The 72,089-nt window shown below is 41.5% G+C and overlaps 4 protein-coding genes across 11 annotated transcripts in view; 1 reads left to right on the top strand and 3 right to left on the bottom strand.

Annotated features, from left to right (window-relative positions):
- LOC143135113 (uncharacterized) overlaps window positions 1-798 on the bottom strand; it is a 4,925-nt gene extending 4,127 nt beyond the window's left edge. For all 4 annotated transcript variants that reach the window (XM_076295835.1, XM_076295834.1, XM_076295833.1 and 1 more), the window contains exon 1: window positions 277-798. The gene's annotated coding sequence lies outside the window, so the exon portion shown is untranslated. The remainder of the gene's footprint in view (window positions 1-276) is intronic.
- Window positions 799-14,257: 13,459 nt separating this feature from the next.
- On the bottom strand, window positions 14,258-19,658 carry snorc (secondary ossification center associated regulator of chondrocyte maturation). Its single transcript, XM_076295831.1, has 3 exons — window positions 19,487-19,658; window positions 16,063-16,233; window positions 14,258-15,560 (listed from the first exon to the last, which is right to left on the bottom strand). The coding sequence occupies exons 1-3, from the start codon at window positions 19,572-19,574 to the stop codon at window positions 15,451-15,453; spliced, it is 369 nt and encodes a 122-aa protein (XP_076151946.1). The 5' UTR covers window positions 19,575-19,658; the 3' UTR covers window positions 14,258-15,450.
- An 821-nt stretch (window positions 19,659-20,479) lies between these two features.
- On the bottom strand, window positions 20,480-55,928 carry gigyf2 (GRB10 interacting GYF protein 2). Of its 4 annotated transcripts, none has more exons than XM_076294097.1 (29): window positions 55,863-55,928; window positions 52,823-52,875; window positions 52,561-52,702; window positions 52,379-52,474; window positions 52,088-52,196; window positions 50,187-50,295; window positions 49,922-49,962; window positions 49,735-49,767; window positions 49,537-49,638; window positions 48,387-48,598; window positions 44,401-44,551; window positions 44,010-44,261; window positions 43,729-43,928; window positions 43,450-43,603; window positions 42,680-42,846; window positions 42,478-42,572; window positions 37,335-37,481; window positions 37,014-37,144; window positions 36,531-36,634; window positions 36,194-36,337; window positions 35,932-36,099; window positions 35,523-35,786; window positions 35,102-35,224; window positions 29,361-29,651; window positions 23,780-23,973; window positions 23,207-23,355; window positions 22,410-22,594; window positions 22,016-22,163; window positions 20,480-21,367 (listed from the first exon to the last, which is right to left on the bottom strand). In XM_076294097.1, the coding sequence occupies exons 2-29, from the start codon at window positions 52,858-52,860 to the stop codon at window positions 21,300-21,302; spliced, it is 4,017 nt and encodes a 1,338-aa protein (XP_076150212.1). In that variant the 5' UTR covers window positions 52,861-52,875; window positions 55,863-55,928; the 3' UTR covers window positions 20,480-21,299. The 4 variants fall into 4 exon arrangements, with proteins under 4 accessions (XP_076150212.1, XP_076150213.1, XP_076150215.1 ...); XM_076294098.1 differs by having other exon boundaries at window positions 29,361-29,648; XM_076294100.1 differs by having other exon boundaries at window positions 44,010-44,258.
- A 2,420-nt stretch (window positions 55,929-58,348) lies between these two features.
- On the top strand, window positions 58,349-71,750 carry LOC143134036 (G-protein coupled receptor 55). 2 transcript variants are annotated; one of them, XM_076294095.1, is made up of 7 exons: window positions 58,349-58,416; window positions 59,032-59,081; window positions 59,676-64,451; window positions 64,997-65,071; window positions 70,273-70,400; window positions 70,656-70,839; window positions 71,127-71,750. In XM_076294095.1, the coding sequence occupies exon 3, from the start codon at window positions 59,707-59,709 to the stop codon at window positions 60,640-60,642; it is 936 nt and encodes a 311-aa protein (XP_076150210.1). In that variant the 5' UTR covers window positions 58,349-58,416; window positions 59,032-59,081; window positions 59,676-59,706; the 3' UTR covers window positions 60,643-64,451; window positions 64,997-65,071; window positions 70,273-70,400; window positions 70,656-70,839; window positions 71,127-71,750. The 2 variants fall into 2 exon arrangements, with proteins under 2 accessions (XP_076150210.1, XP_076150211.1); XM_076294096.1 differs by having other exon boundaries at window positions 58,369-58,416; window positions 58,945-59,081.
- Window positions 71,751-72,089: the final 339 nt, after the last annotated feature.

The raw sequence follows: 72,089 nt of genomic DNA, 5'->3' as shown, positions 1-72,089 counted from the left end.
TTAGCGGACCCCAATCACGGTCAGCCAGGTTAGCTTACATGGCAAGTTTTATATTGTAACGTATTTATCAAAAATATCAGAACAAACCACACCACTCCGTCCCTCTCCAGCAACATTTCTGATGGTGGGCTAAATAATGAATGTAGCATAATCTGCCTCATTTCTCTTTCTGGAATACAAAACTACGTGAATTTGTAGCAAACACAATGTTCAGTGCTGCACACGATTTATACATGCTAACACAATTTACAGTCTAATAACCAAATAAATTCATACCTCCGGAGAAAGTTGTGTCGCTTTCGGGATGGCAGATTTCTTCAGACGCATTCGTTGTCGAGGGTTAGAGCCTCTTATAATGAAGTCGTCTGGATCAAAATGTGCACTACATACACGGTAATCCTTCTGTTTTAGTATATGGATAGGTGTCTCGACATCGACTTGCAAAACAACAAGCCACTGCTTCCAAGTTGACTCGTGTAGAGGTGTGAAAACTTTCTGGAACATAGCTTTGCCGCAACCTGGAAAAGCACAAACGCGAACCTCTCTTCCTTTTCTCTTATCCTTCGTAATGCCATCTGAAGCTGCAATCAGTAGGCTATAGTATGCACACCTGGCCACTCCTTCTTCACGTGTAGCCTACAGCACGTCTTCCGTCAACAACAGTAGGCTATAGATGCAAAATTCACGTCACTGAGTAGTAAAACATTTATGCCATTTGTTGTAAGGTGCTCTTCGTTGTCATGTACATCGTCAATACATAATTTAAGCAGCAACTGGAATGCATGCATTTCCACGGGATTATTTTTGCAACCTGATCCCTTATCCTGTTCATTCGTGCTCGTCGCTCGACTTATCGTGACTAAATTCAAGATGGCTGAAACGCTAAACTTCGTGAAGACACTGTCTGTATAAATCGTCTTGTAAGTAAACTACCAGTGCTTTTTCAAAGTTCTCAATGTCTCGTTTTAAATGTCAGGGCCTTGGAAAGTATACCAATGAAGTGTGGAGATATGTTGAGCCTTGTAAATGGTGTAAAACAGTGGTTTATTTGCATGGCTAGGCCGATGCCCGAGGTACCAGCATTGCCTGGCTTGTTGGTAGCATCGGCTAACTAGCGCCAGATTTCGGAGTGCAGGGAACAAGCCGAGATGGGCTATGAGACATAGGTTCACACTCGGCGTCATGTTTCAAAACACTTTAGGTCAAAATCACACCGGAATTCTCCTTTAATTTCTTGAGCTAAATCATTTATATAAAAATTTGTACACAAGCAATGGGGTCTTTATAAAGGGCTTTTATAGCATTATGAAATTTTCAATTGATACCAGATGAAAGTAGTAATGTAAACAGCAAAAGGTCTCGGTTAACACAATCAAACGCGTTTTTGAAGTCAACAAAGCAGGCGGTCCGTGTAACGCTTTGCAGTGCTATGTTCTATTTGCAGAATTCACATGAAAACATATAAAAATAGGCTTAAAAATCCGTTATCCATTCTTTAGGACGGCACAGTAAATGGGTTATTGTTGCTTATTTTGATTTTCAATTGAGCACAGTTACGGTTTTCTGTTCAGAAGTTAAACATTTAAATGATGCGTCAATTTTCTAATTTTCCCTTTTTGCCCTTGTGGTTGAACACGAGCACCTGGGGGGAGAACACCATCTAACTGGGCCAGGCTAGATGGTGGAAGAGAGCGCCGCCTGAAGTTGTTTGTGATTTTGACTCATTACTTTAGAGATTAATAACTAAAACTTTTTGGGAGAAGACGTTAAACATAACTTTTAGCCTATGTTGAACATATCTACAGTAGCCTATATTTGAATACCATGGCCATGCATGCCATACCATAGCAAATAATTCCCCAAAGCAGAATGATTTGCCATCGACGTCAGTCTTGGCTAGGCTATACCGGGCTATACAGGCTACCCCAAGCACTGTTTGACATGGCATTTTTGCTTATTTAACGCTTTACGCTAGACTAGGTTTCATTAGGCTAAACGAAGACACAACAGTGAGCCTAATTTATCCGTTTATCCATTTATTAATTTCAACAGCAAATAGCCTACATTGGCCTGTAGGCTATAGGGCTCAAGTCCATTGGTAATGCTCATGTAGGTCTTCAAAGCCTCCCAGAACATAGGCTAGAACACGTAGGCCTACTCATAAGTGTCAGGACGCAGCAATGTCTCCCTCTGCATCTGAAGTTCTGATCTCGTGCTGACATTATCAATTGCTTGTCACCTTGATGCAAGCTGAACTGTGTTTGACATCCGCTGATAAAATGTGATCACCAACACCGCGCGCCATGTATCAGGTCGCCCCCCCCCCCCCCCCCCACACACACGCATGGTTCAGCCCAACAAAAACAGTAAAAAAAAAAAAAAAAAAAGGGGGGGGGGGGGCAAAAATCCAATATTAACTGAATTTTACTTTTGTTTCCAATACAGTTTCTGTTTTCTTTATCTTGCGTGACCAATGACATTTAGAAAATAGCAGCAATTATCTATTTGTTGACCAGTTAAAAAAAATTAAAATTGGATTATTGAACACATTTTTTATTTGGATCAGATGGATGGAGCAAATAGAACAAAGCACTGCAAAGCGTTACACGGACCGCAGGCAAAAGTACTTTTACCAAACGAGCTCTCACCACAGAGGACAACACATAAATATGATCAATACAGGCCCTGTTTTTCCTAAAACTGTTCATCTACCAACCCTCCATAAACCTCCAAAAAAGTATTAAAGCCTGTGGTGCAGGGTTTTTTTTTTTTTTGTCTTTTCTGGCAATTTTCTAGTTGGTAATAAACATTTATACAATTATCCATTGTATTTGATGTTGTAAAGTATCACAAAAAAGAAATATAATAAGGAAAAGTAGGTGATATTTTAGCGATTAGCAACAGGTTTGCGATGACTCTTATTTCTCCCACAATGCATTCCATGACGTCACATGAGGTACTCGTTTTGGGACGACATAGGAAAGGCCACCTTGATACCATTGAGAGAGACGACGATTAGTGAGAGTAGCAGCTAGTGAGAGAGTAACAGTGTCAGATATATAAGTAAATATAAAGATAGAGATAGCCTAGATAGATAGATATATAGAGATAGATAGATAGATAGATAGATAGTGAGAGAGAGATAGCATAGATAGATAGTAGTGAGAGATAGCATAACATAACATAGATAGCTGATGGAGAGAGGGAGAGAGTAGATATATAAATAAATAGATAAAATGGTTTACTACTGTGTTTGTGCCGGGTGCAAGAACTCCAGCAAAACTGGACTTAGGGTCCATTGCTTCCCCAACGACAAAGGGAACTTCCGAAGCTAGGTGCAATTTGTCAAGGTTAGGTGGGCAGATTTTTCAGCTAGCTCCGTCACCGCCTTCTCGAGAATATGCAGCGCGCATTTCAAGGAGGATTACCACTCAGGGGATGCCAAGATGGTCTCACTTGGAGTGAGAGGATGGCGAAGTTAATTCCTACCGCTTTGCCGTCTGTGCATGCAAACCTCTCTGCCCGAGGTCCAGAGACACCGTGTGCCGCAAGCGAGATATTGCCACGGTAAGCATCATGCTAATGTTTACAAGCTGCGCGTCTAGCCCTTCATCAGTGTTCCTTGTATGTGTACCCCCCACCCCACCCCATCCCCAACACACACACAAAAAACACACACACTTACATCATCACTGTCATCACCTCACATACATACAGCACACTGCTTGCTACAGTAAGCCTCCTCTACATACTTGCTGCACACTGCCCCCCCCCCCCCCCCCCCTCCCTACATACACAGCACATTGTCTTCAGGATCTTCTCCAACACACATCCTCTACATACTTACAGCACACTGCCCCCACCTACCCACACACACACACACAGTCACTGCTCCACTCCCCTCCCGCCCACACACACATCTTCACTGTCATCACTCACATACATCATACATACAGTACTCTGCTTGCAATAGTAAGTCCCTTCACCATACTTGCAGTACACTGCTCCCCCCTCTCCCCTACATACACAGCACATTGTCTCATGAGGAAGCTTCTCCTACACACATATTGCACACTGCCCTCTCCCCACATACACAGCACACTATCCCATCTCCCCTGTCATCCCCCCAACACACACACCAAGACCCCTGGCAGTTGGGTTAGCCCCTTGAGCCGTGGATCTGCCCAAGGTTTCTTTCTTGGTAAGGGAGTTTTCCCTTGCCCCTGTTGCTTATGGGTGCTCCTTGGTGCCCCCCCCCCCCATCCCAATCCTCCCCCACCTTTCTTATGCAGCCCTTGCCACTTAATCTACTAAACCCCTCTTCTACTGCACCCCCCCCCCCCATTAATGCACAAATAGGCTGACACCAGACATAATTTCACTGCATTTCTTACTTCCAGTAACTATATGCATGTGACAATAAACTTCCTTGTATCCTTGTATCCTTGTATGTTTTGTGCCTAACCATTTTTTTTTTTATAGAGATTTGTTTACTTCCAACCTGTGTCTTTGTCCTTGTTCAGTAAATGTTTAAATGTTCAGTAACCATTACAAGCAATGCCAATAAACTGTTTTTTTTAATCAAAATTCATGTGTTCTGTGTACTTTATAACATTTTAAGGGCAATGGAGCGATCACAACAGAATAAGCATAACAATTATTTGTATTCATTTTCATCTAAACGAGGCCATTGAAAGCCCTGATAGGTCTGGTCACCACTTTGGAATTGTTGTCTGATGGTGAAACCACACAAGAGGGTAGAGGCTTCCTTATACTCCTGCCTAAAACCCCATAAGCCCAGCGTATAGCCTGCTTGTACACAGTGTACCGGTATTGCATAGGGATAAGTAGGAAAGATTGTTCAGTTTAAAACTCTGTAAGTAGGTTGGAGACGTCATTTTAAGCCTGTGTCTTATGCATGTTTATTGTGTATGCAACACATCTCCTCTCTCCTATAACTGTTGGTTCAAATAACTCAGTGTAAAAAGATTGGTAAAGTAAACATAAACCATGAACATACTCGTGAGTGCTGGCTTGAAGGGGACCATGATCTTGCCTGGAGTGTGAGTATGCTATGTGTAGCACAAACGGATTCAGGCAGCATGCCTCAAATCCAGGACGCTGTGTTAGGCACGTTATTTGCTGGCCGCGGGGTGAGCTCCTCAGCGACCAAAACGCGCTCACCTCCCAACAGCACAAGCTCTCCACCACAGTTTCCATGGGACGACACCGCCCAATTTGCCAAACACAGCGACACAGACACGATTACTCTCCCGGTAAGCGGTACCCTGACGATGTCAATGACAATGTCAATCACGGGGAAAACTAGCACTATAATCACACTGAAGACACGACCAGCCTACTCGGCGCCGGCTACGTTTGCAAACAACATTTTCACCGGAGAAAGAGCCTGAAAGCTTAGAAATAAACATAGGGGTTCACAGGTGGGTCAAGCTAACAGTTACATAGCTAGCATAATATGCCTTCTATTTCTAGATCTTCTGACTAAGTTTAGGGTACTTATCTGAGCCAACGACATAATCACTGTCACTAGATATAAAGAAAACGTTGACTTTCACTCGACAGTAAAAAAAGTTGTTATTGTAGGCCTACCCACTGCTATTCATAGACTAGCTCCAGCGCTCGTTGCTGCGCTAGCAACTCACCAGGACACTTCACCAACTCTCCAGTGATTCTCCTCTGACCATGCATTTATTACAGTGCATGAAAATGCACTGTACTGTTCTTCCTAGGCAACTTATTATTATTATTATTCCGCTTACCACTTTTTCTAGACGCAATTTCTCTTGAACAGTTTAACTTAGAAACTTCATTCAAACTTTGTAACGTAGGTCTTCAAACAGATCGGGTTGCTATATCTTTTCAACTTTGAAACTTTTATACTTTTTTAACTATTAAAGAAAAACTTTTTAAAAATCCCCATAGACTTAACATTGCCGATTATGACATCATAATACGGCCATTAAGCAATTAGAATCCTATGGCAGGTGTTCAGGCCACCTGCAGCCTCACGGTGTGTTTCCACACAACGAAATTTCGCGTCGCTCCCATTGAGGTTGAATACAGACGAAATTCGCCCTAGTTAATTCGTTGTGTGGAAACACACCGTGAGGCTGCAGGTGGCCTGAACACCTGCCATAGGATTCTAATTGCTTAATGGCCGTATTATGATTTCATAATCGGCAATGTTAAGTCTATGGGGATTTTTAAAAAGTTTTTCTTTAATAAGTTGGGCGAAATGAAAGCGAATCGCTGAGGCAGGCGAAACAAAGTTGGCCAAAGTTTAACTTTATTTAAATGAGGACCAATCGAGAACCAATCAGGTCCGCGTCTTTGTGTTTGGAGGCGGGAGTTACAAAAAAGTCTGACCAAGATGGCGGAGACTACCTGAGCTGTAACGCGAAAATTTGTATGTGATTAAAATGTTTCTACACGAACATTGGCACTTGTATCAACACGAATTGTGGTTTATATGCCACACGAACTTAGTCAGAGCACATACACCACTAAATAGACAACTATATATGTTAGTTTAAGCACTCAATCTTTTTTAGCTAGCTGACAGGCGAAATGCTAGTATTTTAGGACATTGGATTGCATTGTAAACCTAGCTAGACAGCTAGGCTACATGCTGCAACACAGGTATGAAATATATTATGTCTTATTCACCTTGTTGTTTCTATGAACATGAATTGTGGTTTATAGGCAACATCAACTTAGTCGAGGCATAAAGACCCCTGGATATCTTCATTAAGTACTTAAACGTGTGAATTAGCTGATTAGCCTAATTAGCTCGCTTTCCACCACTGGCTAGACACTGCAGTCAAAAGGTTAGCGGTTTCGCTGTCACGCCCCCGCCCCCGAAAATCGCGAGGTGTTTCGCTGTGTGGAAACACACCGTCAGGCTTTAAGCATACAATCTGAGTCAATTAAGACTACACATCCTATTCAACTGTTTCCTCTGCCCAAAACTGTTTCAAAATAAAAGTCATCACTACAATAATCCACTGTTAAACAATGTAACCCATTAAACTACTGAACTTTTTACATTCAACTTTTAAACGGTCTACTTTTAAACTATCATTAAACTATCTATCTATTAAACTAGCTGTCTATCAACAACTTTTAAACTATCTACATTCAACTTTTAAACTTTTAAACTATATACATTCACTAGCTGTCTATCAACAACTTTTAACTTGTCATCAACTATGTCAACACTTTTCATCAACTATGACTCCTACCCACTGTAGCTAGTTAGCTTGGTTAGCAAAGTTAGCATGTTAGCATTGCTAACATTGTTAGCATTTTTAACAAAACTGCTAAAAATGATTAGCTAGGTTAGCTAAGTCACATGGTTAGCATAGTTAGCATGTTAGCATGCTAGTTAGCATTTTTAGCAAAACTGCTAAAAATGATTAGCTAGGTTAGCTAAGTAACATGGCTTACATAGTTAGCATGCTAGCATGTTAGCATGCTAGTTAGCATAGTTAGCATAACTGCTAAAATGATTAGCTAAGTTAGCTAAGTAACATGGTTAACATAGTTAGCATGCTAGCATGTTAATATGCTAGTTAGCATTTTTAGCAAAACTGCTAAAAATGATTAGCTAAGTTAGCTAAGTAACATGGTTAGCATAGTTAGCATGCTAGCATGCTAGTTAGCATTTTTAGCAAAACTACTAAAAATGATTAGCTAGGTTAGCTAAGTAACATGGTTAGCATAGTTAGCATGTTACCATGCTAGTTAACATTTTTAGCAAAAATGCTAAAAATGATTAGCTAGGTTAGCTAAGTAATATGGTTAACATAGTTAGCATGCTAGTTAGCATAGTTAGCATTACTACTAAAAAATATTAGCTAAGTTAGCTAAGTAACATGGTTAACATAGTTAGCATGCTAGCATTGCTAACATATTTAGCATGTTTAGCAAAACTGCTAGAAAATGTTAGTTAAGTTAGCTAAGTAACATGGTTAACATGTTAGCATTGCTAGCACTGCTATAAAACATTAGCTAAGTAGCATGGTTAACAGAATTACAAATCTTAGCATAACTGCTAGCAAACATTAGAGTCGTTCCAACTTTCAGTTATCGTCAAATATCTACCTATACACAGCCATTAAACTATTTGAATATCAACATTCATTAAACTGCTAGAAAACGTTAGCTAAGTAGCATGGTTAGCAGGTTAGCATTGCTAGCACTGCTATAAAACATTAGCTAAGTAGCATGGTTAGCATAGTTAAAATTCTTAGCATAACTGCTAGCAAACATTAGAGCCATTCCAACTTTCAGTAGTCGTCAAATATCTACCTATACACAGCCATTAAACTATTTGAATATCAGCATTCATTCAACTTCCAGTCTGTCAACAACTTTTAAACTATTTACCTTCAACTTTTAAACGGTCTACTTTTAAACTATCATTAAACTATCTATTAAACTAGCTGTCTATCAACAACTTTTAAACTATCTACATTCAGCTTTTAAACAGTCTACTTTTAAACTATCAACTTTTATTAAGCTATGCAACCACCATGTCTATCCTAGCATCACCGTAGTAACCATCTCTGTATTATCTGTTTAAACTATACATGATATTTTACATCACAACTTTAGCATTTTCATGCACTGGTAATTCCTTGGAATTGCATTTCTAGTTTCTCTTTGATGGCCATCAGGTATTTCCCCATTCGCCCTCTCACGTCTAACCGGTTCAAAATTATATGGCTGTGGGCCATCATAAATGTTAACTGTGGGTCTTGCAACCTCTTCCTCATCCCAGTTAGACGCCAGTGCTAGTTCTAGTAGCTGCTATAGACCCTTTCAAGAGAGTTCCATTATCAGCATCATAGTTGGCCCCACAAGACTTCCTTTTTAACATTCCATATGTTATCTTAATGCAGAGGAAGTAGATTGGGGCCCAAATAGAACGTTCAAGCATTGTTTTTGTTTTTATTGTTGAAAGGGTCTATAAGGCTGAGGCTACTTCCACCAAAGATCTTTTTTATATTTATAGTATAGTATATTTTTTGGGCTTTTTGCCTTTATTTGTATAGGACAGTGAATAGTGAGACAGTAAGTAAGTGGGAGAGAGAGATGGGGTGGGACAGGGATATGACCGCAGGTCGGATTCCTTCTTATCTCTGCTTCCACCCATAGACTGTAAAAGATAGCTTCCACCACGTCTACCTCATATGACGTCATCGCCGAATTGCGTAAAAAATAACCGTTACTAACAAAAAATTACAAAAACTGGACTTTAACACCATTTTGGAGACATATCTAACTTTATATATATATCTTGAGTGCTTAATGTACCCATTCATTTAAAGTGTTGTTTAACCTGCACCACAGGCTTTAAGTCTGTTAAGGACTCCTGAGAAAATTTGTGCTTATCAAACTAATCCCTCTATAATTCAACAGGACTCTAGGGTCATCTTTTATAGATTTCGGGATGGGATTGATAATTGATCTATTTCACTCAGATGGGAAAATTTTGAAAACATATGTGACACAAACAATGTAGGACATTACACAAGTTAGGGTTCTTCAGTACCTCGTTAGGGAGGCCACAGCTTTATTCTCCTTGGCTTTGTCTAGCACTTTAAGTACCTCATCTAATGTAATATCACTAAATAAGCGTTGGTTTAAAAGGAACTAGATGTACTGCAAAGGGGTACAAAATATGATCGCCGTTCAGTCCTGCATATTCTCTCCACAAAAATATATCACGTTGGTCAATTTGTCCTCGCAACTTTTGCAACTTTTGTGTAAATGAGTGTGTGCATGTGTGCTTCTTTGTGTGTGTGTTTTCACTTGTGAGTGTGTGTGTGTGTGTGGGAGGGGGGGTAATGGGGTGTGTGTGTGCCTGCATGTGTGTGTTTGTGTTTGTGTGTGTGTGTGCTTGTGTGTGTGTGTGTGTGTGTGCTTGTGTGCGTGTTTGTGTGTATGTGTGTGTGTGCTTGTGTGTGTGTATGCATGTGAATCTGTGTGTGTGTGCATGTGTGTGTGTGCGTACGTATGCCTACATGTCTACTGTGTGTGTGTGTGTCTTTATGTGTGTGTGTCTTTGTGCGTGTGTGTGTGTGTGTTTATGCGTGTGTGTTTTTATGTGTGTGTGTGTGCATACCTGAATGTGTGTGTGTGTGTGTGCGTGTGTGTGTTTATGTGTGTTAATGTGTGTGCCTGCATGTGTGTGTATCTTTATGTGTGTGTTTGCGTGTGTTCATGAGTATGTGTGTGTGTGCAGTCACTAGTCACTAAGGGCTGTATTTTGGGCACCAGCGCATGGCGTAATGTTCGTTTTTCACCCGCGCAAAGTTGAATTCGGTATTTTGCACGTTTATTTTTTAAGCATTGCGCCCAGGGGTGTGGCAGTTAACCTAGGGAGGGGACTAGCGCATTGTCTAAAAATCGCTATCATACACCACCTAAACCTGGTCAGAAGTCAATGGCGAGTTGTTCATATGCTATTTTAAGAGCGCATGTAAACAGTCATATTGGCAGGTGCATGCACCATCCTTCTATCATTCATGAACGCACACCAGCGCACGTCCATGCAAAGCATTACAAATTGCACGATTACAATGGGAAACATAATTAGAAGATATTACGAAATACTGTACATCTCATGATGAGTAGTTATTCACCATCATTTGCAAATTGGTAATGACGGTTAAAAGTGATATGGCGAGAGACACGTATGGAGCACAGCTGAAGACGCACTGTCACGAGATATAAGCAACTCCTCTGCAGGATAAATGTTGTTTTATTCAGTCATTTGAGCAATATTAGGGTAATTGTTGCTTTTTCCAGCCTATGTTTTCGGTGGTTACCCATTGTCAGTCAATAGTGAAAGTAACTGCATATAACTGTCTTGTCGTTGACTGACTCCTTGGTGAAGTTAGTTTCACTTTACCAATGAGTTCAAATAGACGAGTGCAAATGCGTGAAGGCTATGCTAGGTTTTAGTAAAGCATGGTTTAAGAATGACTATTCTATACGGTCTCGCAAGCAGCCTCCTTCAAATGCGCCTTTGAATGCCAAAATACCGATGCATTTATTTGACATATCGCACGTTGCGCCGTTGAAGGGAATGACAGATGTCATTCTCATTGGTTTAAAATGATGTTACGCCCCAAACACACCCATATGACTGATTAAAAGACCTAGGAACACCTTGCTACACCATGCGCTCCACTTTTGATAGCGAAACCCCTCCCAATGTGAACTGGACATCCTACTAAATTTGAATAGACTTTTGACGAGTGACGATGCACTTTAGAATGTCATGATAGGGCCAAAAAGCTGTGATTGACAATCAGGGTTAAAACATTATTGTGTTGTTTATAAATGAATATGAACTTGTTTTCTTTGCATTATTTGAGGTCTGTAAACACTGCGGCTTTTTTGTTATTTTGACCAATTTTCATTTTCTGCAAATAAATGCTCTAAAGGACAATATTTTTATTTTGAATTTTGGAGAAATGTTGTCAGTTGATATAATAAAACAAAACTGTTCATTTTACTCAAACACATACCTATAAATAGTAACATCAGAAACTGATTTTGCAGTGGTGTCTTTCCAGAGCTGTATATACTATACACATACAAGTTTACTATTATAAACTGAAAAGTGGGAAAAAATTTTCTGAAGAAGTATTAAAATAGTACACTTACAAGTATACCACAAGTATTAGTAAACTTACTAAATAAAGTAAACTTGGGAATTACACTTCAACTCCACTTAAGAGTATACCTAATAAAAGGAACTTTAAGTGTACTTTTTTAGTGAGATTCCACGTGAGAGAAAGTGGAATAGAACATTATGTCCAATATTCCAATATATGGTTTAATGTTCTGCATTATGTCCAATATTCCAATATGTGGTTTAATGTTCTGCATTTCTCATTAGTGGGTCACTCTGATACTAAAAGTATGATTCTATGACTGTATGATATCTGTACTGTCCCTGTGTATATCTGTGTGTGACTGTATTTAGAGATAAGCGGGAATGACTTTGCAGTGTTTTACTGTTCTGCATGGCTGTGTCAGTATCTATCGGCTCCGGATTGCCAGGTTGCCACTAATCAGGGTCTGATTCAGTGTAGTCCACGTGAGATGGGATGACCAACACCATCTCCTGTCAGCCTGGAAGGATATACTTAAACCCTAACTATTTCCTTGTCTAGTTAGAGCAGCTGATGGATCTTTAGGTGAAGTCATGCTGTCTCTCCCTTGATGCGCATCATTGTAAATAAACTCTGTTCCTGATTTTTCATACTATTGGTCTGACTGGGTCTCTATTAAATCTATGGTATCAAAATTACCATCACACGTGACAGGTCCACTCTATAGCCCAGTGACCTGCTAGAAAATACTTCTACGGATCTAAACACTTCACCTGCTCATGCATATAGAGACATAACATGATCTGATTTGATGTTGTTATACATAACATTGCAGGTTAGGGATGTCACACATGAAACAATACTGCAGAAACATGGAAATATGACTTTGATATGAGTAGGCTATATTGTTGTTTATACAAGCCTGGTTTATACAAGCCTCGTTGAGTTCCTGTTGATATCTAGTGCATGACACTGTTCAAAAGGAATGTAGTTGCAATAGTCTTGTGATAGTGACACAGCAAGATTCTTAGTCGTTGCGAAAAGTCTGTGACTATAAAATCTGTGACTTGTCTTATAAGCCATCCTTACACCAGAAGACTTTGACAACATTTGGGAAAGATTCTTGAAAGATAGTCTTTTGAGTAAAGCTTGAAAGGGGGCATTAGTTAAAAGACTCCAATCTTTCAAGAATCTTTCCCAAATCTTGTCAAAGTCTTCTGATATATGGGTAGCATAAGATGCACACACATTTTTTTTGTGACTTAACGTTGCATGGAAACCTATATTGAGCCTATAACATGTAAAACTATTGTATACTATGTAAAACCAAAAAGAATAGACCTAACAAATGAACGGATGCGGGGGGAAATATACATTGGTCTAGGCTATAGGCCTACATATCTTCTCTGGAAAATAGAGGCTGTTTGAATGATGCCACAGAGTGAGGCATAGACAGGTTGTAGATATGTTTACAGTAGATGTACTCAGTCTGCTGCATCCTTGTAGAAAGATTACAATATTTGTTGTGGCCTAGTGTTTCTGATAACCGGAGTCCCACCCTCACCAACCCTAGCGCATGACAGGCACAGCATTCTAAGCACTGCAGCCACTGTAAGGACCAGTAGACCTATGTTGTTTGATGTGTAGGCCTACTTAATCTTTGGGGTTTGTCTAGTCTGCTTATCGCCCTACTTTCTGCCGAATGCAGAAAAAAGGGCGAACTCATGGACTTTGCTGGCCACCTGCAGTTCCAAGCGTGTAGCCTTAATCTGATATCACCATCATTTTAGACTGACATTATTGACTGAACAATGGTCATTATTTTTTGTGGTTAAAAGCATCTCCATTTGGAAGGCCATATATCAGTCTCAGTTTTCTAGTTTTCTGATCTAGAAGCTAGGCAGATTTAGACATTGTTTCTTGGTGGAATTGTAGCCAGGAATACTGATTACCTAGTGACTGGACCTTCAGACACAGGAGTCTCCATTTCACTAATTGTGAGACTAGGAGCACCAATTGGCTGGATTGCTGTTGATTTAGGTCAACCACTTTATATTTATGCAACCACTTATTCTACATTATATATTTGTAATTAATTAACATTGCTTTGTAGAAATCTGCTTTCATTTTGACATTAAAGAGAGTTTTTTTGTAAAGAATTGTAAAAAAAAAAGGCCAAATTAAACTTATACTTTTCATAGGCACTGTGGTATCTGAGGAATTTCAAAGCATAGTGAATCCCTGTGAGATTTTCTTTTAAATAATGAATGGATTTAACTTTCAAAAAGCAATGTAAGGTAGAAGGAAAACTTGTCGTAATGTCTTGGGCCTGTACCCCTTTTTGCCATAAAACTGGAGAACTGAATTAGATCTAGTGGTTTCAGCATCGAAGGGGTGGCATTTTCTGCATTTGTTTATTATATTGGGGTGGGTGGGGATACTTTGATGCAATTTATTCCACATTGAGTTGGTTCACACAACTCAGATAGCGGTTGACGGCATCTCTGCGTATTATGAAACAACTGTAACTGAATATATGGTTTCAACCTATTATTAACATTTGACTGACTTTTTGAAAATGTGGAAAAACATATCAGCAAAAGTAATAGTGGATGTATTTTATTATTTATTTACAGCAAACAAGGCATAAAAACAATGTATTCATAGTCAATAGTGTTTGTTATACTTACACTAGGGGGCACTATTTAATCACTAAGAGCAACCTCAGTGTTTGTCAATGTCATCAATGTTCTGTATTTATACACCGAGTTATTCATTGTGATGAATACATTTTAATTGAGGCTTGATAGCTTACATATGTCTGCACTCCACGGTCTATGTACACACACACACAAAACAAACAAAATACTTTTGTTTATGAAAACAGAGGTCATGATGAATTAGATGGTGTTCACAAAACAAACAAAATACTAGCAAAAGGATGCATGATATTAAAACTATATCACTGAAATGACTACTCCCAAACACCAACAAGCATTACGATTAACTACAAAAACAGACAAATGCCTCCAAATACAAATAATGAGGTCCAGTCTTGGATTAAAACCTTACATAAGTTTAGTGCATTGCACATCAACACTTCCCTGTATTTTAGACTCTATAATCTGAAATGTCACTCAAATACTGTCCTAAAAAACAACAACATTGTGTTTACTAAGGTATATTGATAAAAACACATTTATGTGAGGAACTGCAAGAGATTTTTGTTGTACTCAATTTCCTTCTATTAAGATTTTGTTGACGGAGTTGTAGACTAAATTTAACTTTTGTGATTTATCTAATAACATAAATAAACATGCATACACATTCAAAAAGAACAGAGAGGGAGAGAGAGGAAGAGAGAGAGGGGGGTAGTTTGCAAAAAACATGGTAAGTGTCTGCAGGTACAAGTATCCAAAAAATAATGGTTAAAAACTCTAAAATGAGATAAAAGACATACTGTAACTAAATAGACAAAAACTTTGCTCACACACTATCAATTTCAAAGATAAAGTAAACATTAAAACTCTTCATAAAGCCTCACTATCACATCTATTTGAACACTATATGACTTGGTACTGGAACAACCTGCCAGCCTCACATTTTAGAAGGACCTCTTATCAACAAGGGATTATATATTTGCTATAATTGCAAAACTATATAGCGAGTTGACATGTTTTTGTAATGCTTTGTAATCTGTGGGGGCCACTTTCAGTGACATCCAAACTCCAGGCGGCCATGTCACTTGTATGAGGGGGAGGGAGATGGAGAGAGCTGAGAGCATGGGGATCTCTGTCTAGGAGGCAGTGAACTTCCTGAGTGTGATGACGATGAGTGCCAACAGCACAGACGCCCCCAAAAACACAGCGATGACGATGGCGGTGATGGCACCCGGCCCTAAAACACCTACACACAGACAACAGGACCCAGCTGCCATTATACGTCATGTCATGACAAACTCTTTGTACACATTGTCACTACCACTAATTACCACACACATGCAATATTTCTGATGAAACCACCTTTCATTAGAACAAAATGGATTTACTATTCTAAATATTATTCACTATTATATTATCTAGTAATATTAGGCATACAGTCCTGTTTCTTATGAACTGTTAATTAGTGAACAGAATAAAATATTGTTCTGCTAAAAATCATGTGTGATTCAGCTAATTTATTTTAGTACAAAAATATATTACATACAGAAAGAAGGTTTGCCTTCAACCAATTTTAGTGCAAATACACATGACTAATAGAGAGGGTGTTCTGCTTTCTGAAAATATTTACAGTTTGTGACTACACAAATGAATGGAATATAAAACCTATATAAAGCATTGACCAAGCTTTGTGGCCACTGGCTGGACAGAGCTGGACAGAGTGCATATCCTGTCTGCAGTGGCCTCACCTTCATCCTCATCCACAACTGTTGGGTGTGTCATGTCCTCATAGTCAAAGGTGAAGGCGTTTTCCGTCAGCTCCTGAAAGGGGTCCTTCGTGGTGACATCTAAGGCTCCTCCACCAGACAATGTGTCCTGGTTCTCACTTTGTAGTGTGGGATTAGGATCAGCAACTGTTTCTGTGGAAACAATTTTCAGTCAGTAACAATGCTCTCTTCTTGGCAAGTAGTAAAGAGGTAAACAGGTCAGCCCTTCATGATTGCCATGACAAACAGCACCTTTAGAGCTTGAGGGCGCTGACTGAATTTTGTAAGGAGATGACTGTTCCTTCAGGATGCTATCAAGATGACTAAGGTAGTGGCTTATTTAGTTGAACATAAAAGCAAGGCAGCAGAGAGGGAGAGAGTGGAGGGGGAGAAACTGTTAGTCACAGGGCCACTTTGATGCTACGGGGAAGAGGGGGTTGGGGCTGGTGAGGTCTGAGTAATGGCTGCTCTGTGCTGCCATGCCTGCTGCCCATTGGTGATGCTAAAAGAGGGCCTTTGTGTCTTGGCTACAGGTAACGTTGGCAGCGTGCTCCTCCTCTCTCCTCCCTCCATTTTCCCCTCCGTCCTCACATTTCCTGCGCTCCTCTCACATCTCCCGCTCACATTCCACAGCTCCTGGCATGGAGCGACCACGCGACTTTTCACACCCACACCATAGTCATGGCAACATGACCCTGGTTTCCCATGTCACCCCTCTCCCACACCTTCTGCATGACTGACACCAGAGGGGGGTGGGGGGGTTGACCTGAACACTGTGGAGCGCCTCCAAATCGATGCTAAAAACAGCAAACAGGAATCTGGGATCTCTCCTTCCTAGCTGTTCAATGAAATGAATCACCTCATATTTTCAGCAAACAGTTACGAGCATGTTCACACACACACACAGCATTTATGTAGAGGATAAAGGGAAAAATTAGTCAACAAAAACAACAGACGCTGTACCCACATCTCAGGAAGTCACCATCGCAGGTGTTACATAACCACCCTTCCACCAGGACACTTGGTAGAGTGGTTGATCTCCTTTTACAGGGCCAACGAGTGTCATTTGGCGCGCGGCGCAGAGGTGTGAGCGAGTGGAGGGGTATTTTTGATAATGGGGTGTTTACTCTCAGACGCACGGCTGCTTCCTGAGCAGCAGCGAGCCACAGGTACGGGCCCGCGGGCCCCCGGCCAGCAGCCCCATCAATAAGGCCTTCACTGCCGGGCACAAAAGGCCGCTTGTGCGGTCAGGGAGGGCGGCTCGCTGCTGCAACGGCCAAGCCCAAATCTAGCCCGGGCACTGCATGTTAAACAACCTTGTTTATGAAACAGTCTGTGGAAAGGCTCGGACTGGGGATGAGCAGATTGAGAAATGAGGGAGCGATGACCCTCCCCCTCAAGATATTCCGTTTGCGTTAGCCAGGCCCTGTGTACACGGTTTTAGTTTTTGGGGTATTTTTCCTGTACTCTGTATTTTGAGCTGTGACTTGATGGGTTCACTATGGTCGTGTGAGGCTGCATCTGACCAGGCTTTCGTCTGCTGTGGAACATCCATGTCCCAACGGTTTTCACATCACTACAGATGCAGGCCTAGATTATGGGGCCTACTTCAACAACACACAAACACCTTTTAGTCATTTGTCCCCTTGAACACACTGATTAAACAGTATTTTTAGTGACCCGTATCATATAAACATGCAATGATATTCCACAGTTTGGAATAATTGCAACAGAAGTTCTATGGGTTATTGAAAACAATGTCACCTGTTCTCTTGTTCTGCAAAAAATGTTGAATGGTAAATGCTAACATCTAGCAAAAACAAACAACTGTCACCTGATGACCCCCGGTCTGGATTTCACATTGAGCAGAGAGATGACAAAGACTGAAAGCAGGCGTGTGTGAAGGCCTGTGGATCCACATAAGGTGGGGGGCACACTGGGGCCCATGTCCTCAGTTCACCTCTGTTTGTTGGGTGGGGAGACAGGCAGCTATGAACAAAACCAGCAGACAGAGGCCCTGCTTGTGTGGGTGGCGTCAGGAGTCATCCGTACCACTCGCCACGGCCACGACACACCTCAGAACAGGACACAAACAAGCTGGACGCTTTTGGAATTCCGACTTAAACTCAACCCCCATGCTGGTAAATGACCAAGTTTGATGCCAGCATTGGCCCAGAAAATAATGTTTACATGTCTGCTAATAGTTATGTATACTTTTGAAGACAATATTGAAGAGAACTATTTATGCAAACACCTTGTCTTGCACAAATCCACCCACACTTACTGAATAACATGGAATTCATTTTGATCTCTTCTGACCTGTCAGAAAATAAAACCCACGACTTGATATCCAGTACACAAGAATGAGCCAGACTTATGTGCAGTCTCGATCATTTAACCCAGCAATCAGAATGTTGAATGCCATCTAACCACTTTTTTTCCAACTAAACTTAACACTTCAACAACAAATCAAAGAATGAATTGCCATCTTTTACCCACCATAATTCTAATCAATCACTTTTGAGCTGTCTACTAAGAATTTGGTGCCATAAGGGTACAGGAGATGAGGTGAATGAATAGGCAGGGTGAGGGATCATGAGAGAAAATCATGAGGTCAGGGTGCCTTCTTTGTTCAGTTGCGGTGGCCTTAACCTTTGGTCCCTAGCCTTTGTGTAAGTGTGCTGATGGGCTGTTTTGGTGAGGTGCACCACAGCCATATCTGACTCATTCCTATTTCACAGCATTTTTCAGGATTAACACTGATACGCGAGAAAGCAAGAGACCGCAAGGCTCTCATTCTGTCCGTTCAGCCCTAAGAACTGCCAACAGTACAATCTACAGGCAGAACATTTCCAGTAGCTAAAAAACATTTTACTCTCTTGTGGTTAAATGAAACAAGAACTTAAGGCTATATTAGAACAATTGTAAAAGAATTTTGCTTAACATCAAAGAGAAGAGTAAGCGTTATTTACTTTATCTTCAATGATCTCTGTAGCAAATCACCATCCTCATGAAATGACATTCAAAAATTAAAGTCTACAGGGTTTTTTTTTGACACTGAGGCCCCTTTGGAGAGCAAGAGGAGTTTCCAAAGCCATGGGCATACAGAAAAGAAGCAACATACACATACATAGACTACTAACTTCCTCTCCAGAACTGGTAAAACGATGAAGGCCTTAGTATGCACTCACCCACATGATTAAACAATCACCTCAATCACAGGGTCAGTTTCCCATACGTGGTTGGAGCCTAGTCCTAGACTCTAAGAAAACATCAATGAAATTCTCCACTGATCAAACTTTGAGTCTAGGACTAGGACTAGGCTTAGTCCACGTACAGGAAACTGGAGCCGCATTACTATCTGGCCTCATGCCTCCGGTCCTGTAGTGTAGGCGAAGCGCTGTACCTGTCTGTGCGAGAGCCACACATAGGCCCAGCAGTGCCAGCAGGACGAGTCGGGGAGCGCTGGAGCAGGAGCGGCTGGACATGGCCATGGTTCTTCTGAGACGTCTGAGGGCAACCTCCACAGCTCCACGGGCATGGGTCTGCTGAAGGGCCAGCCTCCACACAGCAGTTGAGGAAGAGGGAGGGAGGGAGAGGAGGGGCGTCGTCTGGGACAGTGTGCACTTTGTGAACACCTTTAGCAAGCGCCCACCCACTTCAAGCCCACTCAAGACACGTAGTGGAGAAGCACTCGGGCCTCACCAGTCAACCCCCTCGCAGTGTGAACTCGCGTCTGTCTTCAGTTCTGATGTGACATCACTCAGTCATATTGACCAGGGGGAAAATGCCTTTCTCTTTTTTTTCCCTATTTGAGATGCTCAAGATGCTAAAATGTTTTCTTTTTTTACACTCTGCTTACTTGTACACTGCCCACTTCCCACACACACTTGAAAAGTAATTTAAGCATTTCTTTACAAAGCATTTCTTTTCAAGAACTATGAAAGTACACCCTCTCCATAAGAATACAGTATTTAGCAGGAAAACATACCCTTGTCTTTTTAAAAGGTTTTACTGACTTAATTACACAACTCAGCTAATGTCATGTCAGTCATATTGGTTTATAAGAACCATGATGGGAATTATAAAGCAAAGAATAAATAATAATAAACTAATTAATAATAATAAATAATAAACACTATTTAAAGAACCTTTCAAAATATTTTTTCCAAATAAAGTCATAAAACTAGTCATAATGAAGTCATAAAACTAACTCAGACTTTAGTAAATGCCCCAATATTCTGTAGGTTTCCCTCACCACGTTTCATTCTCCATGCCTTCTCCTGGCAAATGTAAAAAAGCTCCTACACCATGTGTACATGCTCAGACAGTTCCATAGTGTGCATTGGTAATGAAATTTTACAACTCCAGTCACGAAAAGCCTTTTACGGAGACGCAAGAGATGTAAAACAGCCCACACAAGAGACTGTTGATTTATTTCATACTGCAATAAAAAAGTATGACTCCGTTCATTCAACGTTTCCATATATTATAATACAGATGCAGATTTGAAAGTTTATTCTTTAAACAGTCTAATATTTTACAAGAAATGGATAACTACTTGGAACTTTCAAAACATGTCCTTAAAACAGGACACTGGTGAATCACATCCTTAGGTCCTACAACACCATCGTCCACGAACAACCGTCAGCATACAGGAAGGAGAATGAAGAGGAGGGCGAGGCAAAAACAGTTGGGAAAACATCAATAAATAATAAAAAAAAGAAATTTTTCTTTAAATCTTAATCGTTTTTCCTCTTTTTAAATGCATGACCCTCATTTTCACAATTGAAAAAAAGAAAAAGAAAAAAAAAGAAATTGATTGTGGGGACTACCCACTGGCCGCTGAGGCTGACGTGCTGAGGTGAAGTCCGGTCCTGAACCACACCTGTGTTGATCCAACAAGGGTCCTCTCCCAACGCAGACACACAGTCCAGCTTCAGCTGTTTTACTTGGTGAAGCCTAGTCTGAGTCGAGCTCTGGGGTTTTTTCCCTGTAAGAACCTCTTGGCGGTTGGGCATGACACTGGTGTCAGGAGGCTCCCAGGATCTATCCACTGCTTGGAATTTGACATGGAAGGGGGGTGGAGTGGGGCAGACAGAAAAAAAAAAAACCAGAAGAGTAGTGATGGGGTGGGTGCGGGGGAGGCAGCTGTTCAGATGGGAAATAGTCAGGGGAGTGAGGGGGGGCATCAAGTTGAGCTGTCCCTTTCCAAGTCCTCAAAAGTCCTCCACTGTCTCGATCTCACCCATGTTCAACCTCTCAGAGGCGGCATTGACCGAAAAACCTGCATGGAAAACAATGGAGACACTGAAATCACTGACATTCTACTCATCAGAGCTGTATCATAAATATGTTTAATGTTTTGCTTGTTACATAGTGAACCAAGTCAAGAATAATGGATCATTGCAGAATTCTCAAACTTAGACACTTTTATAATACTTCAAAGTTTTAAGGACTAGGTTTGAGGGGGACATTTGTGGATTAATAGAGTACTGAAGCCATGACGTAGCGTTGTCAAGGCAGCAATTTCACTGGATCTAAACAAATCAATCTAACCATAGTAGTTACTATAGTGGTGGCTTTCTTAATCTATTTCAATAATTTTACGTTTCTAAGACGTTAGTATATTTTTTTACACTGTAGGAATCACATACTACAACATATATTCATCAATCAAATTTGTGACTACAGAGTTTTATTTTAGCATGGGTTTCCTCCGTAAAAGAGACCTACACGTTTAGCCTACATTTAAAACAATTTATTAGCTAGAAATGATGCCAAATGTCTACATTCAATGCTATTTAAGCCACTTCGAAAGTTTGTTTAGATCCAGTGATTCTGCCGTCATGGAAACGGAACATCACACTTCGGTACTCTATTGTTAAGGATGCAATAAGCTATGCAAAAGATCAAAAAGATGATCAAAGCTTACCGAGGAGGCTGGGGTCTGCTCGAACCATCTTCTGCTTTTTCTTCTTTTTCCCTGATGTCACAGTCTCAAAGCGCTGCTGCTGTTGGAGGCTAGTGTGGTTGGACTGAAGAACTTGTTGTGGTGTCGTTCCCCCCCAAACAGAGCCAGGCTGCAGTAGAACACCACGCAACACAAACATGCACAGGAAAAAAGGGTCAGAACTTCCAGCCAAGTGCACCTCTCAAACGACACACAGACAGATTTGCAACCAGCCAGAGTGGTCAGACTACCAGACCCAAGAGGGCTGTTAGTGTTCAAGAACACAATGAATAATATGACTAGATTCATCTGTGCCCCAGTCTTGCTGGACACCACCCACCCACACACACACACACACAAACACAAACACACACACCTGCTGCGGTTTCTGCTGCTGGATCTGCTGCGGTTTCTGTTGATTGGCATTCTGTTTGGCACGGCGCTCCAGGAACTGTTTGGCAAAGTCCTTGGCCTGGGGCGTGTCACCGAGGTAGGCTCTGACGTAGTCATGCACTTCATAGGGGGAGTCCACCTCCTTCAGGAAGGATGCAAACGTAGGAACTGTGGAGGACAGTTTAACATTAACAACACTCAGTCACAACTCCAGCATCTGCCTGGGAGAACCGTATTAAAATACAGAAGGTGTTATAGCAAAGTCCTTTTAGGCAAGTCCCTCCACTCGGTGGACATAGTGCAACGTTTTTTGGGCACTTAATGGGCATCTATTTTGGCAGAAATGCGCGTGTGCAAGGCTTCACGACACCAATCTTGCTGCAGCGGCGAGATCACAACACATGATTGGCACGATGTCTTCACAACACACCACATTATTGACTCAATTTATTCACAATACAGCACATGATTGGCTCAATGTATTCACATGTCGACGTATAGAAGGAGTGTGATATGTGTAGACAACTGGCGTTAAAAACTAACCCCATGCATTTCTATGGAGGATTTTTTGAGTGCTGTCTTGGTCTTACTTCAGAGAACAGAAATGAGTATATATACTATGTAATATTGGTATTTTGGGCACAGTCCTGACCGGAAAATGTAACTTCCAAGCACATTCACCTGAGATGGCAGTTACGATGAACTCAATTGCTAAGCAGATGGGTCATACTGAAACATGAAAGTGGCAGATTTGCAAGCGTGTGTGTGTTTCCAGCTCACCGTCCAGATTGTTGGCAGTGTTGAGCGTGTGCAGAGTCTGCTCACACCACTGCATGAAGCCATCTTGACTCTTATTGGCTGCCTGGAACAGTTTTAGCAACTTTTCCTCTTCCTCCACTTTCTTATTGGCTTTCCCACTCACTGAGTTACTGCACCCCACACAGAGACATACAACACAGTAATTAGTGCAAGTAACAGACACCACGATCTTAAAACGAATGTGTTGAAAACAACACAACCTGCGTTACTTTAACACATCTCTGTGTCCTGGTAGGGACAACACATTTGTTTTAAGAGTGCACCTCACCTTCAGAGATGTAAACCATGAAAGTATTTTTACAGCTTATGACAATTGACAAATGGGGAGGGAAGTATATCAGAAAAATTGTAAAGATTCTGAAGCACTAAAAACCCTAATCCATTTACTTACACACACACACACACACACACACACACACACACACACACACACACACACACACACACACACACACACACAGAAAGGGCGCGTGTGAGACGTGACAGACGTGTCTGCGGATAGGAGTAAGCGGAGGCTTGTGGTGGCACCGGCACCTGAGGTTAGCGTTTCCCTTGCTTTTCTGAGAGCTGGCCTTGCGTGGGGGCGGCTGAGCAGCTTCCTTTACGGCCTCGTCCCAGAAGCCTACGTTGGAGTTGTGAGTGTCGCCCCAGATGCTGCTGGTGTCCGAGCCCCAGGTGGAGCCACCGCCACCGCTCACAGAGCCCCACACAGAGCTGCTCAGCGTGTTCTGTGGAAGGGGGGAGGGGGGGGGTCAAATCACCATCTCTGATATTTCAACACAGTTGTCTTATCAGAACCTTTTTCTCTAGCAGACAAAAAAAGGTAAATTTCCTCTGAATGTCAGCAGAAACACAGAAACCCTTTAAAAGCCGCAAGGGCAACCCACAGCAGGGTTTCTGTTAGCCGGAAATTACTGTTTGTTTTTTTTGTCAGCTAAAACTTCTAAAACTGATCAACTAAAATTTTGCCAGTCAAAATTTTCAGTAATAAAGCTAATACAAAACATTCAAACTTCACATTAAAGTAACATTAAATTGAGACTTTTGATCATTGTGATTATTATATCTGCAAGTTTCTGGGTTTGTGAAGTAAACAAACGATTTATAGTATTTCTCCCAACTCATAGTCTCATCTGTCTGAACTCGGGAATATTTTCGTAATGACCTTGTGAGCAACAAAAAACAATGCATTTATTTAGTCATCAGGGTTCGTACCCCTATTCCAAGATCAAATTCAAGCACTTTTCAAGCACTTTCAAGGTTAATTTGCAAGCTTTTCCAGCACTTTACAGCGGTGGCAAATGAAATATTATACGAATATACTAACTGAAAATGATTTTTACTTTTTTATCATTTAGAGATGGTTTTATCAGAGAAAATTGTGTTTCTTAATAGCAGGAAAAGAAATGAAAGGAAAAATGAAAAATGTGTCACCTGTCTGGAAGTAGACTTTGCTTGCTATCTAATTGGCAGAGTCAATATACCAAAAAAAAATCATTAAATATCATTATCAAAATCATTAAATAAATAAATCAAATAAAAAAATAATCACTCATCAAATAACTATTCTTTGCTGAATATGTGAACTCAAACTAATGTTAAGGCTCACTCTCATGACAGTCAAGACTGATTACCGTATTTTCCAGACTATAAGTCACACTTTTTTTCATAGTTTGGCTGGTCCTGCGACTCAGGTGCAACATATATTTATACATATGTTTTTTTCCTCTTCATGACACATTTTTTGACTGTTGCGACTTATACTCCGGTGTGACTTATACTCCGGAAAATACAGGTATGTCTCTTTCTTGCCTACAACTGCATGCAGACAGGCCTACATCTGTTATCATGAGCTACCAACCAGTAGGCTAGCAATGTGGAGATGTGACGTTGGATGACGTGAAGATGATGGAGTTGTCATATAATTGGATAAATCTAACTTCTTGCCAAACGGAACGATATGCATATGCATGGTGTTTTAATGTCCTTTCCACTTGTAGTAATAAGTATTAAACCACAAAACTGAGCTCCAATTGGTTTTGAGGATATTTCTACTGATCTCTGCTCCATCTTTAATTAAGAATGCTCTGCTTCTCCTCAGAGTAGTGAATGTTGCATTTATAAATTGCAGGGTCATAGGCTGCAGAGCTTGTACCTTCTGACACAGTGAGTGTCACATCTTGACTCTCACTCACTTGTGAGGGCCCTTTGCCTATTACTTCCCTATCTTCTCCTAACTTTTTCTCCTCATTTCCACCTTTCTGTCTGATTTCTCCTGTCTCCTATGTAAATAACTGACTAATAATCAATATCATGCTTAGATAATATCCATATAAATATCTACTATTATCTACTATCTAGGCTACTATCTATATGATACTATTGGTCCAGACTCTGATATCTAATTTTCAGTGCAGGTTAGCTAGCTGCAACTCCACTGAATTTCAGCATAACATTTTGAGTAGGCCTTGAAGTCAGCCTTTGTTCAGATCTGACTATTATTTATTTTGAACAATGGATTTGTGGGTATTGAAGTTTATTTGAGCTGCGTGTGAGAGTGTGTTGCGTTCGTTAGTTAGGACATAGCGCCGCAATAGCAGAGTCAACTCTACTTTCGTTTTGACATGTCAGAGGCTACAACTACGTGTTGTGTGACGGTGCGTTGATGCAAGGACAATTGCTATTTTTAATTAATAAATACAACAAAATTTGAAGAAAGAAAGGTGACCTCTATGGTAAATACAGCCATAGACATGACTGGTGCGGTTTTGCATTCACATACCATAAAGTTTCATCTCCCTTTTCAACCTAACTTTCTCCTTGTCTTCCAATGATTGGAGCTAAGTAGCCTATTCAATAATATGTTAGCTTTAATGGCGACCTAGCTAGCAATGCATCATGACCCTACATGATTTCTGTTCAGCAGTCCGAAATAGCTGTTTTCTAACCAACGCTCATTAAAACGGCAACCTCACTTCATGTTGATGGTCATGTCCAACTGTGTGCAGGGGGGGCGTTGTCACGCATGAAAAGAGTAATGTGTAATAATTGAGCAGACTACTCCGGCAGTAAACTCCGCTTATCTTCCAGTCATGTTACACACTGGAGCAACAGTCTCCTTGGGTGACCTTGGCTCTTATCTCCTATTACATTGTTTGCATGTCACTTTTGACTAATTGTGGAGTGACTGCGACTAGAAAATAATCTGATTTGTGTTGCCATGTAGCTTACTCAGCCCACCATACATCTATGAAACATTGTTTGTGCCTCCTCACGCATCCACGTTTGTCAGGACCAATCTCACATGCATTTATTTAAGAAGTGAACAGAAAATTTAATTTAACTTAATTTAACCCACAATTCAGTGATCTTAACTCCCATAATTCATTAACCCTTAAGAACGTAGGTTTTATTTAAACCAACGTACTCCACTGGGTGAGTTTTTTGGGCTGCGTCACTAGCGTTCTACACTGACATTCTATAGTCATTATTAGGTGGCCTACAATCTATACAATGCAGCATGGCCTGATCTGTTTTATTTCACGTGAATATTGCAAAGTACCACACACACACATGCTTTCATCATGTGATCACATCATAGCTGTCAACCCTCCCGTTTTTTCCGGGTTTCTCACGTATTTTAACTTTTTTTCCGCTGTCTTCTCGTTTTAATATTTTCCCGTAAATATCCCGTATTTTAACAATCTCATAACATTAGCTCTACCATCGGACTTGTCAGTCTCTGTACTGTTGTCCTGTTGCTACACCCTTGCCCTTCCAACGAAACAGATGTTTTCAAAGCATCGTTTTGCTTGCTTGAAGGCGACAGTGAGACTATTTAAGATGCACAAGAGCACGATTCAGTGGCACCTGCATAGTGTAGGCTACGGCCGAACGCTGTGTGTATCGGCCTACCACTCGAGTAGAGAAAGAATTCCCCTGTTTGTATATTCACTCCAAGTTGGCCTACCATAACTTCCCAACTCTGCACTAAAGCCCATAAACTGCATGACAGGCTATTTATATTTTCTCTCTAAAATCTCTAAAATAACCAAATGCATTTGTTTAACTTTATGAAGAAGAATTACGCACTATAGGCTACTTGGAACGCACACATTTTGTTTGCGCAGGAGAGAGAATGACAGCGCACAGGGCCATCGATTAGGCTACAGAACTTTAGCCTTGCTAGGGCTGTATAAAGTTGACCAAATTAATATAGGCTGTTGTTAGGCGTAAATAAAGTAGGCTACTTTGTTGTATTGTTTAGCTGACCAATGCACGAGCTTGCAATTATGAAACGGACTAATACTGTACCCTTCCAACATTGGGGGACGAATGTTGACATTTTCCCGTATTCTGCGTGAGAAACCCGGGATATCTCCCTGATGTCCACATCAGAGTCGTCATTAGATGTAAAAATAACCCTGATCTCTTCATCAGTAAGCTGACGCCTTTTCAAATGTGCCATGACTAATATTATCGATGAAATTGTATAGCGTCTGTAAATACTACGATTGTTTTCTGAATGAAGTAACTTCGAGATGCCGGTCGCTGTAATGTTTTGCATTGACGGACTTGATGGATGCACTGCTATTGCGCAAATAAAGCTGTGATTATAATGGGACAAGATAAAGATGTATGCGCATTTCTTGTGCGAGTTTTAATGTCATGAATGTAGCAAACTATGTTTCCTGAGCCGCGTGCGTTACTCAAAGCTACATAGCTCGTGAATGAACGATGTTTGTTTCCAGCATTCCGTACATTTTGCGGTCATTTTGATTTTCATCTTATCAGTGGCCATGAGATTTGACTAAACACTGAATAACATCATCATTTATTTTTTTAAAAAGCACTAATTTTGCTTGTTTTATTGTGCTTGGTGTAATGACTGACATTCAGAAATATGGCAATACATGGCAGTGAAGCTAGCAACATTTGTAGCCTCCTGTAAGTAAACGTCTTCCCAATACTTGCCACTTCCGTTGATTTTGTCATGTATAGCCCGACCACACAATCATAATATAAACTAGATCTGCAAAATGTGGACATAACAAAATGGTAGTGGCAAAGTGATTTGCGAGAGATCTTTGACTTTGAGAATGTACAATGTCAGCCCATGTTAGCCAACAAGTGGTAGCCCATTGTTAAGCAGCAATTAGAATACTTACGTAGCAACATTCCAAACACAAAAGTGTGACGGTACGCTTTTACGGATAGTTAACGGCCGTCACACGTTCTTAAGGGTTAATTCATTCAGAGACCTGTTAGACCTGTTTTTATTCAGGTTTGCTTTCTCACGAGTGGGATCGTACCAAAGTTCGCTAGATAGTGCGGACCGAGAACAGCTCTTTTTGGAGGTCTCGGCCGATTAATTTGGTGTGCACCCGAGTGTGATTGTTGCATTCCGACCAACGCAAGCGGACCAAAACAAGGACTCAAACGCACTCAACGCACTAAAGGCTGTTGGTGTGAAAACGCCCTGAAACTGTTTGGTAAGATGGTAATGGGACAACACTTTAAGAGCGCGATTACTCATAGCTTTTATATGAAAAGACATGAGATGTTTTTCCTGGACATTTCTCTAAGTGAGATGAGCAGGGAAGTCCATTATATGTGCTTACTGACAGTGAGGTTTCCCTAAATAGACGTTGTACATTTTGTAAAAATTATTCCTTTGCATTTACATTAAGATAAAAATGTCCAAATGAGTATAGTCGTTATACATTTCTAACATGCACCTGAATCAGATAAGCAGGGAAGTGCAGAACATTTGCTGATGGATTATTTTGAGCTTCACCAGAAATGAAAATAAATAAAATTCTCTTACACACACCATGTGCTGTGTTAACATCATATCATGAATAGTGGTGTTTTTCAAAATGCGTTATAATGATGCAATTACGTACTCTACTGCACCTATATTAAATTAAAGGCCTTTCCATACCTATTTTGCTTCGGATCACAGGCTGAACCTACACAAATGTTGTGCCCGGCCCTGAGTTTGTTTCATATTCACACGGCAACATTAAGAGCTCCATGCACGATTAATTTACGCTCATATTAATCAGATTGTTGCTTCAGTTTGATTAGAAACGGGCCAAGGCGCTGGACTCACGGCTCGATTCTGTTGGACAGGCGCCGGTGGCGGTGGCTGTGGCTGCTGTTGCGGCGGCGGCTGCTGCTGTTGTTGCTGTTGCTGTTGCTGTTGCTGCTGTGGCTGCTGCTGCTGCTGCTTCTGCTCCTTCCTCTGCTTCATCTGCTGTGCCTCTTCTCGCTGGATCTCCAGCAAGGACTTGGTTGCGGCCGGCTGCTTGGCCACGTTGCCCCAGCCTGATAGCTTGGCCTGGGCCTGCTGGGGCTGCTGCAGCTGCTGGGCCTTCAGAAGCTCCTGCTGTTGCCGCTGCTGCTGTGGAGAACAGAGGCCAGTCAGGACACGCAGGAGCAAGAGGGCTAACGAGCCTCCATTTTCCATTTCCTCTAATGCAGCTAGGCAGCTACAGCGCTACACTCTGGGGGCATGTCTGAGAGCCCCCATGTACATGCCCACAGAGTGTAGCGCTGTAGCTGCATTAGCTACTGGCTGTAGCAACTCGAGCTAGGCAAAACAGTTTGTTTTCGTTTTGTTTCATACCGACAGTACTCCGTGACCTCGAGAAACGGAGATCTATGTGAAAACTCGCCGGATTTCTCCTTTAATCCACCTTCCTCTAGTTCAAGTAGTTTTATTGCCATGTACTCATATAATTAGAGATGTCCGATAATATCGGCCAACCGATATTATCGGCCCGATATTAGCATAAAAATGTAATATCTGTTAATATCGTTATCGGATTTTTTTTGCCTTAAAACCGATAAAATAATGCTTGAGTTACACCCAAATAGTGCCTATGCGCTCCTGAAGCGTTTACCTGCGCACAGATGATGACCTCATCAATCTGCGTCTTGAAGCATACAAACAAGCGTGGATGGCTGCAGTAACAAACTTGCTCGTGGCCGTAGTAGCCCCTTGCGTTGGCCGTGACGCCCCTTTGAAAATCAGAGGTTTACAGGCCACGGTGGCCTTGGTGCCCCCTTCTTTAAATATTCTGCTTTGCGTCCTACTAATAGCGATATATATTTAGCCTATGGCCTATGGCCAAATTACGCAGTGGAGAAAGTGACAGCGCAAGAAAGAAAGTGCGTCCAAATTAACCCATCCTACTCATCACACAGACATCACAAGTATCACATGAAAGAGCTTTTTCTCAGCTTTTAAACGATGTTAGCCGCTAATTGCTGTGGTGAACGGTTCGCGAGAAAAGTAAATAATATCAGTCAATTTAATCATAAATTCTACCGAAGGTTTTGCGTCCATCTCCCTACCCATTCATCTCGGTGGAATACTTCAGAACCCTTCGTTTAACATATGACAAACCATATATCAGAATAAACAGCAGACCTTACCGAACAGAAAGGTGTAAAGCAGTCCCCTGTACAGTTAGCCGTTCCAGACTAATCCCGTTTTGAATTTGCAGTAAATTTCAACATACATGGATGTCTCCAAATTTGGGATTTAAGTTTTACACTGTGTTTAAATTGTTCAACATTATTTCATAACGGGCCAAATACAAAACAAATATTACAAATGTCGCCTAGATATCGGTAAATCAGAGGACAGCTGACTATAAGAGTTTGTGAAAGTATACCTTCATGATAACAAAATGCTAAGCATGCATCTATTGAGTTTCTTAAAGCTGAGCTGTGCTTAAATTGTTCAATACATGATTTCATAACAGGCCAAATATAAAATAAATGTTAAATATAGCCTAGATATCTGAAAATATTAGATGATCAGATGATTTACAGTTATATGTAATATGTCATGTTTTATGTTTTTGTAATGTTTCATACAGTGATGCAGGTCTACTGCAGTGAATACAACTTTGATCATGTTTATAGCCTACTACTGTATAGTTAACTTTGGCCTTGGTGCCCTGACATGTGGCCTTTGTGCCCCCCACCAAATATGCCCAACTGAAGGCCAAGTGGCCTTGCCCCTAAAATGGTGAAATTCTAAGCCTGATTGTGGGTATGGCCCGTTATGAAGGCCAGTCAGTCTTTTAGCCCTGTTCATTGGACTAATACTAAAGGAGGACTTTGTTTACTACTCTGGAAGGTCTGGACTGAAACTTTGTGCCTTCCTTGTTCTTATTGCACACTACCTTAATGTTGCATCTCTTTTTTGTTGCTCATGTAGAGCAGTGCTGATTGAGCCCAGTTTATAATTTAAATGATTGCATTAGCCCAAGTAATGGGCTAGGGACACAGGCTGCTTAGATTTGTACACCTTAAATGTTTCATTTTTTGTACTTCACCTCAAGCCTGAAGTATTTTTTGTAGCTCAAACAAATGTTTTCAAAATTGTGCAGTATAGTTGCCACATTGTAATTGACTCATATTTGTGCATTCATTCAATTAAGGTGATTGAGTTTTAGTTAAAGAAACAGTTCATGAAGCATCCTACAAATGCAGGCTCATTTAACACAGAAAAAGGTTAGCCTGTCATACACTATGCCTGTTATTTTAGTTGGCTTTACATTCTGCTATGTTGCACATAGTTGTTCAGGTACAATGTTTTATCATTTGTGAAGAAGTCAAATTTGCCCTATTTGTTGTGGGCATTGTCAAGATTATCTCAGGGAGAGTGTAATCCAAACTGTTGTTTGAGACAATTTAAAAAAAAAAAATAAACATGGCACTTTTTCCCTAAATTAAGTTGAAGTATTTTTCTTATTTTGCACAATGTTAACATTTGGAAAGCCTTGTTGCATTCAAGAATGCATCCAGTGGGGCATCACAATAACATTAAGCATGTTGTGTTAATTCCACAACAGGAGATATGTGATGTTACCTAAATTAGTTTTGAGGAAAAATAACCCACATATCGACATCGGTATCGGCTGATATCGGAATCGAAATTTGAGAGTTGGACAATATCGGCATATCGGATATCGGCAAAAAAGCCAATATCGGACATCCCTACATATAATTAATAATTCTTAAAGGCCGTGTTGCAGGGTTCATTTTCCAACGAATTTGCACAATTTGCTTGTTGATAATAAACATTTAAACTGTTATCCATTGTATTTGATGTTGTTGGGTATCACAAAACGGAATATAATACGAAAAAGCAGCTACTATTTCACAGCGTTTGAAGTGATTCTCCTTTCCCCCACAATGCATTGCATTACGTCACCTTGGGGAGACTACAGATCAAAGCCCACCTTGAGACCCTTGAGAGTAACGAGAGAGGAGTAAAGAGAGACGAGTAAGGGATTGTTCAGCAGTAGATAGCGCAGATTATAGATAAATAGATAGGCTATAGATAGCCTAGATATGTATATAGACAGGTAGATAGATAGCTAGATAGATCATGTCTGGTCACAGGGGAGCTCCTCGACCAGCGGCCAAAATGCACTCGCTTCCCTAGTTACTGCATCTCTCCACCACAGTTTCCATCGGGACGGCACGGCACAGCCCACACAAGCACCTGCAAAACTGCGACTTGCCCATATTATCTCCCTCTTTGGTAAGCCGTACCCTGACGATGTCAATGGCAATCAATCACGAGCAGTAGTTATCGAAAATATTCATGCTGAAGACACGACCAGCCTAATCGGCGGCGGCTAGAAGCTAAGTAACTGGGGTGGCTCACACATAGACAGTAAAAGAAGCTAAGTTTGCAACAACAGGGGTGGCTCACAGGTGGGACTAAAAAGTTAACCCAGCTAGCGATCATGATGCTTCATATTCTGATCTTCTGACTAAGTTTGCCCGGTAGCCTACTTATCTGAACTAACGACATGATCACTATCACTAGATATAAAGAAAATGTTGACTTTCATTCGGTGCTGTTCACTGACAGTAACTAAAAAAGTGTCGTAATGTTATAAGCATAATACATTGAACTGAATAGGTGCATTATGTAGCCTCATAACGAGGCTTCTCAAATTCAGAAAATTGCATTAAACTAAAATCGGAAGACATTGTTATCTTTGTTAGACCATAGGGTAGCTGTGATATAAATGCTGTGACGAAATTCGAAGTGTAAATATACAAACTTTATGTTGAAAGTGTAACCGCGACCGTTTCCCATAGGAATGAATGTAAAACATACCCTCCAAAACGAGACCTCCCGAAATTCTGAAAAATTACTAAATTGATATCAGGCACCGTTATTTCAATTGGTAGATCATAGGGTAGCTGTGATATAAATGCTGTGACGAAATTCGAAGTGTAAATATACAAACTGTAACCGCGATGTCCATTGAAATGCATTGAAATGAATGAAGCGCAGATCAAGTAGTCCCCAAAGTGACGTCATCACCGAATTGCGTACAAAAAACCAGCTAATGCTAAAAACAACAAAAACTGGCATTTAACACCATTTGGAGACATTTTTAAAAATGATATACTAGGGCTGTAACGATTTACGATTCGAAACCGAAATCGCGACATTCATATCCACGATACTGTGTCGCAGTGTGAAAAGGCAGAATCGCGACACACCCTTTCTAGTGTTTCACGCAGTGCTTTGCAGCTTATGCGGCCGCAAAAGCAACCCACAACTCCGGCTTTACTTATCGGTAGCCTACTTTGTCCAAAAACAAATAAATAAATAAATAATAATTTCATACCTCTCCTTGCTTTCATTGTAGACTATGTGTGCAACTTTACCAAACAGTATAGAAGTAAACTCCCTCTCCTTGCCCCGCTCTCTCTTGCGCTCCCTCCCTCTCACTCTCCCTCCCTCTCCTGCTCAATGAACACGCGCGACTTAAATAAAACATTCACAATCGTGAAAGCAAGGACGCATAGAAGACGACTAGCTAAATTACTATTAAATCCGCTTAGCATAATTAGCATGCTGCACATATTTGTTTAAAACTCATGCATTGAAGTTGACTGATCATCTCAATACCAACGTTTCCCAAAAGGGCCTGTCCCAAGGAGAACAAGTATTACTGAAACTTAAACACACATGGGGAAACTGAACAGTCCAATCAGTAGACTATGATAGGCTAAGATATGCTACTTTGTTTACAATATTTCCAGGCTTCAACCAGACAGCTGAATTAAAGAGGTAAGAGTTGTAATAAAAAATAGTAGGCCTAGGCTATAGGCTAATCTGCATAAAGTGTGCTGTCATAAATATCAGTCATTCAGAAAAATATTTTTATATCAGGATATAAAATAATAGATATATTATATTGTAATCCTCTGGTGTTCTAAGGGAGGCTATTAAAATGTTATTTAATAAAATGTCTGTCTGTGTTAATTGCAAGGATTCCCTCACGAACGTCTTAAAATGACAGGCACTCAATTAGACATACACTAGCCTACTGAACTTTATTGAATGCTACCTTTGACTAAGAATGCATTACTTTGCACTTGTATAGTCTTTTATTTTGGAATCTTAAGAGCAATAAACATATATTGCAATGTTAAAGAATTCATGTTTAATTAATTCAGATATGTAAATAAACATGTATAAGTTGCTATTAGTCAATTAATGAGGAGATAATCGAATCGAAATCGAATCGGACTGAAAAAATGAATCGTTAGATTAATCGATGCATCGAAAAAATAATCGCTAGATTAATCGTTTATCCCAGCCCTAGCATGGATGGAAACCCAGTTATTGATGTAATGATGTCTCTATGGTGGGTGCATAGCCCAAGGAAAATCAAAACAGCCCTTAAAAGGTGCTAACAGCAGCCCACTACACTCACATAGTTAGCGTCAGTGGAAAGAGGGTAACACACACACACACACACACACACACACACACACTTGAACACCATTCTGACTGCTGACCTCCTGTCGTGCTTGGCGTTCTTTTTCCTCTTCCAGTTTCTGGATCTCAGCGAGTGACAGTGCATTCTGGGACTGGGAAGTCAGGGAGGCAGACTGTTGACCCCACTTCGAAGAAGAGGGGAGCTGTGAAGGTTTGCAGAGAAAGTGCAACAAGTCAGCCTTGGTGTGCAACCACACACACACACACACACAAACGTCTTTTCCTGTTCTAGTTTCAATTTCCTGTTCAGACCCAAATGTGCTATGGCTAGCAAGTGCACTGATTGAGTCATGAGCAATGACCATGGAAAGAAAGCATTCAGTCCCATCGTGTCAGTAGAAAGCACTAACCCCAAACACCACCACACACTCTCCCCCTGCCACCGCGCCTGCAGTAACAGCCACCTGTGTGTGTGTGTGTGTGTGTGTGTGTGTGCGCTACCTTCATGTGGGCGAGCTGCTGCTGCTGCTGTTGCTGCTGCAGGCGCCGGAGGGCCTCCTGTTGCTGCTGCCGCTGCCTCTGCGCCTCCTGCTGGCGCTGGAGCTCCAGCTCGCGCCGCCGCTGCTCCTCCTGCTGCTGCTGCTGTAGTGCCAAGGCTGCGGCCGCCGCCGCCGCCGCCACCGCTGCCGCCTCCTCCTCGCGCCGCTTCTCCTCCTCGCGCTTCCGCAGGGCCTCCAGCTCCTCCTGTTTCCGCCTCTCCTCTTCCTGAAGTCACGGTAACACAGAAGCCCATATTAACACCACGCTACATGGAGGAGAGCCTTAATACGGAGGGTTACTGAGGGCCCTGGAGGTGACGGGTGAACAAACCTTACAGTTGGTATTTTATATCAGCCTTAGGAGGTCTTACCTGTTTGCGGAGGAACTCTTCCCTTTGCCTCCTCTCCTCCTTCTCCTCTTCTCTCCTTCTCTCCTCCAGTCTTCGGCGCGCCTCCTCCTGGGCTAACCTCTCCTCCTCCTCCTCCTTCTGCCGGCGCAGCGCCTCCTCCTGCTCACGTTGCCTCCTCAGTGCCTCCTCCTGTAGGTGTCAAATTTGTGCTTATCAGTCCTGACAGCATGTTCCAAAGATGTTGCGTAAAATCCACTAAAGCTACCATGCTGCGGCTCCGGACCTGTTTCCTTCGCGCCAGCTCCTCCTCTTCCAGACGCTTTCGCTGCTCTTCCTCCTGCCGGGCTCGGAGAGCCTCTTCCATCCTCTTCCTCTCCTCCTCCTCACGTTTGGCCCGCAGCTCTGCCTCACGCCGCTCCAGCTCCAACTGCAGACACGCATGGACACACACACACACGGACACACACACGTACACGGACACACACACACACACACTTTATATACAGTGCCAGCTCCAAAGCCCTTGAGACATCAAATAGAAAACCCAAAAGACTGCATCAATAATGAGATGGGAATAGTTTTCAGGGTTGGCTCTCTGATCTTGAAAAGGTGTTCCTCACCTTCATGGCCTTGGCCTTCTCCAGCTGCTGGATCTGTTCCATGGTAGAGGCTGGTGCCATTGAGTCAATAGGCAAATCCCACACACTACTGCCCTCCCATGCAGCTGCAACACAGACACAAGCACACAGTCAGGGCTTATAGCAATAACAATGTCTGTGCCTGAAGTTATCAGACATTTATGAGGACGTCACATATATTGTAGCCTCATTGTCTATTTTCAAATCTTAAGCATGCCAGCTCACGCCTGAACACTTAAAGTCCTGCACACGCATTCAGAACATCTGGCAGAAACGGAAGCAAACACTACTGCTGAAATGACCTTTCTAGCCTGTGGTTGCTTGGCACAGATTTAAACACTCTTGTTCTGCAGCAGTCATCTGTGTCATTCCCACTCTGACGGATCTCCCTCTACCTAGACGACATTGCCATCGGAACCAAAGAGAAGCGTGGGTGGAGCAGGAGTTTGTGTTTGAGAAACGTACTGTTAGGCGGTGCAGGCTGCATGTTGGGGGTACAGGAGGCCTGAGAGGAGGAGTTCTGCATGTCCCACACCGAACCAGAGTCCGGTACCGACAAGGAGCGAGTGACAGGCGGCAGCAGAGGTTCTGAGGACCTGGAAAAAGAGACACTGTCCCTTCAGAGAGGCAACAGACACCCAAACAGCAGCTGATCGCGATCACCTCAGCCTACTTTGCTTATCTTAACAACCTAATCTTGTAACCTCATAACACCATTACAGACAGAGGCCCAGCTATTTTCCTGTGAAAGAGAAGTTACGGTGACTGTTTCGGTGGCAATCTCACCTCATCTTCAGGGCCTGGTGGAGGATCAGGTTGATCTGCTGCTGCTGCTGCTGCTGCTGTGGCTGTGGCTGTGGTGGAGGTGGGGGTGCGGAGTTGAGAGCTGCTGCTTTCTGCTGGGCCAGGGCCTGCGCCTGCACAAACTGCTGCCTGCAGCCAGAGACATTACACACTTACTCAACACTACAGCGCCTCAGCCAGAGACATTACACACTTACTCAACACTACAGCGTCTCAGCCAGAGACATTACACACTTACTCATCACTACAGCGCCTCAGCCAGAGACATTACACCAGTGTTTTTCAACCACTGTCCCGGGGCACACTAGTGTGCCGTGAGAGATCATCAGGTGTGGCACAGAAAATTACCCAAATGTCACTCACTGGTAGGGTTGGGTATCGTTTGGGTTTTATCCGATAGCGGTGCTAAAACGATACTTTTAAAACGGTGCCGGTGCCGAAACGGTGCCTGAACCGGTACTTTGTTTTTAAATTTTTTTAAATTAAAATGGTCTAAAGCATGAATTGCTTTTTTTATTGATGAGACAAATTTGAACATGAAATTGAACTGTTATATTCAATTTACTATCAACATCTTATTGCTCCTATGAATAATACATTTAAATGTTAAAACAGCTTGCCATGCATGCACACACAATGGTAAGCTCTGCTTTCAAGTTTACCCAGTGTAGGCGATTTGCCATAAGGTATGTTAAAACCGCTTGCCATAAAACTGCCAGGTCATGGACAACGGCATTTGCAAGCAAGCTAATCTAACAGGGACTCTACTTTCCAGTTAATTCAGTGTGTTGCCAAATGCTTCAAGAAATTGTATGTCTTAACCCATAACACGCAGTAGTTTTGAACATGTTAGGCTACATGTCAGTGTTGAAGTGTTAAGATTCCCAGCAGAAGGCATTTTAACAGCAACTATGGCTATGCGCCAACACCAGTCAGCTGAGTTTAATTAGCGATAACGTACGGAGATGGTTTCGTAGCCTCTTTGACAGCTCAGTGACATCAGGTATGTAACCTACATATTTGTTTTTGCCAGCTAACTTTTAACATGATCTTCATATTCATTATGATGCTATATGGACCTCATGCACATGAAAGATTAATATCATGCCATTATGTTGTTTAACACACCGTAAAATAAAGTTACAAAGTTACAACTTTGCTGATAACATTTCAAATAAATGTCAGTTAGCGCATTAGCAAGGATATTGTATATAGGCTAGGCTAGCCTACTGTTGATTTTGTTTCATAGCCTTTTGCTTGTGTGTAGTTAGGCCCACTGCTAGATTTTGACAGGAGCTCGCGATATCGCTTTAAAGTAAGCTACTTGGGCTCACGCAAGCTGTCAAACACTGTCCACTCATGTGGTGCACCCCTCTGGTTTATACATCCAGTGTTTATCATATGTTAGCTAACTGTATCTGGATGTGTTGCTATCAGAGCAAGACGTTAGAGATGGCGCATGACATACAGTGATGAAAAAAAACCGCTATTTAAGCACCGAAATGAGGCACCGAAATCCACGTTGTTATTCGATGCAGTTACTACCGTTTGTGTCGGCACCGGTGCCATATTAGAACCGTGTTTCGGTGCCCAACCCTACTCACTGGTCCAGAAAAGCAACTGTTAAATCAAAGAATTTATAAACACATGCTCTCATTGATTGTATGATTGCACTATTTGCGGTATGCAGGCATTGTACAACGGGGACCCCATATCCAGTATTCACAGAATCATCACATATCCAGTTCATAACAACAATTAAATTAGATATAGTTACCTACAAATGAAACAGAGGGCGCTTGTTTTATTGAGCAGGTCTTGTATAGAAGCCATAATAAGGCCATATCTGTGTATTATTTGAAATTTTAGGCTATGGTATGTTTATTTTTTCTTCACACAGGATGTTAGTGTGCCGTGGGACATTTTAAGTGTCAAAAGGGTGCCGTGGCACAAAAAAGGTTGAAAAACACTGCATTACACACTTACTCAACACTACAGCGTCTCAGCCACTGTTCTGCTTAACTCAGTTGAATTAGGGCTAGAACATTTTCTAGCCTTGTAGAACATTTTCATGGCCACACAAACATGCATTAGGAATGTACAGGGCTCTACACTAAAAAAAAATTCCAGGAGCACTTGTGCGCCCAAGTTAAAAAATTTAGGAGCACAGACAAAAATTTGGGCGCACAGTCACTTCTGTACTTAACTTACACATAATCTAACATTACACTGCAGCTAACAGTTAAACATGCCAGTGCACCAATTGCGAATGTTAAGAATGACTGACAACATTTAGGCTACAGGAAACAGGATTTTAAAGATCAGTGCCTACTTTATTTTCAGTCTGTTCTATTTTCCTACATTTTGTTAATGTAAAATAATATAATACATTGCCATATTTGCATTTACCCTGTATATCAAGTATCCTGCCAAATGTAGGCTAATTTATTTATTTGTGAATCCATCTGTAGCTAATCCAAATATGCCCATGGTGACCTATCTGACTGCATACTGCCTAATACTACTACTAAAACAGTCCATTTTCTCTTCCACAAAACCCAACATAGGCTATCAAGGATATATATATATTTTATCCTGGGAGTATTACGGGAGGCTACTTTTATGCCTGTTCGCTACAGCTATATTTTGCATATTGCAGCCAATACGTCAACTGGGCTAAAAGGCATGTTAGGCATAAAAAAAAAAGGTTTGGTTCCTGTTGGTTGTCAGTTGAGGCCATGGGTCGGTAGGGAATATTTTTTTTTTTTTTCCCAGTGGCAGTAAGGGATACAGTAGGTAGAAAATCAATCCCTCCAGGATTTCGCGAGGTTTTTTGAGACTGTTGCGACCTAAAATGCCTGGATGGAAGTTGCGGTGATTTTAGCTGTTTCTTGTGGAGAAATTGCGGGAGGAAGTGAAAATTGCAAAAATAGTTTAAATTTAGGGCAATTAAGGTTAGTAAGACCAAAATCACACTGATAATCTTGATGCTTATTAAATAGGATAATCAAAAGGTAAACAGTAAGGATTACAGAAAATCAAAGTAGGCCTACTTTATTTGTGAAAAATGCTTTGACTGAGGTAATTCACAAAGCAGTATAGTAGAACTGTCCAAAAAAGACGGTCACCTAAAGAGATGGTATCATGTCATATGTTTCAATACATTCATATATTTTGTAATTTATATTAAGTTCATATCTTTTTAATAATTCATAGTCTGTGGCCTGCATAATTACTAATATCCAAGTAAGTATCTAGTAATTTCATATTGATCTAAACTATTTGACTACACTTCTGTTTAATGTCATTACATTGGTGGTGTACGTCTAATTGACTGCCTGCCCCTTTAAGGACGTGCGAGTAGCCTAATTACATTTCTGAGTGGATTGGAAGGCTTGCATCTCACTGTGTTCGGCTACGAGTGTAAATCACTTTTGCATAGTGCATTTGTGGATGCAATTGGGAATGTCTTCCATGTCATTAGTTAAAATAAATGTAAAAAAAAACAACTCGAATGAAATTATTCTTGGATCATAGAAGAGGTAAATGTCTTGCAATTTTATTAATTTCTATGATTTTGGTAGCACTACTCAAACTAAGCCCACAAGCTAGCAAACATAAGCTTGACATAAACATGACATAAGCTAAAAGGACATATCCAGGTAAACGTTTGCCAATGGGTTGCATAGCCTACTCAAATGTCAGTAAACCAAGTAGGCCTTAATTAACTTACTTTCATAGCCTAGGTAGGTTAGCAACACCAGGTTGAGAGATGCAAGTAAGCAGATCGTTAACGTTAGCCTTCTATTTATTGTCATCAAAACTGCAGAGGAACGAACACTTAGGGCAGTCTTTGGCGTCATATGCAGAAGGTGCAGAAGTAAGTGTGCCATCTGGCTCAATATTCTGCGCGAGGGACTGTTGCGGTAGGTGACATTTCACAGTGAAACTACGATGATTGGTCAAATTTGCGAAAAAGTTGCGGTGTTTGGACAAAATTGCGAGTGCCTTGGTAAGTGACGAAAACAATCGTCTTCGTGAACAGCTGTGCATAGGCTACTTTGTAACAGAGAGAATACGCTCATCCCTATACATAACGCAAGGGGTAATTAATGTAATTATAGTTACTATAGTTGCTATTTAGTGTTATTTCTTCCCCAAGCTCATAAAATAAATTTGGGTCGCACATAAATTGACAGGGTCGGTCGGAAACCGGAACCGAAGAATTTTTTTTTTTATGCCTTAGGTTACCTTTCCTTCTCTCACTGCATTCTCAGAATCTCATCCTGTTCCTCCTATATCCAATGAATTCGGTGGATAGAAGAACTAATTTCTTCAATCTTTGCATCTTGGCTGGCTAGTCTAACTTTCCGCCTTTTCTGCGCGCTCTTGGATTTGATAGAAGCGACTACTAGCGAGTTACAACGCGAAACTGCTAACGTTGATGGGAGGTGTAGTTTTTATGCTGCATTCGCGACGTGATTCTATGGTTTGCACAGTAATGTTTCTCGATGTTGCGGTGTATTTTGTAGACAAACATTGACATGGTTAGAAGTCATTCGCACCAGTGCGCCTAAATATTTTTTTGCACTCGCACGCCATCATTTTTACTCGCATATGCGAGTGAAATGGGCGCACTGTAGAGCCCTGATGTAGGATATTGAATTTCTGCAAAACTTGTCAAACTTATTTTGGCCGATTGCCGATATATACAAATCTTTTTTCTTTCCTATTATACTACTTACATATCTACTTCTACTCGTACTATGATGGCGAACTTCTTGCATATATGGGCATAACACTTTCCTACTCATTCATTCTACCTTAAATGTAAACTTTAAGAAAATGGAGATTCATTCATGAGAAATAAGGTAATCATTACACCATGGTGTATATACCAAAAATGCCATTTTCATCCCATTTTAACAGACTTGTACAATGTGTCCACTGAAACCTAAATAGGTGTGCCAATAAGAGTCTTGCCGATTCATCTGACGGGAATATCTGCAGAAATGTTCATATCGGCTGATGCCAATAATACCTTCAGCTGATGCGGATTGTGTCTGCCGATACATTGTCGTACCTACAATCATGCATCCCTAACATGCAGGGACACTGGACCTACCTGAGAAGATACTGATACTGCAGCTGCTGCATCTGATAGAGGTTGATTGCAGTTAGCTCCTGTTGTCTCTTTAATCTCTCCTGATCAACATCCCCCTAAACACACACACACACACGGTGTGAGAGAGCCGCTGGTACCGAAGATGTGGAGAATGAGCACACAAAACAATGAGTGTGCAGACGTGTGAGGTGCGCTCACTTACCAGGAGTGGGGGTGCCGCTGGTCCGGGTGTAAACGGTACCCTCCCCCAGATCTTTATGATCTCGCCCAACGGCTGGAAGACCTCGTCACAGCCCCTCTTGACCAACAGCGTCATTGTGAAGTAGCCCGCCTGAAACCACTCGGTCATCTCCTGATTGCTGAAGGGTCCTGAGGAAGGATGCAGACGGGAGTTACATAGAGCAGACAAGGCCTCTCATCACATTAACCCATCTGTGCTCTGTGGAAATGTGGGTAGTTTGATAGTGATTGGGTCACTGTGACTCCAATATCAATGCATTCCTCAAAGCTACCCAAGGTCACGGTCCTGCTACTTTTAAGGGATGTGTATAAATGAGACGCACATGTTACTGCAGAAAAAGTAGATGTCAAACAAGGATTATGAAAGACATAAAAGGTTATGTAAAAGTCTAAATGCTAAGTGCTAGGTTTCAAGCTCTTCCAGGTTTTTCACATAGATCAGCATCTCTGGAGGTCACCAAAAACATGGGGGGTCACGTGCATGCCCCCAGAGTGTAGCGCTGTAGCTGCCTGGCTGTTTAAGCTGTTGAAACTAGCAACTCGAGCTAGGCAAAACCGATGGTTTTCAGGTTTTTTCCCTCGTACCGACAGTACATGGTGACCTCCAGAGACGGTGATCTATGTGAAAAATGGCCGGATTTCTCCTTTAATGTGTGTCATTCAGCAGGTCTGCTGGACGCTGGGACAGTGATACTGGAGCAGTGCCCCTCTCCTGTGCTCTGCTCTGCTCACCCTGAACCTCCCCCTGTGGGTCCTTGTAGAACCATTTAAAAGCAACGTCGTGGCTGATGGGCAAGGCTGTTGGTTTGGGCCGCTCAGCGCTCTTGGCCAGCTGCTCATCGTCCACCACCCCGTCCTGGAGGTAAGCCACCATTTTCTCTGCTTCCTGAAAGGGGAAGCAAGTGAGTGTCACATTTGATTATTCACAAAGCCTTCAATACTCTAACTCAAATCAGCTACATTTGCTACACGTTATGAGGCCTATCTGGGCTCCCAGTTCCAAGCTCCCACCTGTTCAAAGTGCTTTAGTCCCTCATCTTCATCCGCGTCGTGGGGCATGGCACCGGGCCTGCCGATGGGTGCCATGACGCCCGCTGTGAAGGGTAGGTTGGTGGGGACTGCTGCGGGTATCTCTAGAGACTGAGGCAGTGTTGGCTGTGGCGGCTGTGGCGGCTGAGGCGGCGGTAGTGTGGGGATGGGGGCAGGCATGTCTGAGGGACACGAGAGGCAGGTCAGCACAGTGGTTTTAGCCGACTCACCTACAGAGACATGACCGGAACTATTACACTCACCTGAACTGGCGGAGGCAACGTGGGGGAGTGAGATGCCCTCCACCATGCCCGTGGAGGCGGGGGTGTGCTGGGGTACTTTGCAGGGCTCGGGTAAGACGTCTGGGGCTCTCTCTACCGGCCGTTGGCTGGCCTCGGCTGCTACCGGCTGGATAGGGGAGAGAGGTGAAGGGGCAGTGGGCTCTGGAGGGGTGGGGGCTGCCGGAACAGGAGCAGAGGTGATCGCTTCTTCCTCTGGTTTTCCCAGTTCCTCTACTAAAAAAGTAAGCAGTGCATTTAGAGAAACATCACGTTATAGTGAATTCATACCAGCAGACTTCAGTTATCAGAGTAATCTATGAGCTTAGAGCATGAACCAACTACGTTCCAGAACTCCACAACACTCAGTACTCACCCTCCCTCCTCTCTCCCTCCTTCCTGGCCTCCGCGGCCGTGTCTTTGGTCTCCTCTGATTCGCTCTCGTCTCTCTCCCAGTGTTCCTCGCACTCCTCCAGAGGCCGGAAGTCCAGCTCTGCCTCCTCCAGGATGGGCTCCTTAGGACCCTTCTGCCAGAGGAGAGGAACAGGGGAGGGGGAGAGGAGAGCTGTGAGGCATTGTCCAGACCAGACAGAACATCAGACTTTGGATCTATTAACACCAAGAAGCCACGACAATTCCTATAGAACTGTACAGTCTGGGGTATAGTTGGGTGAAGGCATCTGAAACTCTTAAGCAAATAGCATGCTCCTTCGTACAAATTTGGTGGGAAGCATACGAAACATGTGCTTTGATGACGCAATTCTTGTCACACATCATGGAACTGCTGACTGACAGGAAAGGAAAACCAATACTTAACGATCAGGACACTTCAGGAATTTAGCACACAGATGTAATACATAATAGATCTGTTGCGGTCATAAGACGTGACGGAACAGGTACAGTATGTATGGCCATCTATCTATCTGGAACGTCTGTGTGACAGTGTGTGCGTATGTGTGTGTGCCGCATATCTCTCGAAACGTTCGGTTTCAAACTTGGCAGGGGTCTTGCTACTGGCACGAGTAAGTGCAGTGCCAAGCTTGACGTTGTTTGGATAATAAAAGCAAAAGATATTGTTAAATATATCGGTAAAAGAAGCACACGTTGGCTTTCTCCGCTCTAACGTAGCCACTCCCCCTCTCACACAGCACAGCGCAGGACCAGAGGCAGTAGGGGGTAAGTGGAGTTTTGGCAGCACTGAATCACGGGTTAAAACACAAGATGTTTGGATGATTATCATGTCTGACCTCAACAATAATGACTCCCTGTATGCAGTTCGCTTGCATACAATGATTCCGCGGATTTTGCAACAACACACCAACAAACACGGGTATGTGGCTATTCAAAATTATATAAAAGTATGCAATGAACTGAGGCTTCGAATAGTCCAGGCTACTTTAGACTTGAGACTCTGAATAAACGAACGACAATTCCGACTGCAAGGTCCTAAATTGAAACGAGCAATAGGCTAATTCCCGTATTTAACAACGTTTCAGAAGACGTGTCACACAGCTAGACAACGAGTGGCAGACAGAGCGACGTCACTTATGCTACCAAAGACCGGAAAGACTGGACTGGACTTGTAAATCTCATATGATGATGTATCTTTCTACAAAATGGTTTGTCTTCTACATCAGGGGTTCCCAAACTTTTCAACCCTCGACCCCCAAAATAACCGTGCCAGAGACTGGCGACCCCCACTATCCCTGGATGTGACTCAAAAAATAAAATAAAATGTGCGCACCGGCCATACGCACTAGGCTTATCCAAACATGGGCTTAACGACAACACAAAAGAACAGAGCAGCCTGTTATGATTTTACATATAGAACTTTACTATATGATAAAAGCAGAATACCTTAGTCAAAAAATAATATCCATGAGTGCACATTATTGCTGTCATGTGCAAACAATATTTTAATGTACAACAAATTCTTTGGTGTTGCTTTAACAGAAGAATATCTCAGTCAGGGTAATATCCACAAACTGTTGTAAACATATGTACATTGTTGCTGCGCAAATTTACATTTTGGCAACTACGTTTCAGCGTTAATCTCATCTAATGAGATGGATGCGCGCTATGCGCGGAACACAGCAAGTCCATTCTTGGTTTAATTGTGGAGACGGCCACACGGAGATCATCCTCCACATTTAGACGCGATCTGTATTTGTTTTTAATATATGTCAGTGCAAAGAACGGCGTCAGTACGTCCATCGCGGCCTTGGATAGCTGTGGATATTCCCTCTCGACTGAAATCCAGAACTCAGCAAGCGTCCTGGAATTAAAATCTGTCTTTAAAGTGCGGTCACATGACAGCTCAACCAGTGCGTCCTCCATGCCGGCTGACAGATGACTTGCGGTGGTTACAGTGAATGGTGATCTTATCCAGTCATAATTTTTCATAATTTTATTTTTTCCAAATTTATTTGATTTATGGAAATCATTTCGCGACCCACCCCTCGCCGTCCAGCGACCCCCCCGGGAATGATCTATCATCCTATTTTTAAAGGCGGCATAACTGCGGGCATGTAATTGGGTTACGGGTTTTCTACAGGAATGGCATGTTTAAATGGGGACTGCACTAGTAACCTTAAAATAACGTTTCCAAAATAATTTTGATGTCATAAACTCTTAATAGGGCGAACAATACTTGCTGCATACTAACTGCCGCACTCTGAGCAGGTCTTATCGCTTGTAAAATAGCAATAGGAAGTTGCTGTTCGGGTAGGAACACTGACCCCCTTCTGAAATCGAAATGGAAAAGAGCTGATATGCTATAGACTGTAAAGTACAAATAGATAGGCCACTTACAGGAATTCATAGCTCTCTTTCTACAGACTGCTTTCAGTGCATTCTCTCTAAATAGTATCGGAGTTATGTTTATAGCTTGTTGCAAAGATGCACATTAGTTCATTTATTATTGCGCTTCTCAACTGTAGGGGGATCCCAAAAGCAGGTCTTCTTTAGTGCTGCTTTAAGTGTTGTTCTCTCACTGACACCTATTATAAGGAAATTATCTATTTTGTTGTACCAAAATAGAATCCAGTAATCCCCAAATCTGTCTGACATCTCGATCACACTTCAAACACCAACAAAAAAGCAAACCTTAAATACATAGAATATGGTCCTTAGGCGGACTAGGCCATGTTGCGTTAACCTTTCTAGGTGCTGTTGTAGCTTGTGGTCACATGTGTGCAAAGCTGCATGTACATTCTCTGAAATTCAGATGGAATTTAATATCACTCTGACCTTTTATTAATACTTGCAGTGGCGCAGAAGTGTTTTCCTATTATTTATTTTTTTTGCTTGAATCCATCAGTTGGAAGTAAATAAATAAGACCTGTAAAAATATGTTGTTTTAATTAATATCATTAATAAGGAATAATAATATAATATTAGCAAGAATGAGATACTAGTATAATGAAACTTGAACACACTTTTTAAGGTCACAAAACTTTTTGTCATCAAGAAAATATTGCTATCCAGAAAATATTGGGATTTTTTTGGTCAATGCCTCACACCCCTACCCAGTTAAGTCGTGTTCCAACTACTCCCAGAGCCGCTCGTTTTTCCCCCAACTAGTAAAATAATATATATTTTCCCGCTATTCAGAACAGCCTAAGAATATTGCCATTCTACTATTCACTTGCTCCTCAACTTAACAAAATTCTATTGTTCACCGAGGCCTGGACGTTACGACGTTACCCTTGATTATATCATCTGGCTGCACAGCTACACTAATTACGGTTAGAATTAAGTGTGATTTTTTTTATCCTCGCTAAAACGGAGGTGATGGTGACAAGGTTTACAGGTTGTGAAAACCAGCTGGCTGCGCTAGTAAATGTTTTTGGACGAGAGCTGTTGGGTTCATGATGTCGGAACCAAATAGTGATTCAGATGGGAAATGAAAGTAAAACAGTCTTGTATGACGCAAACCTTAAGTCCTGATTACCCAAGCTCATGTGACCGCTTTTAATCACACTTGCTTCTGTCACGCATCACACAAATACTGTGACAAACATTTAGCCACGTGCTGGGAAGTGAACTGCCCAAAGAGGAAATGAAATACGTTATTGGCTGAAAAATATAACTGAGTCTTAAGCAAAACATACATCATTTGTCTTCAGTTCTTTAAATTCCACTTGCTATGCTTCCATTCAACTATTTAAAGTGAATTTAAACTTCTGCATGAGAAATCCACAGTGGAAAATTACCATAAAACCTCTTAAGTGAAGTCAGACATGTAATTCTTGGTAGAGGGTGGACTGAGTCCTGAATCGCATAGGACAAATGTATCCATTGTTTTCCAAAATGTAATAATTCACACAGCCGTAATAACACTGCACTAGGGCAGCCTCTCACCTTGAGTGAGTGGAAGGCTCCGGAAGAGTCAAAGATGCCCGTCTCCTCCTCCGCATCCTCCAGGCACCACTCAGGCAGGGCGTCACGGTCGTCATCCAGGCTGCCGCTGCCGGAGCGGGGTCGCCGGTAACCCCGCTCCTCCTCCCCCCGTGCGTCGAACGGGAACCGCCGGCGCTCTGGGTGTTCCCGCCACCCAGCTGAGCGAGGCACATCTACTCAGACAGGGAGCAGAGAGAGGACAGAGAGAGGTCATTACAGAGGACACTGGAACATGCATCTCCAAAGAAACTACAATGATTGGGGGAAGTCTGGCAAGCAGAGTTGGGCACCGAACCACGGTTCTAATATGGCACCAGCGGCGACGCCAACGTTAGTAACGACATCAATAACAACGTGGATTTTGGTGCCCAGTTAAATCTCTGCCATTTTTTTTTTTTTTTTTTAAACACCAGGCATCACTGCAGGTCATGCGCCATCGCTAATGTGTGTGCATCCATGGCAAGCTATTTTACCATTTTAAATTTCTTATGCATAGAAGCAATGACATATTGATAGTAAATTGAATATAACAGTTCGATTGCATGTTCGAGTTAGTCTTATCAATAAAAAAAAAAAGCAACTCATGCTTTAGACCATATTATTGCAAAAACAATGTACTGGTTCAGGCACAGTTTTGGCACCGGCACCGTTTTAAAAGTATCGATTTAGCACCGTTATCGGATAAAACCCAAAAGATACCCAACCCTAAACATAAGATGCGTTTTGGACTATGGCTCGGTTACCTGTAGCCCTGCTAGAGAACTGACAACACTAACATTTGGCATCATCTCAGAGGCGCCTAAGCAAATACAATCTCCACACCGTATGTTAGTGTGGCTCACAAAGCACACAGGACTGGGGTTTTGTCAGAGGAGGGGACTAGTGTCTACGCTCAATGCATTCATTATGAAACTCAGTCCACTATGCTGTTTGCTCATCAGAACCGCCATTCTACACCCTCATCTGTCTGCAGGAGGGAGGTTAGGCTCGGCAGAGGGACAGACTTTGCAGGTTAGGGGAGGACAGCCGGGCGCACCTGGATTGGGAGGACCCCACCGGTCGCCATCCCACCTTGAGCCCGCTAGCTGCCAATCCCCCTCATCTTCCTCACCGTTTTGCTCCTCGCGAGACATGCGCCAGTTCTCGCTCTCTGATCGTGTGAAGTCGTGTTTACGCACAAGGCCCGGCACCGCATCCTCATAGTTGGCTCGTACTGTAGGACAACAAACAGTGCTTATTAGACCTGACCGGCAACAAATATCATGAGAGGTAGCAATGTCCCTCAAGAGATCTCATGGGAATGACCTACTGTGGTTAAGCTGATAATGAGGTGGGGCTGCTTCTGTGAATGAGAGAGGGGAGATAGAATGGTGAACAAAAGAGACCAATTCTCACAGTTATACATCATAAAATCATTTACTAGGATTAAACACATAAGAAAAGTACTCAGTGCCATCCACAAAAACATTACATACTCTGAATCTATCCATACAAACCTGGATCTTTTCGTCCAGGCTTTTCAAACCTTCGGTCTCCCCTAGATAGAAAAATACACAAAGCGTGTCAAGGTCACTTGATTCGTACAAGTTAGGACACAGCTTCAATAAAAAAAAAAAACTAGGCTAATGACCAACATTAAGACATCTGCCATGCAAAAATGTGCAACACTGTTTTTTTCTCCAACATGGTGAGCATCAACATGATGAACAACAGGATGTGGCTGTTTTGGTTTTTTGTGTAGGTTGGGGGAAGCTGGACTACCTCTCCTCCCAGCTTTGCGAGCGATGCATTTCCCTTACTCCCCGTCCAAAGCCTCCCTCCACATCATCAAAACTTCTTTGGTAAAACCCTCCGTCTCCTCTGCCTCGGCCTTTTCCACAGATGCACACAAGACAGACAGACACAAGACAAACAGACAGACACATGACATGTAGTTAGTGGCCAACAATCACAAATAAAAAAGATCTAACATGAAGAGAAGATCATTTACACATTTTCTCTAAGCAAGGCATAAAACAACAACCTAATTGGTCTTACACAGTGCAGTGGTAGTAATCCCAATAATATTTAATAGTTTATATATTCTCATCACAAAGCTCACCTCTCTTCTCTTACATAAAAACTACAGGTCCAATTTTCATTAAACTTGGTGGAAAGCCGTAGCATGGGCCAAAGAACACCCAATAATATTCTGAAGCAGATCTGACTTACAGGGTGCCTGCACGAACATAATTTGAGACAAGAATTGGATTAAATTTGTAGGCTCTCAGTGGAATGGTTTTATTGCAGATGTAATGATGAGAAACACCAGTGGACTGAAGTCTATATTTCAGCTGATGTGTTTATTCAATTAATAAGGATGGCTGAAGATATGGCTTATTTGTCTTCACATATTCCAGCCCTTCCTCGGCAAAACGTCGGCATGTGAATACATTGAGCCAATCATGTGGTGTGTTGTGAAGACATTGTGCCAATCATGTGTTATGATCTCACTGCTGGAGCAAGGTTGGTGTCGTGAAGCCTTGCACACACGCATTTCTGCCGAAATAGATGCCCATTAAGTGCCCAAAAAGGGTTGCAATATGGCCGCCGAGTGGAGGGACTTGCCTAAAAGGACTTCGGTAACAGTAAGTTTCCACACAACGAAATTTCACCTCGCTCTCATTGAGGTTGAATGGAGACGAAATTTGCCCTGGTTCGGTGAAATGAGAGCGATTCGCCGAGGCAGGCGAAACAAAGTTGCCGGAAGTTTAACTTCATTCAAATGAGGACCATTCGAGAACCAATCAGGTTCGCGTGTTTGTGTTTGGAGGCGGGAGTTACAAAAAAAGTCTGACCAAGATGGCGGAGACTACCTGAGCTAACACAAAAATTTGTATGTGATTAAAAGGTTTCTACACATTGGCACTTGTATCAACACAAATTGCGGTTTATATGCCACACAAACTTAGTCAGGGCACATACACACATTTTCGTTTGTTTATTCAAAGTCTAAAGACAGTCCAGTCGTTTTGAATAGCGACTCCATACCATACTCCATCCGTGTCTAAAGTCTAAAGACAGTCCAGTCGTTTTGAATAGCGACTCCATACCATACTCCATCCGTGCCAAGTTTGACGTTGTTTGGATAAGAAAGCACTGTAGGCTACCAGAGAGGTTAAGCGGGCCTTTGGCAGAACTGAATCTGTGGGTAAAAAGTTAAGCCAGTGCAAGATGTGTGGACAGTTATTATGTGTTACCTCAACAATAGACTCCCTGAATGCGGTTTTCTTGCATAAAATAATTCTGCGGACTTTGCAACACACCAACAAACACAGGTATGGAGTCGTTATTCAAAACGACGTAAAAAAACTGAAACTTTGAATAGCCCAGGCAACTTTGGACTATCATCCTATTTTTTAAAGCAGGCCTACCTGCAGGTATGTAATTGGGCTACAGGTTTTCTACAGGAATAGCATGTTTGTGCGGGCACTGCACTAGTTTTAATTAAGACAGATAGGCACAGGCAGATAGCTACAATGCCGACACTTAAGTATCAACTGGCAGATTGGTCAGATTGTGATATGGTTAGTGTAATAGTAATCCATAACCTAATGGAACTTGCTCAAGTTTAAGTCAGGATCTGTGGAAAAACAAATGACTTACTCAACCACCATGCTTACCTCGTCCCCTCGAAGAACTTCGACCTCTCGGCGCCCCTACCACAGTGCCCCCACCTCTTCCTGTCAGTCGAAGCACCGCCGCACTGTTTACAGACATAGAGAAATTTCTCTGTGGAGACAAAGACAGACATCAGCATTCCACTCTGAAAAGAAGCCAATTCTCCCTCTCGCATCTATGAGAATTTCCCCTTTAAATAAAACTTCAGTCCTCGTATTTTCAAACAACAAATATGTGTTAATATGTAAATAAAAATAGTATGCTGTGCATATTTGTTGGTGCACAAAAATCACCTGCTCCTCTTCTGTAAAAGGTACAAGGGCCAATGGTGGTAAGGGATCCTCTTGTAAAATGGGAAGAAATTCCTTGTCATGTAGATCTATGGGAATCTAACAAGAGCAAGAGGTTGATCAGCTAAAGACAAATGCAGGACCACAACATATCAGACCTTACCTTTATTTAATAATTGTCTTACCTTGTTGTCCTTTACATAAAGTGCTAGCATTTCTTCCCTCCCATAACGGTAGTCTGCTAGTTTATACTTTGGCAAAGCAGGGGAGAGAGGTGGTGAAGCAACAGTGTTGCTGCTACCACCTCCACCAGACAGAGCCCGGAGCCTGAAGAAAGTGGGGAAGGACAGGAACAGTGAGTATGTGAACGAGTCCAGACGCATACCAGGCCAGTCTGAACTACAACTCAACAAATACTAAATGTCAGAAACATGGGATTTTATTTACCATTCTGGTCCAAAGTTAAGTGTCTGGGTTTCTGCCATTTTTTTCAGGGTATTCTGTGGAAGATAACACACATGTGAGTAATGGTAAATGTCCGTATGCACAAATTCTCAGGCCATCAAGGACTGAGCAGTCAAGAGGTTTCACGCATCCCATTAACAACAGGCTGAAGGTGTTTAGGGCAGTGGGCTTGAGGTTGTTAATAGACAATGGTCTTGTTGTAGGTTTAGTATTGGCATTTTTTCCTGTGGTAATTAATACAAACACCTCAATAATGCTAAGACCACTTAGGGATATATTATGCATAGAGCAAATCTTAATTATGATCAATTGTTTAGACATCAGATGCAGTAATCTGAGGCATCACACACTCTAAAGACAACTATAGTCATGACTCATGACCAAAACATGAAATATTGCCCTCACATGAATAGGGTTGATAGGCATCATAGATCTCACAACTTAGATTTTCCCACTCTCTGTGAAAGGAGCAAAGCTGCCCTCTCAAAGGCCAATGAATATTACAACGCACTCTGAAAGTTATTTTAAGATCCCTCCCGATTAGGAAGGGAGGTCTTTGAGACCCTTGCTAAACACTACCCATTACCTCGCCTGTCTGAGACACTTTTACATAATGACAAGCCTGAACCTTCATTTCCGATGTAGTTACATGTTTGGTTTCAGGTTAAAAAAAGAACTACACGCCTGAATCAAATCATACTTTATAAAAGGTTGGACTTTTAATGTGGCGAAGTGCTAATTAGGTAATTGTAGAACGAACGAACAGAACGAAAGCGATGTTGGTTGCTATCTGAAATACCTTCCACCATATGTTACGGCCTTTAAACGCCTGAGTCTGGCCAATGCCACTAGCATTCTTTGGTCGGAGCCACGCGACTTTTACCCAGACTTTACTACACCAACAAATAACATTAGCTTACATGCAGGTACAGTCTAACCGCAGAATAAAAACAATTTCCTCATGTTGAACACATGGTCAGTGAGGTAGGGTGGACAACTGGAAGCCACATGCAGACTTCTCTGATAAGTTTATAGCTGAACTGATTTGCACCAATATCGCTCTCTTAGGTAACTGCATGTGGCAACAGTTACGGTCGATGCAATTGAGTCGTAAATAAAAATGGTATTCGAAAAAATAATGATGAATCCTTAGTATTCAGTAGAAGATATTTCAATCAACACTTTGTTAACATTACCTGCCCTGCAGTTCAGCATTAGCTGCCATTAGCTGGGGTTTATCTGACGCTAGCATAGGGTTACAGCTGATGGCTGGGTAGTGCAAAGAGGCTCTTTCACCTGACAGCTAACGTTACATAAAAACTGGCGACAAAGCAGACATCGGTGTATGATGAGACATAACGTTACATATTCAGCTACAAGAACTAACATTGCAAGTTTGTTTCTAATGTTAATGGTGGTAAAGTTAGTCGTGTCTAAGTTACTGTGCGATAAGTTGACTTCACTGACCTGCATGTCTACGAAACAAGTTATAGAACACTAACGTTACAGCTGGTTACTTTTTAAGGCAAAATTAGCTAACATAACCATAAGTTACTCTAAATAAGTTAACATTAACATCGGTATCCGGCCTTTGGCTAACAAAACAAGCAACTTCACCTTCCTTGCCACTAACTACCATGGTTGGTTTGCCACATTTGTAAAAGTAACATATAGGATTAACGTTAACGTCAAGTCATGGAGTTGAGCTAATGTTAGCTGCTATAAACTATACATGAAATTCCTTAGCATCGCAATTAAATAATAATAAAAACACTGCCAGATTAAACATCTTGATAAGAAGTGTTGCCAGGATACATGATCACACTTCATCTATTCGAATCAACAGGATCATTTACCGTGAGATTTTTGCTAGCTGACATTGACGTGACGTTTGCTAGCTACGCTGAACTACTTCACTTTAACGTGGCTATTACAACGTGGTGGATGCTGGATACAGCACTATGGGTTGTTATGGTTAGCCAGCCAATATGGCCAGCTAATGTTACGGTCACCAGACTTCCCATAGCAATGGCTAGCTAGCAAGAGAATGTAACTTACCACAGTATGCTTACTGACTACCACAACTGGCAAATTAGCAAGGCAAGTTAATTTATTTAACGTCACCAAGAAAATAAACAGTTGATTAACGTTACTAGTCCAGCATTTACACTACAACGTTAACTGTTAACGTATTAATAGGAGTTAACGTTAGCTAACGTTAAAATAAATAAATCCGCTAACGTTAGCTAGTTGAGGTCTAGATAACAGTTCATGTTGATTCATTTAAACTAGCATTTAGTAAATACATGGAAGTTATGCAGCCAACAGTGCTGTTACATACCAGAGGTTTTCACACCATTTATAACTGGACTAGATGCTGGCAATTAATATTCCCATAACATCACCTAACTTAAGGTAGAACATTTAGCAACGGCCACATATCGTTGTTGCTAGCGGATGTTGGTGCAAGCGTAACATTAGGCTGCTAACGCTATATCATTAGCCGTTTAAATGCCTACGCTGTAGGCTAGCACCCCAATATTAGTTGCTGACAACTTTTCATGCTAGCGTTGAACTAGCTAATTAGACACTGCTAAATTTAAATGGCCAACTGTAACGTTAACGTTAGCTATGTACGATTGGTGTTTACGTTCGGCAAATATACATGTCAGTGGAATACTAACACTTCACAATTACTCATTATGTCAGACAAATCAGCAGCGTTGTAAAGTGACTTCACACGAGTTAATCCTTAACCCCAAACCCTCCGTGAGGCCTAGCAAGCCTACCGCAACAACAGGTTTTCCTGTTAGCACACCTCCACCACGCTCTAATCCATAGCGGCCACTGTATTTAACTTAAGACCGACGCTTCAAGGCCAGGCAGCCATGCGGATGTCAACACTTCAGCTAATAACTTCGCAGACCGAAAGGAGGGGGGCTAAACTACAGCAAATAAGATATTTAATAAATATAAGGGTTATTTTACAACTAAATAATCTATTTCAGGCTCGCTGTCTTACCTCTGCTTTAACTGACAGCGCAGGGTTTGTATGCGAGTTGACTCTCTCTCCGTTTCCACAAGATGGCTGAAATAGGGTCACATGACAAGAAAACTCCCGGATGAGCAAGAAACTGGATATGCTGACTACTGCGATTCGTGTAGTCTATCTTTTACTGTCTATGAGTCTGTCTCAGTAGCTTCTACATTTTGAAAATTGAAAAGATGAATGTGTGATACTGTAGCAGGCAGCCTATATGCCTAATTTACTGTACGATCTAGATTAGGATTAATTCAAAGCTGTCAAGTTTATTAATTCAACCAATGTATTATTCAGGCTAAAACACAATCACGGTGAATGGGTTTTCTATGGTTTATTATGAAAAGTTTTTTAATAGGCCTAGCCTAGCCTACTTGAGCCATGAAGATCTTTAGGCCTAGACCATGGCTCTGGGCCTACAACCCTTTCTTGAATTGACTACACTAGACCAGTGGTTGTCAGCTGAAGGTAAAGTGAGGTGTTCTGTGGAATTTTGAGCAACCTAATGCATTTTTAAACAGGCTCATGAAATAGGCTATAGGGGTATTTTTTCAATGCATAGGCCTAAATGACACAACTTCTTAATTAAAAAGCTTAGTCACCATTACATTACATTTGACGGATGCTTTTTAACCAAAGCGACTCATAACAAGTGAAACATCAAGGTAACCATGTGAGCATATGCCTATCACTGTGGTCTCAGCTCATGAGCACTGTGAGAAAATATGGTAATAAGAATGAACACACCTGTTACATTCTAATGTCTCCAACACCTAGGCCTACTTTAAAATCACTGTAGCTTAATATGTGTGTGTGCAAATTAAGTGGTAGATCATCTGGACTGGGCAATGCTACTGAGAGAGAAAAGAACAAACATAGGGGTATTGTATGTGTAATTATAGGACAATATTGAACATGTTAAATGGGTATCTTGCAGGCAAAAAATAGGCTTACACTACCCCACACAATTTAAAAAGTGCAACAACCAAGCAATTTGCTGTGAGCAGATTTCTGAGATGAAAATCGTGTACATTTCCAGTTGGGCTGTCAATATCATTAAAATATCTTGTTCATCTAAGAACTGGTTTACATGTATTTTGACCAGGACAGTTACTAAAAAGAACTATAGTAATACTATAAGATTTCTATAGTAGCCCAGTTCTAAGGTATAGCCTACTTCTATGTTTTGTAAAACCAATAGATTCCTTATACAGCGTTCCTACTGTATTAGCCGACAGTGTGTCCCAAAATACTATAAGATTCCTATAATATCTATAGTAGTCCTATAAGATTGTCCTTTTACTATTTTATCTTTATTTTATTTTTAGATTCCTTTTCGTAAGCGCGGGCCACAAAAAACAGGAACTGTCCCAGTTAAACAGTGGTGCTGGTCGTAAGTGAGGTTCCCCCATAACTGTAAACCGCTTTGGGTGCCTTGATAAAGCGCCTTACAAACGCAATATGTAGTTGGTGTTGTTGTCTGGTCACCCTAAAGTGTGAAGCATAGCTATGGAGAATAGCCTATTTGTTAGATACAGTAGATTAGCCTATACTAGACAACACATTTTTAGATATAAACAATGTGCATCTTGGGGAAAAACGTGATAATGATGGCCATGTATGGGGACAGGGGCAGTACTTGTTTAAGTTTGTTGTGCACACAAGAAAGTCTGTAGTGCCCCTATGTGAGAATGACAACATTTTTGGTGCACAAGAGAAATTATCGGGTGAGCATGACAAAGATTTGGTGCACATGTCCCTTTGACTAGATAGTCTATGGCAGTTTGCCTTTAGCTAGCATCAGCAAATTACCAGTCATTCAAACCACTTTGAAAGTTTTGAAAATCACTAGTAGGGAAATTCAGAGAGGATTACAAGCACATTGGGGTAGTCCATAATGGCCTTAGAGAAAACAATTAATATAAAAAGATTAATGGTCACATATGGATAAATAAAAATAGTATTCAAATGTACTGTGTGCCTACTATAAGAGGTTCCTTACTGTAGCCAACTGAAGTTTGTTCTCATATGATTTGGCAGCTGATTTCACAGCACTTTCTGGCTGAAAACCACAAGGGAAAACCACGTGAAAACCAGTCTTGTTCTCAGACATGTTTGTCACGCAACCTCTTCTTGTTCAGAGAAAGTAACATGACTATGCTATTATAGTGTCATACTAATTTACAATTTATATGTGGGCTAATGATGCAATTACAGCGTATAATTACAGTTTTCATTATAGCATCTTCTCCATTTCTGTTCATCTTATGATAATGAATTCATGCATCTTTACAATAGGCCTTACCTCTTATGATAGAAATTATTATTATTGGACTGCATCATAAAGGAGTATATAACACTGGCACAAATTTAGGAAAACCAGATTGTAGCCAGACAAAGAAAAAAAAATACCAGACAACGGAAGAAGGAAGTGGTGAAAGAGCTTTTGCGCTTTTGAAGCAGAAGAGGTTCATTTTAAACAAATGAGCTTTACATACAGTAGGCTACAGCAGCAAGGTGTGTTAGAACCTCCAAGGTAACTTACCCAATATGCTTTTAACAGCCACACAGTTTCATACTGTGGTGGTGTTGCATTAATTAAGCTATAGGATTTAAATGTTATGGTTATTGTTATGGTTATGGTATTTAGCAGATGCTTTTGTCTAGTCTTGTCCAGTTCTGTAACTGACTTACAGAATATGCATGTTACAATAGTTACAATTTTAGTAATTAACAGTAAACAGTTTTTTTAAAACAAGTTGTTAAGCAAATTAGTAATAATAACAAATGTTGAGAAATTTATATCAAAAAAGATAAGTACATTGCAAATGCATTTTTGAGTCTTATATGTCTACATTTTACATGGTGTCACTGCTCTCACAATACAGTATCTTTAAGATTGTCATTGATTTGTTTAGTGTTTCATTGTAAGTTAATGTTTATTCTGACACTCACATGCACACACCTACCCACACGACAGAGAAAGGGAAGGAGGTGGTTGAGGTTAAGCAGTATGCCTGCATGACTCATCCGTGTGCCATCTTGTGCATGTTTACGCACACAGAGCGTGTGGGAAGATAATGAGACTAAATCAGTGATCGAAGAGATTCACATGCATTCCTGTAATTATCTAACAACCACGTCTGTTTAGAACCACTGCTGTGTCAATCTGTGATTGTTGAAAACCCGGACCATCTGCAGGTAAATTAAGTTTATTAGAATTAAGTCATCGTGTATAATGTTGACATGTAAAATTCTGGAAACTGACTTGTATTTATTATATATTATATTGTACAAAGATATTGGTATCTCACCATTGCATAGTGTAATACTAAAGTTTGTGTTGTATTAGATGTGGATGTTACTGTGAATTTGCCATGCATTGTCATCTGATTGATGTGATATGCTATTAATGTCAGTTTATGTCAATTCAGTTACATGTTGTTGAGTGGTCAATTGACTGCCTTACATTTTTGTGCATTTGTGCAATGAATTTTCACACTTGTCTTTAATTGATTGAACTAATAAAAACTGTAAGTAGGCTAATTCATTCCAAATAATGACATTAAAAAACACTTTACCCATGGCCTCAATATCAGAGTTTTTATTATTTGTATCATTATTATTATTACTATTACTATTATTATTATTATAAATGCTATAAGTTTCAGAGTATAAACAGCTTGATTCAAAACCCTGAAACAGAAAAACACATTGTTTGGGAAGACATTTAATTTATATGATTGTATTCATATTTGAAGAACTAATATTTATCAATATTTTTATTTTACTTAGTGTGCAGTGGTAAAGACCGTCCAAGTCCATAATGACGGACAACTCAACGGACTGCTCAATGGACCGTGTCGAAGAGCTGATGCACTCTGTGCAGTTAGTCATATATGTGCCCACCTTTGTGTTCGGGATGGTCCTGAACACCCTTGCACTGGTAGTCTTCTGTGTTGTTCTTCGAAAATGGAATGAATCCACCATTTACATGACCAACTTGGCTCTGATGGACCTTCTTCTGCTCCTCCTGTTGCCGTTCAAAATGCATGCCATAAATAACAAATGGGACGCCAATAGGAAGCTGTTCTGTTCCTTTTTGGAGAGCATGTATTTTGTGGGGATGTATGGGAGCATCTATAACATCACCTGCATTGCTCTGGATCGCTACGTTGCCATTCAGCACCCATTCCGTGCAAAGGAGTTTCGGTCGCCAAGGGCTGCCATCATTATCTGTGTAGTCATCTGGTGTCTTGCGCTGGGGGCCACATCACCTGTCTACAGCTTCCATAACAACTCGGACGAACCCTTTCGCTGTTTCCATGGCTTTTCCGACGCAGGCTGGAAGCCTGCTCTCATAGGCTGTGTGGAAGTGTTTGGCTTTCTGCTCCCAGCAGCTGTGGTGGTGGTGTGCTCTATAAAGAGCATCCATACACTCAAGCAGTCACAAAGACAGAGCGTTAAGGGTCATTCCGGCGAGCGGATCATGTATAGCAGCCTGTGTGCCTTTCTGGTGCCCTTCACCCCATATCACCTGGGAGTCTTCCTGCAGTTTCTTGTGCGCCAAAGAATGATCACAGCCTGCCAGTCAAAGACAAGTATTGCGCTGTTTGTGCAGGTTGCCATGTGCTTGGCCAATGTGACCTGCTGCCTGGATGCCCTCTGCTATTACTTCATTGTCAAGGAAGTTCGCTCTTCCAGGGACACCATCAGGCGATCTATAAGCCATAGGAGGACTATAAGCACATCAGAAGTGTAGTGTGATATTGTGAATTTACTATCAAAGCACCTTTTGTATTCTTTTTTCCTCTGTTTTAAAAGACCACATACATGTAGCTACATCAAGAGAGATAAGACTAAAAGGGGAAAAGAATATCTGTGTCCGAAGAGGTAGACCAGTGATTATGGTGTAATTTAAACATATTTGTTGTATTCATCACATATTCAAATTAACAAATCTTAATAGTTAAGTGTTTAAACTGTCACAAGAGGGTCATTATGACTAACATTAAGCATTATTCATTGTTATTTGTATTTCAATATGCAGTATTTCAGAAATGTACAAGACAAATGTCAAATGCATCACTAGTCATCTTGTTCACATATTCATAAACATTAGTTTATATTTTTTAAAGCTAGAATTCACCGTGGGTTTACCATTTCATTTATTTATCTATATAATTTTTACAACCCTCATACATTTATATTACTATTTTGTCTGACTCTTACCTTTTCAGTTTTCTTAAACATCAAATCTCTTCTGCCATCTCAGATTGGACTGACATCTTCAGTAATGGTCGTCTTACAAAATAATAGGTTAACTTTTTATTTGAAAAATGTTAGTTCAAGAACTCCATTGTACACAGAAAAAACATTTGCGATTTGAGACAAAAGAATGACAAATGTGTGATTGTTTTGAAAAATTGACTAAATGGTGTGGTGTCTTAAAAATATATAGTTTTATAGTTTTATAAACTATAGTTTTGAGAACATTACTTTTAATTTATAAAATGTGCTCAACAAATAGAAACAACAGGGAAGCTATGGTAATAAGGGCTTTCCCAGATAGCCTTATGCATGAGTTACATATCTGTCAGTGAGTGGGCTGCTACCCCATCAAGCTAAAAGGCACTGAAAACCACATGCACAGTTTTGAAGCGTGTTCGAAACCAGAGGTGTGCAGGTATCAAAACCTCTTCTTGCTTTTTGAGTTATATTTCTCATAGTTGAACTGGGTTGTTTCCTGACTCTCTACTGCAGCTGGCAAGATCAGGTCTCTGTATGTTTCTGAATCAGAATGATATGTAAGCAATGGGCAACACATTTATGGTGCCATACAATTATCAGTGCCCCTGTAAAGCTAAGAAGAATTACAAAAAATAATGTTTGTTGAATTATCTGAGTCTCACTGAAAAAAACTAAATAGAAATATTTATATATATTTTTAACGAAAACACTTGCCAATGGAGCAGTATCAGAACAGAAAATCATCCATTAAATTGAAATTCTGAGATAGCCTACTAAGTCAGAATTCTGAGAAACTAAGCTGACTACTTGATGCACGCTTATGAATTTGTTTTCATCTCCTAATTCTGCAAGTCCACACGGCAAGTCTTATGGTTTCACTTGGATGTTGGTTGTTGAAACTCACATTTTTGTTTACAAGTAGATTTCACAAAATGTTTAAATTGTGTAAAAATATATGTGTCCTAAAGCTATAGCCTACTCATCATCATCTCTACAAGGTCACAAACTTTTTGCACAACTTTACTAAGAGTAAAGTAAAGTAAGTGAATGTGTTTGTCCGTGTGTGTGTGTGTGTGTGTGTGCGTTTGCGTGGTTGTGTGTGTGCCTGATTTGACTCGGACTTGAGGCACCAATGACTCGGACATGGACTCGGACTCGAGCATTGACTGCATTCGGACTCATAATACCGATTCAGATATATTTTGCCACTAGTACCTGATAAGGTATATCCCAGGACCAAATGGGGGTATGAATCTAATGAGTGTTCTTCTCTACTGAAGTGGGCTCATGGGTGAAATGTAAATTGGGTTGAGAGTTCTGTGCAATGCATAGCATCAGCTTGAAGATTGCTGTGAGGTGACTGTGAGTTTGTAGCTATGACTGGCGGGTCTTGTTTTCTTTGTTTAAAGTTTTTTTTTTCTTGTTAGACTCAACTTGGACTTGACACAGATTTTTTAAAAATGACTTGGACTTGACTCTGACTCGAACATTAGGGACTCGAGACTGGACTCTGACTCAAGGTTTAGTGACTCGACTACAACACTGGTTTGTGTGGGTACCAGTGTGCATATGTTTTTACAAGTTTGTATGCACTGCCATTGTGCTTGTCTCTGTGTCTGTGTGTGTGTATATGTATATGTGTGTGTGTGTGTGTGTGTGTGTGTGTGTGTGTGTGTGTGTGTGTGTGTGTGTGTGTGTGTGTGTGTGTATTGTTCCACAGTGACTGACGGTCCTCATTCAGGGTCGAAGAAGCTTGACGGAGTAAGGGACAGTGCTCCTCTGCGCTCCGGACAGAGCTCCCATAAGCCCACTCAGCAGTCCACATCTAACTCAGGCTACAGCAGACGTAAGGAACAGGAAAGGCTACAACACTGACACCATCCAGCTAATCACAGATCAGACACATTTACAGATATATATAGCGGTACTGTACATTTGCAATAGGAACGATCATCTTAACAATCAAGTATACTTTGTACAGATCTTTGTTGTAGATCACTGATATACTACTGATCACTGATTTGTTTTGAGTAAAATATTGTATGGGTTGAATTCACTAGTATTCTATCAAATGTTTTAATCCTACATTTATATCAGTGTAGATGCTCCATACTGATTCAGCTGTCCCCTGTCTGAGCTTGCCACCATCTTATTTCTCCCCTGTTTGAGTAGACCAGTTGTTTTTCTGGCTCATTTTCAAATTGCATTAACCATCATTTGAAGGTGTCAGAAAGTTAGGTTCTCAGTGCTCCCCCGACATGCTGGCTACATGGTTTGAGGACATCAGAGTCTGTAAACTTGAGGAAATATTCCCACTAGACTATAGACAGAGCATCGGCACAGCAGCTGTGTGACTGCGCCCTCCTGTGGGAGAATGTATTTAACTTCACCCAGGGCAACGTGTACAGGGTTTTAATCTCTGATTGCCCATACTTCATTCATCCGTTTTCATTCACATAATCAATTAAACACCAATGTGCATGTTAGCTTAACATGTAAACTTAAAGGAATAGTCTATTCTATTTTTGACTAATTGCTCTTCATAGTTCTGATCTATGTATCTATGTAGCTCTAATAATTGTGGTTGTATAGAGTAGGCTACTGGCTCAGACTTCTTGTGCAGGTTGCCATGTGCCCTCCGCTACTAGCCTACTTCACAGCCAAGGAAGTTCGCTTTTCCAAGGAAACCATCAGACTGTCTAGTGACTAGCCTGAAAGCTGACCTGAATTTAACCCCAGCAACAAAATTTGAGGTCGGGAAATTCTGAATAGAATTAAGTTTGGCTACATCAGGCTAGAGGAGGACTACAAAAAACTAGATATACCGCATAGCGGTACAAAATATGACCGCGGCTCAGTCCTGTACATCCGTTCCACGAAAATAGGTGTTAGGGTGGTGTGTGGAAGGCTGTGAAGAAAATTGATAGGCGAGGTATAGGGAATCTAAAGATGTATGGTATCTAATCGGGAAAAGATGACGAAAAGTAATGTGCTGTGTTCAATAATTTGTATGCAAAAATAGGTGTAAATGTAGGCCTATTAAGAATGTACACAGCAAATTCACGGGTGTTATATTTCTGGTGTAATGACAAATAAACACTGTTGCAGTGATAGATGTTAAACTCTCAACACTTTTGGTGTAGATATGATACAAAAGCCAGTGTTAATTTGCGGCGTTCCGATTAATAAACACCAATTGGGTGTAACAAGTTCCATCCGGGATATTTTGCAAATTGCTCAAACTTCCAGCGCAGTCCGCCATTTCTCAAACCCCCCTGCAGGATAGCAGACTTCTCTTCAAGCTGTGGACAATTCTGTGTGGTAAGTTATTAAATTAATCTATTTTTGGCATTCGTTGATAAAATATGTATATTAGCCGTTGTGTTGCACTCTCAGACCTTCGTTATGAAACTGTAGACTTTGAGTTGCTTTCCCGCCCATTGTCAACGTACTGTATAGCTACCTTAGCATTGAGTGAGACATTGTCCAAACTTTTAGCTGATAACACTAAATTACATTATGTGTGTTTAACTTAGTGTGGTGTAATGTGTTGTCCATGTTTTATTTATTTATTTGATTTTGCGATGTCTACCTACGTTTAATCTAATACATCTACATCACCATCCTTGTTGGTTAAGCTTACAGGCTGCTAACGTTATTAGCTGTAACGTTATGGTGTGCTAAACTAGGTAACGTTAACGTTAGCTAACCAGTTACATGCATTCATTGAAATGACATTCACGTGGTCAGTCAGCTAACGTCAAGGTTACCGACATAGTTGCTAGTAGCTAAGATAGATAATTTAGCTAGCGAACAAAGTTACCTAAAATGAAGAATTTGAAATTGTTTGCCTTTTCCATCAACAGATGTAACATTACCTAGAAGTGGATGCGATGATTGTCAGGATATGTGAGCCATGCTTGGATAATGTTTATCATGGGGTAAGTTTGATAGTAACGTTACCAGAGCCCGTTTGTTTATTAGACATTCTCTGATAGTACCATGCTAGCCTACTAGCGAGTAAGCCTCAGGTAGGCAAACGTTATCGTACGACTACGAGGTGACAACATGATTTAAAGTGAAATGGTTGACTGAAGGGGGTGATGTTAGCTGAAATTATCTAACGTTACTGTCCTAGATGTGCAGCATAGTAGGCTACGTTTCACGACTGTCTCTACAAAAACAGAATGTGAGCGAGTGTCTGCACAGCTCCTTAAAAGGGGGAAAAGACAGCCGTTTTTCATTTCCCAATTTCGCAGTCTGTTTGTTCATAAATGTAACTTTATGAGGAATCCATCCATCCATGCGGAAAGAACGACAACGACGTCCATTCATTTTTATGTTTGGGATCTATTCAAAGCATTACATTAATACACAGGATTAGATGTTAAAATCCCTTGTGCCAAAATCCAAGGTAAAAACACATTCAGAAGCCCCTGCTCAAGTTTAACTTTAAAAAGCACACTACCCACAAATCCGCCAACAAATGGTCACAAGCACAATGCAAATGGCCTATCCAACAGCAGTAGCCTATATAGTATGCGGCATGTCATTGGGGTTATCAAGTGGGCACCCTCATTCACCGATGTTTCGTTAAGTTAGGCCCACGACACCTCATGAAGGCTTAACAGTGAAACCAGCGTCCTGGAGACACTCCCCTCCATGCTACCACCATATTACCACATTGAAATATCCAATACTCAAAATACTCTTAACCAGCCCAGGCATGGTCTAAGTTGGCTAGGTCGGTCCGTCCCGTTGATATGGATTGAACCATAAACCATAAAGAACCTTTGCCAAGTACCATCACCCTAGGCACAGCCCATCACAAACACAAAACAAATTAGCCAGTTAGCTTAGCCCATTATCTTAGGCCCCATCCCAAACACAAAACAAATTAGCCAGCAGTTAGCAGTTAGCTTACGCCCCATGCTGCCCCATATTACCACAACAAGCATCCAAATACCCTTAACCAACCTAGGCATGGTTTAAGTTGGCTAGGTCGGTCCGTCCCGTTGATGTGGACTGAACCATAAACCATAAAGAACCTTAGCCAAGTACCATCAACCTAGGCACAGTCCATCACAAGCACAAAACAAATGAGCCAGTTAGCTTACCTTAGCTTGCGCCCCAGGAAGGGTAACTTCTCCTTACCCACCACCATAACAAATGAGCCAGTTAGCTTACCTTAGCTTGCGCCCCAGGAAGGGTAACTTCTCCTTACCCACGACCAAAACTAATGAGCCAGTTAGCCTACCTTAGCTTGCGCCCCAGGAAGGGTAACTTCTCCTTACCCACAACCATTCGCTTGCCCGTTCTGCTGCTAAGGACATGTTACTAACCACCTGCCTTAGACTTCGACCACAAATGCCCAATTCAGACAGCAAGCCAATAGCAGATCTGGCCACAAACCCACGTGCACCGATTTCAATAGGCCTTAATCGTGCACTCCAACCTCGCTTAGCTGCCTCCTCTGCTATTTCAGTATATTTAGCTCTCTTCAGCTCATTGGCCACTTCCACTCTGTCTTCCCAAGGAACAGTGAGTTCAATGAAGTAAACTATCTTCTCTGAATCCGACCATAGAATTACGTCAGGACGTAGCTTAGTACTCACTATATGTGGAGGTACCGCCATCTGCTGGCCAAGATCAACCTTCATTTCCCAGCCCGCCCCATTTTTCAACTGGCCGGTTTTGCACCTGGCCTTCGCGGAACAAGGTTTATCCCCCTGACGTACAAAGTTAATTTGCCTTACCCCTTTACTAGCTGCTAATGAATTGACTTCTCTTCTTTTATCCTCTATTGCCGCTGCCACACATTTCAATACCTGGTTATGACGCCACTTATACCGCCCCTGGGTGAGACTTACTTTGCATCCTGATAGGATATGGTGGAGACTGCCCACACACGAGCAAAGTATGCATTTATCATCCTCACCAAACCATTGACTTAAATTCTTGGGAGATGGGAGCACATCATATGTAGCACCTAACATAAATCTGATCTTACTAGCTTCCATGCCCCATAGATCTTTCCATTTAATCTGTCTTTTTTCCACCCCTTCCCAGTTCACCCACTGCCCTTGTTTTGCCTGCGACACTGCCTTAGTACATCTTACAGCCTCCTCCTGTCTATGCATTTCCTCCACTACCATTTTCCTCTTTTCTCCTGCAGAAGCCTTACTCCACAAGGGTTTACTTGCACCCACCCCTAGACCCCCCCGCCCGTGCTGCACATGGCCCATTATATCTCTATGCTTCAATGCTGATTGAGTTTATTTAACTGCCTGCTCTGGGTTCCACTTCCTCCCTGCATTAACTGAGGGTGCAACTTTCCTCACCACTGGGTCCTTGGACTGAGTAAGAGTCAATTCCAATCTAGCCTTAGCACACTTAAATTCCTCTGTCAGACTAGATATTGGCAACTCTACAATACCCTTCCCATACAAGGCTACACTGCTTAAGCAGCGTGGGACTCCGAGCCATTTTCTGACAAAGGAGTTGATCATTTTTTCCAACCTCTCTACCTTTGACAGAGGAACTTCATAAACTGTCAATGGCCACATTAGCCGAGGCAACAAACCAAACTGCAAACACCACAGCTTGAGCTTACCTGGCAGCCCCGACTTGTCAATTTTTGCAATACCTTGCCTAGTGACCTGTCTCAAGTCTTCAACCTGTGATTTATCACTAAGGCTTGCATCATACCACCTTCCCAGGCTCTTCACTGGTTTCTCCAGAACTGTGGGAATCACCTCCTTATATATAGCAAACTTCTTATCTGTTACCTTCCCTTTAATAATTGAGAGACTCCTAGACTTACTTGGTTTCACCTTCATTCTGGCCCATTGCAGATTACTATTTAACTTACCCAGCAACCTGTTGGTGCATGGAACGGTTGTCGTCAAGGTTGTCATGTCGTCCATGAAAGCCCGAATCGGGGGGAGGCGTGGCCCTCCCTGCAACTTCTCCCCGCCCACTACCCATTTTGAGGCCCTAATAATGACCTCCATTGCCATTGTAAAAGCAAGTGGGGAGATGGTACATCCGGCCATGATTCCTATCTCAAGTTGTTGCCAACCTGTGGTGTAATCAGCTGTAGTAAAACATAATTGAATATCCAGAAAGTATGCTTTTACTAGGCTTTTAATGCTACCTGGGATTCTGAAATAATCAAAGGCCTCCCACAACAGACTATGCGGCACAGACCCAAAAGCATTAGCCAAATTAAAGAACACAACGTGCAGGTCTCTCTTCTCACGCTTTGCTAATTGAATTTGGTGCCAAATCATGCTGGTATGCTCTAAGCACCCGGAGAAGCCAGGAATTCCAGCTTTTTGCACCGTGGTATCAATTAGTTTATTCCTTTCAAGGTAATTTGTCAGTCTCCGTGCCACCACACTAAAGAAAACCTTCCCTTCAACATTCAGTAGACTAACTGGCCTAAATTGATTAATCTCCACTGCGTCCTTTTCTTTGGGAATAAATATTCCCCCAGCCCTCCGCCAAGCCTTGGGAATACTCTGCTTTTTCCAAACTATCTTCATTAATTGCCATAAAAATCTTAAAGCATCTGGTGCACTCTTATACAACCGGTAGGGCACTCCATTAGGTCCTGGGGCTGAAGAGGCCCTTGCACGTTTTATTACTTCTTGCACCTCTTTCCACCTTGGTGGACTATCGTCGCATTGGCTACTTAATTCACCAATAGGTGGGATATCAGCAGGAAGTACCATCTCCCTGAACCTCTCCCTATCTTTGTGCACTCCCTCTAAATACTCCTCAAGCTTCTGCTTAGGTTCCAAAAGACTACCACTCTTCTGCATTACGAATAAAGACTTAACAAACTTAAATGGGTCTTTATAGAATGCTAGTCGGGCTCGTGATTTCTTCTTCCTATTTTTCCTAATATTTTCAGCTCTTCTTAGCACTACTAACCGCTCCCTCACATCTGCCTGTAGACAGTCAATACCTTCCTTCTCATCATCTGTAGCTTTTCTCCACTGCTTCTTAAGCTGCCTCCTCTCCTTGATAAGTTTATCTATCTCCTGCTGGCGCCTAGATTTAACTACCTCATGTAGCCGTTTTGTCCTTCTCTCAATAGTCCCAAATCTTTCCTTACCATAGCTATAAATAATGTCTCCCATTTTCTCTAATTTGCTTTCAGCCGTCCCCTTGAGCTGACCCAGGATACTGACCAAATCACTATTAACATCTTCCCACATTCTACATTCTGCTGCGCCTGGCCATCTAACCCCAGGCCTATGACCATTAATCTTCTCCCTCCTTGGCTGACTGGCCTCTCTCTCTGCCTCAGTGCTAGAACTTACCTCAACCACAGGGGTACTGATGTCCTGCGAACTGTGGGTTTCTTCCTGTCGCTGGACTTCAACCGACTGACTTGATGCACTTCTTAAGAAATAGCTATCAATGCGGGGACCCTGTGTTCCCTCTACCAAGCACTTCTTTTTCCCTTGATGAATTTTCAGGCCCTTTAGACTTGTAACCTTCTGCCAACCACACACACACATCTGCAGCTTTTTCTCAGTTTTCTCTGAACTAGTGGCTTCCACAAACATGTTTTCCTTACTCGTAATCAAATTCGTTCCAGGGTCAGTAACCATGTCTATCACAAGTGAGTCATCTTCCGCCCCTGCTCTCGCTGACTCTAGGGGTATTTTTTCATTATGTCGTACTGTAGCTTAGTAGGGTGCAGCCCATAGCTTAGTGAAGCCTGGGCTACTGCCACAATGAGCTGCTAACCCATTGTAGCCCCGGCAGGGTCTATTCCCTCCTGTCAGCCGTCTTTCCGTGCTGTCACAAGGTCTTTCCCTAGTTGCCAGCTGCCCTATTCACAGCAGTCACTAGCCTACGCTAGCTTCAGCATTACATTAATACTGAATACACAAATGAACATTTTCACATTAGTGTTCCATTGAATCACAAAATGATTTGCATCGTATGGTATTTATATGTGTACTAACATTTACTTTTTTAAATTGATAGTGTTTGTTGTTAAATGCTTCTAGGCAAACAATATTGGAGTTGGGCAGAGAAATGTCAATGCTGATTTCTATGTAGTATGTGCTCTACCACAGTATATTTTGGATAATACTAATATATTTATTTATTTATCTTGTAGTCTGGGCAAAGTTCTCCATAAATGAAGACAAACCCTTGACAGTGACTGAGGAACGGAAGTGGATGCTGATGTGTTTCCAGAGCTGGTTACCAAGGACATGTGCTTAGTCATCCATGATTCTGATAAAGGTATTTTGCTTGGTTTGGGGTTTTATACAGTTGCCTTGCAAAGGCACAGAAGAAATTGTGGAGCTTTTGTTTATTTTTGCAAATGTACATGAATGTGTTGCATTTTCCCTCTTTGCTAGAGTCGCCTATCCCTGAGATTTAATCTAGCCTAACGGATGTGTGTGTGTGTGTAATTGCTGACAAGGTTGTCAATTTCAACAGTGTTCTGCTTTTCGCCCCATTCTAAGTTGTACTGTGTGTTCTTTAATGTTTCAGGTTCTTCAAGACTTCAGCCTTCTCGTTGGATCTGAAACATCTGCAAGACATCTGGAAAGATGGCCCTCATACAAACCCAAGCTGATAAAAGAAAGACCTGCACTACAAGCTACCAACACCATTGCTGCAACACCTATTGCAGTCTGCCAGGGACAAATGGACTTGTCTGTAGACAACTTACAAGGTAATTGTATGGAGTAATGGAGTTTAACATTTTAGTTGCCATTTTAGGAAATGACCGGTATTTCTGGATATTATTTGAAGTTAAGTTGTCAAAATACCTTTTTTATGCATGACTGTTCAATCTGAATAATTAAATAGTTATTTTATGACTCTCCTCCAAACCCCATCCTAACCCAGGCTGGGACAGTGATATATCCACTTTACTCCTGCTGATGCACATCCTGTCACCTGTCATCTGGTAGAAAGATGAGGACTCGATTATAATCCTTTCTCTTATGTTTCCTCCAGTCATGCCAGAGTCTTGATGAGCACTTGAATGAAGATGAACATCGGCAGCCATATCTGCTAGCTTCGGGAACCTCCAAGCGAGCCATCAACAACTTCTACATAGCCATGGAATAGCCATTCCATGCCAAGGAAACACCTCTCTGGCAGCATTCGACAAGCTTTTCAAGGTTCATTTTGTTTTCAGTTTGAGTTGCAACAAATCTCTTCGCAACTTTTTTACATTCCTGCAGACCACCAAAGAGAGCCCAAAAGTAAAGACATTGCGAGCAAAGTTGATGAATGATGTATAGGTGTTACGTTTATGGGACACTGCATGGCAATAACTGGTGCCAATAATTCTACAAAAACATACATTTTATTCTGATAGATATGGAGACCGTTTATTCTGATGGATATGGAGACTGTTTATGTCGAGCATCTTTACGCTTTTGAGGTTTAAAGAACTTCATTTCATCATTTTTATATTGTTAAAAAAGATGATTTGCAGCATTACAAACCGTTTGAACTTTAGATATCATACAGCTGTGATTTGTCGTTTTATATAGTGCCTGACTCTTGCATTTTGTAATGAACTGAAGAATGTTTTGCTGTTTAATAAATAAATGTAGTACATTTTTACATTAAGTGCATCTGAATGTTTTTTTATTCAGTTTAACAGCAATTCTAAAACCTACTGTATATAACTGTATACAACACCTCCTTTACTCTTCTAGAGATTAAAACAAGAAGCATTATTTGGCAATAAAGTAATAATATACATGCAATCATCACTATACTAGTGTCAGTTTAACACTGGGCTTAAGTTAAATAGCAACACTTTTGGAGTTGTTTTCAAGAAGGAATTAACAGTCCTCTGGTGTTAAAAATACTCCAACCTGGTGTTTCTGTCTAACTCTCTCAGTGTAAAATGGTAACACCTTGTTAGTGTTGTAACTTCTAACACTTACAGAAGTGTTTAATTTA

Source organism: Alosa pseudoharengus, unplaced genomic scaffold (genome assembly GCF_046254945.1).
Source record: "Alosa pseudoharengus isolate Yale_2024_CS ecotype anadromous, Long Island Sound unplaced genomic scaffold, YU_APseudo_1.1 YU_APseudo_1.1_scf_2, whole genome shotgun sequence".
Classification (NCBI taxonomy): Eukaryota; Metazoa; Chordata; class Actinopteri; order Clupeiformes; family Clupeidae; genus Alosa; species Alosa pseudoharengus.
The sequence above is the reverse complement of the archived record's forward strand: the minus strand, read 5'-3'. Positions and strand labels throughout refer to the sequence as shown.

Coding starts and splice junctions, on each gene's coding strand:
- snorc (XM_076295831.1), bottom strand. CDS start 19,574: ATGGCCATGTCCAGCCGCTCCTGCTCCAGCGCTCCCCGACTCGTCCTG. Junction 16,234..19,486: donor TGTGGCTCTCGCACAGACAG/GTACAGCGCTTC, acceptor TTGTTTCCACAG/AAACAGTTGCTGATCCTAAT. Junction 15,561..16,062: donor AGTTGTGGATGAGGATGAAG/GTGAGGCCACTG, acceptor GTCTGTGTGTAG/GTGTTTTAGGGCCGGGTGCC.
- gigyf2 (XM_076294097.1), bottom strand. CDS start 52,860: ATGGCAGAAACCCAGACACTTAACTTTGGACCAGAATG. Junction 52,703..52,822: donor CTTAACTTTGGACCAGAATG/GTAAATAAAATC, acceptor CACTTTCTTCAG/GCTCCGGGCTCTGTCTGGTG. Junction 48,599..49,536: donor GTCTCGCGAGGAGCAAAACG/GTGAGGAAGATG, acceptor CTGTCTGAGTAG/ATGTGCCTCGCTCAGCTGGG.
- LOC143134036 (XM_076294095.1), top strand. CDS start 59,707: ATGACGGACAACTCAACGGACTGCTCAATGGACCGTGTCGAAGAGCTG.